The sequence below is a fragment of the Tachypleus tridentatus genome, chromosome 3, assembly GCF_004210375.1.
Source record: "Tachypleus tridentatus isolate NWPU-2018 chromosome 3, ASM421037v1, whole genome shotgun sequence".
NCBI lineage: Eukaryota > Metazoa > Arthropoda > Merostomata > Xiphosura > Limulidae > Tachypleus > Tachypleus tridentatus.
The window spans coordinates 77,445,579-77,506,526 of record NC_134827.1 but is presented as its reverse complement, the minus strand read 5'-3'; the positions used below and the strand labels follow the sequence as shown (position 1 = coordinate 77,506,526).

The window sequence follows — 60,948 nt, the reverse complement described above, 5'->3', positions numbered from 1 at the left end:
AATGTTTAATATATATATTGTTCTTTTTTATAAAGGATGATCAATTATTGCTTTAGACAGTTTCAAATTTTCTTAAACACGATGGAAAAAATATCGATTAACTGAATATTATAAACTTAGATTATTTTTACAAGAACTACATTTGACGACAACCGATTACAGTTTAAAAATAATTACCGATATTAGTTTGCTAAGCGACTATAACCTGTAAACATGTCCACGGCCATTATGGTTTTTTATGGTGGTGGCTGATATTAAGTGTATTTTGTACATGTAATTTTAACGAGAGAGTATGATGACGTCACAAAATACAAACATAAAATATATTGTAGTGGGCACGTGATTAGCATCTATGTTAAACGATTTTGAAGAATATAATAAAGCAGGCTTAATTACGGTAGTTAATGTGTGGTTAGTGTTATGACACCTAACACAATACTCATACAAAAATACGCCGCGTGGTATAATTTCACAAAATTTTCGTATCACGTAATTAAATTATATTTATATCTTAGTCTTAACCGCTATAAATCTTTTCACTAAAATAATTTGGTTGTTATTTTTATACACAACAGTACTGAAAGATACGACAGCCGACACATATTTTCTTAGTAGAAACGGTTTAGTTGTTTCTAAGCAAAAACCTACACAGTAGGTTATCTTTGTTCCGCTCATCACGTAGACATGACGTTGAACCACTTAAGTGGGGTTGCATGGATATAGTCCTCACTAATTTTCAACAGAGAAAAGGCAGTCAGTTCACAATATCCCCCCCTTAATCCCTGGGCTACCCCATTCGAATAGCAAGTAGTATTTGGCCAATACTCTTATAACCAATCCACCATAAGGATCGAGGTTTTTTGACAAGGGAACGTAACCCATTGTCCAGCGGGCTGACTACCTTAGCCCGTTTTTAAGGTATACTCCTTCCGTTGTAGTAAATTCCAGACTTTTCGTTTCACAACGATTGTATTTGAAGAAAGAATAACCCAGTAATCGACTGAACTGACAAAAGCCACATTTGTAGTAACAATAATAATTTTGTTTATAAAAATAACCTTGGTCTATTTGTTTGTAGTTAAACACAAAGCTACAAAATCGGCTATCTGTGGTGTATCGAAACCCTGTTTGAAGTATTATAAACCTTCAGACTTGCCGCTGTGCCACTAGAGACAAATAAGTTTCAATTTCTAGAAAGAAAGAAATAGTGTACATAGACATTTAAAAAAATATATGTAATAGAAGGCGTATTACTTTTACTTCTATAGATTTTTATACATCTATAAAAACTTATACTCTTCCCATCTATCTGATGTACGAAGGCAGGGCTGCAACAGTTGATATAAAAAACGCAGGGCCCTCGTCTAAAAATAAGCACATTCCACGCACTTTCTCGAATAGAACATGCCACGCTCGCGACTCCGCCCTACACGATTAAAGTCACTTTCACCTGGAGTGTTAGCACAGTATTCACCTAATGAGAGCTGTGCTCAAACCAAACAATCTTTTGTGCAGAGTCTTAAGTGCAGGTTCAACATGCGTTCTGTGACCTAGTTTTGTTCTAAACAAGACAAGCGTACAATCAGTTCATAAAAAGCACGACTCTTGGGAAGTCTCGAAGTGCTCCAACACACGAGAAACACACGTAACTCCCACCGGAAGTCTTGATGTGCTATAACACACAGGAAACATACATAACTCCCACCAGAAGTCTCGACGTGCTCCAACATACGGGAAACACACGTAACTCCCACCGGAAGTCTTGATGTGCTATAACACACAGGAAACATACATAACTCCCACCGGAAGTCTCGACGTGCTCCATCACACAAAAAAACACATTATTCCCACCAGAAGTCTCGACGTGCTCCAGCGCACAGAAAACGTACATAACTCCCACCGGAAGTCTCGACGTGCTCCAACAGACGGAAAACACACATAACTCCTATCGGAACACTCGATGTGATCCAACATACGGGAAACGTACATAACTCCCACCTGTCAACTGAACTTTAGAATGCTTTCATAATAAGGTAAGACGGGATCTAAGTCTGACAGAGAGATCCATCCTTCAACAGGTAATAGTTCTATTGGTATACAAAAGGAATCTATCTTTTGATTCACTTTCTAAAGTCGTGAAAATAAAATGACAGTTAAACTAAAGTTTAGTTCCTTGACTGTATATTGGTTGTATGTTTGTATCGATTTAAAATAACAATCAAAGTAAACTCTTATTTCTTATACCTCCGTAATAAAGTTTCAGTCATATTTAGTTAAGGATATATTCATAGTCATAATTAGTACTGGTCATAGTTAAGGGTATATTCATGGTCATAATTAGTACTGGTCCTAGTTAAGGGTATATTCATGGTCATAATTAGTACTGGTCATAGTTAAGGATATATTCATGGTCATAATTAGTACTGGTCATAGTTGAGGATATATTCATAGTCATAATTAGTACTGGTCATAGTTAAGGGTATATTCATGGTCATAATTAGTACTGGTCATAGTTAAGGATATATTCATAGTCATAATTAGTACTGGTCATAGTTAAGGGTATATTCATGGTCATAATTAGTACTGGTCCTAGTTAAGGATATATTCACAGTTATAATTAGTACTGATCCTAGTTAATGGCATCTTCAGTGTCATAATTAGTACTGATCCTAGTTATGGTATCTTCAGTGTCCTAATTAGTACTGATCCTAGTTAAGGGTATATTCATGGTCATAATTAGTACTGGTCATAGTTAAGGATATATTCATGGTCATAATTAGTACTGGTCATAGTTAAGGATATATTCATAGTCATAATTAGTACTGGTCATAGTTAAGGGTATATTCATGGTCATAATTAGTACTGGTCATAGTTAAGGGTATCTTCAGTGTCATAGTAGTACTGATCCTAGTTCTGATCCTAGTTATGGTATCTTCATGTAATTAGTACTGATCCTAGTTAATGGTATCTTCAGTGTCATAATTAGTACTGATCCTAGTTAATGGTATCTTCAGTGTCATAATTAGTACTGATCCTAGTTAATGGTATCTTCAGTGTCATAATTAGTACTGATCCTAGTTAATGGTATCTTCAGTGTCATAATTAGTGCTGAACTGTTTCTGAACTAATTACACAATCTCTCCTTGAACTTGTGTTGGTTACAGTATTACAGTATTACTAAAAACATATGAGTCACACACAAAAAAACTAACAAATTCGTGCTCCGAATTTTGAGCCCGTGAGTGCATTATAAGAATGACAGTCAATGATATAAGTAACCCCACTGTAAATTTCTAGATCACCTGTGTATTTCACTTGGAAAAGGAATGAATGCATTCAGTTTTGGTAATGTTAAAGGTTCAGTTGTTCCATTGATTCAAAAAAGATTCAGATTTTAAAATAAGTCTCACATTTGTACAGACCTAAAGTACATAACTAATTTGTAATCAAAGTAAACTACATGCATGGACCAGAATTAAACGATAACCTTCTAATTAACATAGCTAATTTAATATAACGTCCTGACCAGGAGAATGCAGAGTTATGAAGCACAAGCCGATAATGGTAGATCATGTTGGCAAGGGTTACTCTTAAACACTTTATCCTAACGGTCTGCATGAGGCTCGGGCGTGGCCAAGTTACTAGAATGGTTGTCTGTGAATCCGAAGATCCGTGGTTTGCGTTTAGTTCCCGTAAGATAGTGATCCACACTTTGTGGTCGTGAGTGTGTTATAAAATGACAGTCAGTCTTCATCTGTTAACGACAAGTATCACTTGTTAATTAATTAGCTGCTAATCAATTGAAAATAAGGGATAGTCACAGCAGGTAGCTCTTGTATATTAAAACGGGATATGAGAATCAAACAAACAAACGTTATCTATGTTGACGATCGGTTGTCTTTACCACGTTTTAACACTAGTTATATTGACTTGAAGATGATTAGCTGTCTTTATTATGTTTTAACATTACTTGTGTTGACTTGACAAACTATTGGCTGTCTTTATTATGTTTTATGGAACTGAAAATTCCGTTCTCGGAATAGCATCTCTTTTGCTAATGTTATATAAGTTCAATTTAAAATATCTCAAATATTCCACACAAAATGTTTATTATGCATTACGAAATGAGTTTATAGATGTTTAGCAACATGTAAGTTTTCGTCTGTAAACCTACCTTGAAATAATTTGCAACTGGACCAAAACAAAATTGATTTGAAAGGTCAACTAAATGTTATCAGCTAACGTAGCATAATGAGCTATCTGGGCTACGTTCATCACAGGTATCAAAACCCGATTTGTAATGTTATAAGCCCTTAGATTTACCTTTGAGCCACTTACGAGGGTCTAGGGCCGGAGGCAGAATTTTATTTAGAAAAACATATTGCTGGCAAATAATAATAAAAATTAATGACAAAAGAAATCTTAACCTTTAATAAGAATAGAACGCGTCTATTACACGTTATAAATAGTAACGTGCAAACAAGGTATAGGTGCAAAAGTTGTTTTTTTCACGAAATTGCACAGTGGGCTATTTACGTTGTTCCTGTTGCAAGGAGTGATCGCTGAACTTAAGAGTAATAAGCCCTCAGAGTTATCTCTGTGTCACAGGGACGAAGCTGCCACAAACAGACACATATTATGTTGTAGTGTACCATCAATAGTTTTAACCCATGCAACAAATTATTTATAATCCGTGAACCGCTCTGATATTTAGATTAATTTCAAAGACCAATTAAGATAAATATCTTTAAATTCAATCATGGGTTTTTGAGTACTTATAACATACACAAAACCCTAATGCGTCAGCTCACAAAGAATTAGAAAATATATTATAAACTTTGAGACTAAAAAAAAAAACGTTATCTACGTGCCCAGGAAAGGTTGTGATTTAATGTCTTACTTCCAAATATTTATCTGTCGTATGAGGTAGTGATTGGAGTATAGGGCGCGCGCAGTCACGAGGTAATATGTTCGATACTTTTACATGCAGGTTTGTAATCGATAGTTCCATACGTTACGACGTGACATGAAATCTGACAGCGAATATAATTCGAATAATTTGTTAAGAAATAAAAAGGTGCTATCAAATTAAGAATCTCTACTTACTAGAAAAAGAATCAGAGAAAGACAACCCTGAAAGTGAAGTGGGATATTCATTTGAAAACACCTACTTAACATATTAAAATTAAATATTCAGTGAATTCAGTCAAATCAGAGAGTCACTTTTTTATGTTGAAATACATCTAACTTTCGTTGATATGCAGTTGTATATACAGAGGGAGATAGTTACGTAAGTTGTGAAATTAGAAACCTAACTCTCTTCAACTTATTTTCTTTCATTGTTTGTTGTTTGCCACACCACTGACTGGTCAGTAACTACTTCTATCTCCGTTTCCAACTTGCAGCATCCATCAGTTACCAGTTCCTTCTGCTACATCTTTCCTGTCTTTGTAATTCCGCTAACCAGTTCCTTCTGCTATACGTCTTTCTCATTTCAATACTTCTACCCTCAAATTGTTTCTGCTACATCTTTCCTGTCTCGGTGTTTTCACCCACCATGATATTTCTTTAAAGAACTGGTTCCTGTTGTTTGTATACTTTAATAAAGCTCCGTTTCTGAACGGTTTCATGAATGACCACTTTAAGCTATGACTTTGTCTACGATGAACATATTTTATAGTGAATGGACTTATATAAAACAAGTTCTCATCACATCAACTATCTTATACACAAAACTCCATGTATGAAGTTATGTCTATGAAGGTGTGTTAAACTCGTCTGTTTAATTTATATTTTCAGGTTGTGATTTACTGAGGCTTATGGATATGAACATAATAACGCTCTCTCAACCTATCTTCCCACCGGAATGTCTCAAAGTAGCAGCGTAATGGATAATTTGTCAGTAGAAAATGTAACCGAGGCCACAAGTGACAATATAACTAACACAAATTCGTGTTCCCAACTTCTCTACTCCCACACTAAGGGGCGCGGAGACAGCTATGAAATGAAACAAGAGGGTGGCGATTGGACACGTCATTACCGTTCCTCATCTGGAGCTTCTAATGAAACATCAGCAGGTAATTCATCGAACGATCCGTTATTTCTGAAGGCCTGTCGTAGTGGAGATGAGGCAGAACTGAGACAACTCATTGTGAAAGGCCTTTCAGCCACAACAATTAATGAACAAGACTGCTGTGGTAGGGTAGGTGGTTCTAATAATCGTTTAATGAACGTCTAAAGACAGTTTGCACGAACAAAAATATCTAAAACTAACTTTCATAATAATTAACATATATCGATTGTAGCAGTTTGTGTAACAGATGTCTTACCAAAATTATTGTTAGTTTCATAGTAACTAACAGGGCGATTGTAGCAGTTTGTGTAACAGAGGTCTTACCAAAATAATTGTTAGTTTCATAATAACTAACAGAGCGACTGTAGCAGGTTGTGTAACAGAGGTCTTACTAAAATTATTGCTAATTTCATAATAACTAACAGGGTGACTGTAGCAGGTTGTGTAACAGATGTCTTACTAAAATTATTGTTAGTTTCATAATAACTGGTAGAGCAACTGTATCAGTTTGTGTAACAGAAGTTTTGCATAAAATGTCTTATTAGTTTCACACTTCTTAGTACAATGAGTGTAACAGATTGTGTAACATAAGTTTCGTCTAATATCACTGACAACTTAACATTGATTAGTACAGTGAAACAAAAGCGCCATCTATGACATTATAGTGAGACTCATAAGGTAAGAAAGTGTTTGTTTGTTTGTTTTGAATTTCGCACAAAGCTACTCGAGGGCTATCTGTGCTAGCTGTCCCTAATTTAGCAGTGTAAGACTAGAGGGAAGGCAGCTAGTCATCACCACCCACCGCCAACTCTTGGGCTACTATTTTACCAACAAATAGTGGTAAATTCACATTATAACCGTCACATTTTAACGCCCCCACGGCTGAAAGGGCGAGCATGTTTGGCACGACGAGAATGCGAACTTGCAACCCTCAGATTACGAATCACACGCCTTAACACGCTGGGCCGTGCCGGGCCTAGGTAAGAAAGTGACAATACGTCTTGTAATAACAATAGTTTTAACAATATTATTGTTGTTAAGTACTTTTACCGACATGAACATTGTGGTAAATTACGATTTTTATACGATATGTTTCGTTTCACTAAAACATAAACATGACTGTCACAGTATTTTTTATTACAATAATAAGATGTAACATATCGTTTAGTTGTTATAGGTGTGCAACGTTAAATCACAAGAAATCTTATTTAACTTAAGTCACAGTAATAGCATGATGTGTTAGAGATTATGATTCGTTTTCTTTGTTTATTGTAAACGTAAAACTGCTTCCCAATCCATAACGGGTAAATTAACCGCGGATTTTAAGATTGTAAGTCCCAAATCCAGTTCTCTCTCGCATCGTGTAATACCATATTAGTCCTACAGAAAGCTATATCAACGCATGTAAGAAAAGTTTTTAAGTTCTAGTTTTTATTTGTGTTTAAACATAATACTACATTATTATAAGCTATATCAACTGCACCTTGCGCAGGTTTCAGTCTTCTAGGTGTAGTTTTATAATCCCTCTAAATTACCGCTGAACCACTGGTATTGAATCTTGCGTTAAGAGAGTCCTCATTAATCCCAAGTGTTTATTACCACATCATATGTGTGTTAACAGATCTTCGTTTCATCACATAACAGAGTCCTCATTAACCAGTAGTGTTTATTATCACGTCAGGTGTGTGTTAACAGATCTTTGTTTCGTCAATGTTACGTCATGGAAAACATTTAAGCAACGCATTTCCTTATAATTCTCTCACACGTATTAATCGAATGAACATCACTACCGTAGCTTGGAACAGTTACATAGATATGGATATCAGAACTAGCTGTCTTTAAATATGTTAGTAACGTAAAAAGCAAAACACACTCGACTCATCCCACCTTCTTCACCTCACTATGACGTCATAAAGCTATAGAAATAACACCGAATTTACATCAAGAATGTTTGAGAATTAAACTGCTTTTTAGTGTGTTTTTACATGTGGTAACCCACAGGTACAGAAAACTTTTATAATACTGACTTTTATATACCTATCTTTATCTTCGTTTGTACCATTATATGCAAAACGATTCGTTTCTATAGAGCACGTTTCTGGAAATTAACTAATTCTTTAGATCACCGTATAACATTTAACTTCGCTCTACTTGATCTATAAGCACATTTCAATGATGTTTAAAATATCAAATCAAGTCTGCTTCAATGCATTATCCGGGTTTGTTTACCAAGTAGTCATCCACAAAGAAGGTAACAGCGCAAGCGATGAATAAACTGCTGTTTACTTGTCTTGATCGATTAACATTTTTTGTTCTGTACGAAAAGCTGGAATTCCAGAGGGAAAACGTTTTCCGGATATTGTGACATCACAATAAATACATCCAATATTAGACGTTGTTTATGAACCAGCTTTCTTTACCTCAGTATGGATACAGTTCATGAAAGAGACAAATAGAAAAAAGAGAAAGAAAGACAACTGGAGAGATAGAGAGAAAAGATATGTGGTGAAATACAGACAAAGAATTGAACAAACTTAAATAGAAATAAATAAATAGTTAGAAAACGAGAAAGATAGCCATCTTTAGATGGAGAAGGAAAGAGAAATGGGTAGATAGGTAGAGAACTACATAGATAGACATATAAAGAAAGAGAAATAGATAGATAGAAAAAATAAAAAGATAGAGAGAGAGAGAGGTCGAATTTTTAATGAACTTAAACGTAATATGGAGAATACATAACCTTGAATTATACACTGACTTTAGTCCGTAACTAAGTCTTATGACGGTATCCGAAGGACTTTCAATACTATTCTCGAAATAGTTTGAGCCAGAAAACTCGTTAACAAAAGCAATTAATAGTCAAATGAAACATAAGTTGTAACTCGTCGCTCGTCGAGAATGCGAAATGTGGACATAGTTCAATCTAATATTAGCTGCGTGTTGTGACACGTTTCTAAAATTAAAACAGCCCCCTCTACACACATGCCATAGTTGTAGACCGTTTTAACTCCGTCCGTTTTTAGTTTATTCTATTTTATGTCACTTTTTATCTTCCGCTCCCATCAGTTTGTTTTCTCTAACGTCGTTTATCGTATTATATGAACATTGTACCCAATATAAACACGACCGTGACAACGACACTTAAATAATCATTCAACTAGATAAACTGAGACGTCGACATTAACAATATCAGAGCACTAGGTAAGCTAACAACACAAGATTTGATTTTTGTGTTGTTTTTTTAATTTCGCGCAAAGCTACTCAAGGGCTATCTGCGTTACCCGTCCCTAATTTAGCAGTGTAAGACTAGAGGGAAGGCAGCTAGTCATCACCACCCACCGCCAACTCTTGGGCTACTCTTTTACCAACGAATAATGGGATTGACCGTCACATTATAACGTCCCCACGGCTGAAAAGACGAGCATGTTTGGTGCGACGGGGATTCGAACCCGCGAATTAAGAGTCGAACGCTTTAACCCACCTGGCTATGCCAGGCCACTGGAACACGACAACAATTGATATTTATCAGCTAAGCCTAGACAAAAATATTCAGCCATTCAGCGCCACGTAAAAAATAGAATCAGTTGACAGGAACACAATATATCAATCGTAATAGGTGTACAATAGGACGTCGCATAAAATAAGTAGGAATTGTTTTTATTTATTCTCTGTTTTCATTTATCCAACGCGTTAAACAGAAAAGCTTAATAATATAAGTTATAAAAGAAAATAAGCAGGACCTGTCATAAAATCAAAATAATTAGCCCGTTAACAAACAGCCCATTTAATCATAAAAATTAAACCTTTTCTCATTATATACTAATCTTCATAATTGGTTTTAAATAAAGTTGTACTGATATATTGAGAATTACAACTGCAAAACACGACGTTTATTGGCAAAATAGTAAACAAAATTATTTAATATAACTTACACCCATCTAGTGGACGATAGTAAATAAAATTATTCAATATACATTACAGCCAGTTAGCGGACAATAATAAATAAAATTATTCGGTATAACTTACAGCCAACTAATAGGCAATAATAAATAAAATTATTCAATATAACTTACAGCCAACTGATGAGCAATAATAAATAAAATTATTCAGTATAACTTACAGCCAACTAATGGGCAATAATAAATAAAATTATTCAGTATAACTTACAACCAACTAGTTTAGGTAAATGTGTTACCATCATCATGGTAAAATTCTAGTTTCCGTTAAGTAAGTATGACTGGAATAATATAAAAATCTTAAGACAGACACAAACCAACGTAGAAAAAAAACATCATAGAAAGTATTTGTATAATAAAAAAAACATATCCGTATGTACAAACAGATATGATGGGCCAATCAACAAGTATGTATCTTAAATATTTTAGCATATATCATTTACCTCCTACATTTACCCATAGATCTTGTGTTTCAAAAATGAACTCGCCCGTTATCTGTTGAAACTCACACGTTTACCGAAACTAACTGGTTGTATGTTATATTCAGTAACGAAACTTATTATTGTGCCAAAATATGTCTTCTTTTTTTTCAGTTGCTTCTTTTAATTTTAGCCCATAGCTATATAATGGGATATTTGTATGTTTTATCTACCACCGAAATTCAACCCTAAATATTAAAGTTATTAACCCTAAAGCTTACTGATAAGACAATTTTAGATACTAAAATAATCATAGCGGAATATATATATATATATTTTTTTAAATAATTGTACAGAATTAGAGATTCAATGTTGGTATAAGATTAAAAATTCAGAGTGAAAAATAATTTAGAAACGAAATTGTTATAATGAGCTAAACATAAGAACATACTTCTTACCTGTGTAGGTAACATGGCTCAACGGGCTTATTCGCGCTCAAATTGAGTTTCGATATCTACGGTGATTAGTACGTTTACAGCCCAGTGTTTAACTTTGTTCTTTAAAACAAACAAACGCAACAGGCGGATATTACTGCGATCTTATTGGTCGATAGTTTATGTGGTATTACTTTAAAGCATGAATCTTTCTTTTAACATTGTAAGATCTCCAAGTGAGGAAAGGTCGTACATTACAGTAAGATTCATTATAGGTTTTTACAAATCCCTATTACTGGCTCTTTGTTCTGGACTTCTTATAATAATAAATAAACCAAATGGTCAGTAAATCCCGCTTCACTGATTCAAGGCTTTTTACACCTTCGTAACTTCTTAACTTTTAGAAATATGGTATTTGGACGTACTTGAGTTTAAAGAAAAGAAACAGGAAGACATTTAGACAGAGGCACACCGCCATGTGGAAACTGAAGGAACCAAATAATTATATCGGAGACACTTCAGGAACAGAATCATATTTTGTCTTTAGGGTTTACAAATTTCCGTTAAACCACAGAGAAGGAGAGAAGCATACAGAGCATCGAATAATGAACAACGTTGTATGTTGTTCATAATATCATAAAAATATCCTGTCCATCCAGACGTTATCTTCCACCATTACATTAAGTCCAGAAGAAATATAATTAACTTTTTATTACATTCTATACTTATTCAAATCATATGTTGTGAATTGGATTTATAACAACATAATAAGTTGATCTGAATAAGCCATCTAGCGGCGTGTATAAATATTAACTACTATTTTTACATTTATATTCGTATTTATGGCAAAGCTATTAAAACTATCTGCCTCAAACCCTAATTTTCGACTACTACTATACAGAGGAGATATAGATAGTCAGAATAACAATACTGATAACCATCGACGTCGGGAAACTGACTGTCACACTTCCGACGCATCCACAACTTGAAGTACAGAGAATATTTCGCTTATTTATTTATTTATTAAATTTCATGGAAATATACTCAAGGGCTATCTGTTCTAGCCCCCTAATTTTTAAGTAATGAACTAGAGGCTACATTTTACCAACAAATAATGGATTTGAACGAAACATTATAACGCCCATACGGCTGAAAGTACGAGCATGTTCGACTATAGGTTTCGATTCCACAACTTGCAGGATGCGAGTCGAGTGCTGTACCTTTCAGGCCGTGCCAGGTTTATTTTGTGATATCGACTTTAGGACCATGCTGGGTTTATTTTGTGGTATCACTATCAGGCCATGGCGTACGTATTTTTTGATATCGAAATTCGGAGCTCTGCTACAGGACGAATCCACGCCCAGCTGCTTCTGTTCTTGACATATGGAATTCATGTGCTACAAAATTATTTTGTCCCCCTGCGGTAAATATACAGACTTACAGCGGTAAATTCCAAGTTTCGATTCCAATGGTGGACAGAGTGTAGACAGCTCATTGTTTGGCATTGCGCTGAAGAAAATGATACGTACATGTAAACATCTTTACGGTGTTTTTATCTATTTATAAAAGTCTATTTCAATTGTGTTTTTTTTCTTTTCACAGACAGGCTTGTTTCACATATGCTCAAACGGCTCTTTAGGCTTGTTACGACTGGTCGCCCAACTTCCTGGAATAGACATTAATCTGGCGGATAACGAAGGTTCTACTCCTTTAATGATAGCTGCTCAGGCAGGTAAGCACCAGACATCTAACTGTTATTAAAGGGTTTAGTATTCAACTTTAAGAGGAAAGTTTGTAAATGATTCGACTAAGATGGAAATGAAACACAAATCGTTTAACCATTTCACACTCTGTGGTCCACACAGTGAATATTTAACCTTTTCACAAAAGATAAGTTTAATACAATGAATACTGACCCCAACCAAAGAGTCAGTGTAAAGAAATTAGAAAAACATAACAGAATGAAATGAGTTTTCTGTGAGACAAACAGACTTTAACTGAAACCATAGGGTTCCTTCAATGTGTTTGTTTGCTTGTTTGTAATTGGGTTCTCTCTAAAAAGTTACAAACAACTTGGTGCATTAATAGCACAGAAAAACATGCTAAAAAATCTGGGGGATGTGAGCCCCTTCTGTTAATATGGGATTGAAATTAATGATCTCGGTTCAGATACTGACGTCAGTATGCAAGCTCTCTGTTTAATTAATTAAATTGTAAGAACGCAGGAAAATGTAAGATAATATGTAAGTAGAGTCATATTTTCTTAGATCATGAGTCATCACGAAATGTTAGAGCTTTAGTCTCGAGAAAAACGTTTTTTGTCGGTAGAAATATATCGTTTTTAACAACCCACTAAATTAACACTTATCGAATTTATAAGACGGTCAACAGATATAAAAACAGATGCGGAAAATCTGAATAGTTTGCATAAAAGCAGCAAACAAATAAACAAAACAGTCAACCTTTCGTAAAATAATAAAAAAACCCAACTTAGAATACATAATGCAAAGATTGTTTGTTTTTGAATTTCGCGCAAAGCTACACGAGGGCTATCTGTGCTAGCCGTCCCTAATTTAGCAGTGTAAGACTAGAGGGAAGGCAGCTAGTCATCACCATCCACCGCCATCTCTTGAGCTAATATTTTACCAACGAATAGTGGGATTGACCCAAACATTACAAACTGAAAGAGCGAGCAAGTATGGTGAGGCAGGTTTCGAGCCCTTAACCACCTGGCCATGCCGGGCCCACATCATGCAAAGAAGTAAACTAGAAATGACCACACAATACAAAGAATTGGACTAGAAATTTTCAACAGTTATTGCATTTTATCGATGTGTATTCTAAATAATTCTGACACATACCTCCATGACTCAGGCATGTGTGTAAGTGATCTAAATAGTTCTATCAGAAACCTCCAGAATTCATGCATAGTTTTTATTGGCAAAAATCAAGAGCTCCTCAGTAGAAGGAAGGCAGCCAACCAGCAACATCTGCTAACATAGTTTTTTGTCTGGGTCTTTCAAACAAAAAAATTAGATTGACTGCTACTTTTATAACATGCTAACAGCTGAAAGCACCTCCAGGTAACTGTGAAAATTGTTCTTAAAATATTTTCTTAGTGTTATAAAAAATGTTGATAGCTAAAGAAACATATTAATATGAACGACATTAAATATATGAATCTCTACCATTTACTACATTTCGAGAGTTGATAATGAATAAACGATCCTATAATTTAACGTATAAATTATTTATTTTCAATACAAGTTGGTTGTGTTTTTATTTTTCATATATCTTAAAGTGGTATTAACACAATTGGTTAGCAGGTTCAAGGTCTCGAAGACAGTTTTATAAAGAAGTAATATAAAAACTAAACCATCTTTCTAGGTCATGCGGATGTCCTGGAATTTTTGATTGACAGTTTTCGAGACAGTCTGATTATCGACCAACGTAACATGTCTGGAATGACAGCACTTATGAAAGCTGCTCTTCAAGGAAGGATACAGTGTGTTAAACTGCTTCTTGACTCAGGTAAGTTTCTTTCTGTCTTGTCTATTACCACTGAGTAGAAAGATACCAAACTTACTCAATCAATACCCCTCACTCACACTTCATCATAGCCGTAATGAACTTAAATCTGAAGAAAGGTTTACTGCCTGACCACAGTGAAAGTTTTCTAAGATCTAAGTTTCAAAATCTTCCAAAACTTTAACGTTTCGCACTGAGATTATTCCTCTCTCATTTCCGAATCATTACCAGCGAAGTGTTTTAGTTAGTGGACGACACCAACTTGTAGTGCGGCGTTGAGTTTAATAATACAGCAAAAACTTCAAACATTCCCGCTTTTGGGGCCTGGCATGGCCTAGCGCGTAAGGCGTGCGACTCGTAATCCGAGGGTCGCGGGTTCGCGCCAGCGTCGCGCCAAACATGCTCGCCCTCCCAGCCGTGGGGGCGTTATAATGTTACGGTCAATCCCACTATTCGTTGGTAAAAGAGTAGCCCAAGAGTTGGCGGTGGGTGGTGATGACTAGCTGCCTTCCCTCTAGTCTTACACTGCTAAATTAGGGACGGCTAGCACAGATAGCCCTCGAGTAGCTTTGTGCGAAATTCCAAAAACAAACAAACAAAACAATTCCGCTTTTAACAAGAGTTACGGCTAGAAGATTGGTATTGTTATAAACCCTAAATCTGGGATTTTGATAGTAAAGAACCGCAACAAGAGCTAGCAACGACACCGTAGCAAGAGATCGCATGTGGCTCTTGGAAATACACATAGTACATGTTGATGGCCATGTCTTAAAGTTCTTACACATCGATCGGTAGTGATGAATTTAGTTCTTCTGCTTACATAATACTGCTGTGCTCTGCAGTACAATATCTATTATATTCCTCTCTGTTTTTACAACCATCTGCATACATCAGATTCAGAAAACAAGAAGTTTTGAGAAGCACAAAATCTTCTCATGAAACAAGGCTTACATCAACAATATCCGGGTCCTTAAACGATTTTTAAGTATGTGTTAATATTTAGAATGAAAAGAAACAAATGCCGTAAGCAGGGAGAAAAAGTTAGTTTCACTGACTATATATCAATTAGTCTAACACTACTTCCTCAGTGTTACCACAGTTTTTCACATTATCATACAGCGGGTTCTTTAAGTCAGTCTAACACTACCTCCTCAGTGTTAACACAGTTTTGTTAACTTTATCATACATCAGGTTATTTAAGTAAGTCTCACACTACCTCCTCCAGTGTTACCACATTTTGTTAACATTATACTACAGCAGGTTCTTTAACTCAATCTCACACTACCTCCTCAGTGTTACCACAGTTTTCTTAACATTATCATACAGCGGGTTCTTTAAGTCAGTCTAACACTACCTTCTCCAGTGTTAACACATTTTGTTAACATTATACTACAGCAGGTTCTTTAACTCAATCTCACACTACCTCCTCAGTGTTACCACAGTTTTCTTAACATTATCATACAGCGGGTTCTTTAAGTCAGTCTAACACTATCTCCTCCAGTGTTAACACAGTTTTGTTAACTTTATCATACAGCGGGTTCTTTAAGTCAGTCTAACACTACCTCCTCCAGTGTTAACACAGTTTTGTTAACTTTATCATACATCAGGTTTTTTAAGTAAGTCTAACACTACCTCCTCCAGTGTTACCACAGTTTTCTTAACATTATCATACAGCGGGTTCTTTAAGTCAGTCTAACACTACCTCCTGCAGTGTTACCACAATTTTGTTAACTTTACCATACGGCGGGTTCTTTAACTCAATCTCACACTACCTCCTCAGTGTTACCACAGTTTTCTTAACATTATCATACAGCGGGTTCTTTAAGTCAGTCTAACACTACCTTCTCCAGTGTTAACACAGTTTTGTTAACTTTATCATACAGCGGGTTCTTTAATAAGTCAGTCTAACACTACCTCCTCCAGTGTTAACACAGTTTTGTTAATTTTATCATACACCGGATTCTTTAAATCAGTCTAACAATACCATTTCAAGTGTTACCACAGTTTTGTTAACTTTATCATACAGCGGGTTCTTTAAGTCAGTCTAACAACACTTCCTACAGTGTTACCATAAATTTGTTAACATTATCATACAGCGGGTTCTTTCATGAATCGTTATTACGACTTCGTAAGTAAGAAGTTTGGATAAGAAAAAGAACATAAATCGCAATTAATGAAGGACTTTCCACAAATCCAATAATTTCTTAAAGCACTGTAACTATACCATGTCTTTAATTATAATGTATGTCCAATGAAACGTTCCCTCATAACCGGTTAGAAATAGTACAGAGAATATCCATGTCTTTAATTATAATGTATGTCCAATGAAACGTTCCCTCATAACCGGTTAGAAATAGTACAGAGAATATCCATGTCTTTAATTATAATGTATGTCCAATGAAACGTTCCCTCATAACCGGTTAGAAATAGTACAGAGAATATCCATGTCTTTAATTATAATGTATGTCCAATGAAACGTTCCCTCATAACCGGTTAGAAATAGTACAGAGAATATCCATGTCTTTAATTATAATGTATGTCCAATGAAACGTTCCCTCATAACCGGTTAGAAATAGTACAGAGAATATCCATGTCTTTAATTATAATGTATGTCCAATGAAACGTTCCCTCATAACCGGTTAGAAATAGTACAGAGAATATCCATGTCTTTAATTATAATGTATGTCCAATGAAACGTTCCCTCATAACCGGTTAGAAATAGTACAGAGAATATGAGAGTTTGGAGGTCAAATCTCGAGCTACAATACAATTTTGTTATTATTACAAATAATTTTTGTTTTGTTTTTACAAACAATCTACATTGCCACAAAAACTCACAAACCAAACTTATATATTTGAATAGTGGTGAAAGATGGCCAGATGGTGCCCATGGGTTGGCGTGCGTCGACACAAGGTTCAAGGTTTTACCTGAAGGTGTGGAACGTGATGATCGGGAGAGTCAATCTGGCTATTCGGTTAATAATAGTCTCGTAGTCCAGAGCTGCCGACTGGCTTTTTTTTTTTTTATTAGGCCTAAACCCTGGGGACTATGACTTGACTATGGGGACTATGGTTTAGGCTACAAATGCTAAAACAGAATTAAGGCTGTGAAGCTAGATTTATTGTTTTCGCTTAATTACACTAACAAACAAACCATGAAGTAGTACCCCGACTTTATGTTTCATTAATCAATTCCATATTGGACATTAACTACTCCCTCTAGTAACCAAAACTGTTATAATATTCGCATGTCTTTAGTTCTGTGTCTTAGTTTATAGCTGAGGTAGTTTACAAATTCACTTAGCACTATGTTAGAAGACTGATTTAAAATCGGATATAGTATTAAGATCTGTTTATCATATTTTCTAAGAAACCAAAAAGGTTATAAAACTTGAACTCCAGTCATGTAGTAAGTTTGTGTTAATAACCCTATTGTTTCTTTGCTTAATGAGACGAGTTGATTTTTTATGTTATTTTCATATTTATATGCTTCTCAGGTGGTGCAGCAATATGTCGTAAGGCTAACGACAAGTGTGTGTGTTTTTCTTATAGCAAAGCCACATCAGGCTATCTGCTGAGCCCACCGAGGGGAATCGAACCCCGATTTTAGCGTTGTAAATTCGTAGACTTACTGCTGTACTAGCGGGGACTAACGGCAGATTTTGATGGCCCAGCATGACCAGATGGCTAAGACAATCAACTCGCAATCCGAGAGTCGTGGGTTTGAATCCCCCGTCACACCAAACATGCTCACTCTTTCAGCCGTGAAGCGTTATAATGTTATGGTCAATCCCATTATTCGTTGGTAAAAGAGTAGCCCAAGAGTTGATGGTGATGACTAGCTGTCTTCCCTCTAGTCTTACACTGCTACACCCCGCTAGTACAGCGGTAAGTCTACCGATTTACAACGCTAAAATTATGGGTTCGATTTCCCTCGATGGGCTCAGCAGATAGCCCAATGTGGCTTTGCTACAATACAAACACACACTTACACTGCTAAATGAGGGACGTGTAGCCTTTCGCGATATTCAAACCAAACCAAACCAGGTTTTGATCCCCTTGGTGAGCAGAGCATTGATGTAGAGTTGCGCTTAACAAACCTAAATCTAAACGAATATATGTATTTTTAATTGTTGTTGTTACAGGTGCAAATCCTCACTTAAGGGATCCTGCCAGAAATCAGTCTTCGTTGGAATGGGCAAAACTTTGTGGCCGAGAGGCATGCGCAGAAAGCATCGAAAAGTTCATGAAGAAAACTTGGAAAAAGAAGTTGTCTTCGCTTCAACTAAAACAGTCCAGTTTACGGAGGAAGTGGCCAAGTGATCCTTGTCTTCTGAGCAATGTGCTGAGTGTGGAAGTAGACAGTGGTAACTGGTTCAGACAAAAACTGAAAAACCCTTTCAGGTACAGTGAAAACAGAGCGCGCCGAAATTCAGACTTCAATGTTTTCAACAACATAACAATCTCAGCAATGTTGTGTGCTTCATCGGCTATTCTCCAAAATTCCGAATCCTTCAGTAGAAAGAACAAAACTAGACGAGCTAGCGGTAAGCGAAAAATTTTCATTCCAAAGGTCGAAGTTGGTCAGGAAATTGGCTGTCCGCCAGCCATGGACTTTTTTCCAACTGGTACAGCACCTTCTTTTAGAAACACGTTACCGCCACTTCACGTGCCATCTTCTCCTCCTAATTTTCATAAAAAGTAAATATTTTAAGTTGAAGAACTTCATCAGCCCTCTATTGAAAATATTTATATAAACAATTTCCATTTAAAGATGTTTGGTTGGTTATTTTAGGGTAAAGCCACATTAAGTAATCTGAGTTGTCCACCGAAGGAGAATCGAACCCCGGAACTTCCCACTGTCCCACTGGGGGTGTTCATCTAAAGTGGTACCTGAAAAGTAATTTGTTAACTTTGAGCTTTTACAAAACATTTATTGCAAATATAATCAGAAAAAGTATTTGGGATATTTATAAAATAATCGATAAAATTCGACTTCTAAACAATGGACGTTACATAAATATATGCGTAGTGCAGTGCCCTGATTCTAAGTTAAATGTTGACTTTAAATTTCATTAACACTTGCATTCGATGAAATAATTTTTAAGAAATCAAAACTTTAGCCTTAATTGTCGATTTTTAGCCTCCTGTTGGAATTTTTATCTGATTGTGAAAGTAAGTAAACTTCCAGAAAAAACTAACTTGTCAGTAAACGATACAAGCAGTTGCTACAATATTAAACCTAAATTATTGAAAGTTTCATTTAGAAATTTTCCCTTTTGATGTTAAAAGTGGGGGCATAATTCCCTTTTAGCAAGTGAACAGGCGATGATCACTTGTTCCGCCACCCATCTACCCACTTCTCCGGTACTTGTGCTTGTTATATTTTAATGTTTGTAATATATTACACATAACTCTATTCAATATGAACCTTTTTGAACACGGAAACTTCCAAACTTCTGTTACTACTCAGTTTCGTGTTTGTGTTGTACTGAGATTTGTGTCGACAATGTCAACACTAAAACTCTTTATTTCATTATACCACTCTATACTACATCAAAGAAGTACAACATTTACGAATTTCATGATAAAATTTCCTCTTTAACAATTTACTTATGTCTTGCATGACCAGGTGGCTAAGGCACTCGACTTGTAATCTGAGGGTCGCGGGTTCGAATTCTTGTCCAACTAAACATAATCGTCGTGGAGTCGTTATAAAGTGACGGTCAATTCCACTAGGCTTTGGTAAAAGAGTAGCTCAACAGTTGACGGTGGGTGGTGATGATTAGCTGCCTCCCCTCTAGTCTGACACTACTAAATTAGGGACGGCTAGCACAGATAGCCCTCGTGCAGTTTAGCGCGAAATTCAAAACACACATACGCAAAATCTTTATTTTGTACAAAGCGTTTTTTATTGAAGCTATGTTATATTGCATATTAACTTCGATAACGATGTTTTCGATGTATTGTTTCATAGTAAAAAAATAAATGAATATTAGTAAAATGAAATATTAAAAATCTGTAATTAATTATCATCTGATCCTCCGCTGGGACAGGAGTAAGTCTATGGATTTACAACGTTAAGATCAGGGTTTCTCTTCCCCTCGGTAGACACAGCAGATAGCCCGATATGGCTTTGCTATGAGATAAAAAGACACACAATTGTCATCTCTTTACTGTGTTACTAAATATTTTAAGATTGTATTTCTCGCACGTAGATATTTAGCGCCCCTTCCTCAAATTACGTGATTTGGTAATAAAATCTTTAATGTCGAGTATTTTTTCTATTTCCTTTAACGAATCATTACCACCCAGAGGTATTTTATCCTTGAACTGTTTTTTGTCATGTAACAATTTCGTTTGAATAAAACTTACTGGAAATATAATTGGTGTGGTTAATTTTAAATTACTTTCAAATGTTTTCAACAATGCGAAATCGGAAGCATTCCGACTTTCCATGGAGCGTTACCTTGTAGCTAAGCAACCAGTGCTGTTGTTTAAGTGGAAGGACACTAGAAGGCGGTAGTATCCACATAAATAAGTTTTTCGTTTTAGGAACTGTATGTCTAAATTGTTAAATCTGTATTCTCAAACAGAAGTTATTGGATTCTCATTTATTTAATTTAAGTCGTAAATATTTCTTTTATTAAACTTTTCAACGATATTTTTATATTATTCTCAGCTGTTTTTTATCTGTCATACCTTTTTTCCCAAGTTATTTAATTAAAAATAAATGAAAAGCGCAAACTATATGAAATAAACTTGTAAAAAAAATAATATATTTGTTTACTTGTTTCACTACAGGTCGAATGTGTCCTAACTGTTCATGTACTTGGACTGTAAATTAAAGTGCTCGTTACACGTGGTCTCGGTAAGGCTACGGATTTGCAACGCTAAAATCAGAGGTTCGATACTCCTCGGTGGATTCAGCAAATAACACAATGTGGCTTTACTATAAGAAAAACACACATACATGTATGTATGTGGTCTTTCGTAGAAAATTCGCAATACGTACTTTCAAACTGTTAGTGTTATAAGAGAAACAGTCATATCCCACCATTATGTGAGACAGAAGTAAGTACCGTTGTCCAGAGGCTACTTTCCGCTAATCAATCAGCTCGAAATTAGGGTTGGCTATACACAGACAACGCAGAGTACTTTACACGAATGTCTCGAAAACAAAATGTACTCGTTTTGGGTTTTTGTCTAATGCAACATAAGACATTATCTATCCACCCGTTGGATCGGAAACTATAAAAAAAAAAAAAATCATAAACGCTTTCGAAACCAGAATTGAACTTATAACTAGATAATAACATTGGTTTTTTTAGTTTGATATTAAAATGTTTGAAATTAAGAAGTTTACAGCCTGATAAAACAAAAATACTAATTTATTATTATTATGCACAAAACTACACGATCAGTTGCCTGTGATCAGCGCACCACTGGTATCGAAACTTAAAATTTAACGTTATAAATTTTCACCTTTACTACTGTCAAGTATTAACGACAGTTGAGACCGGGCCCGGCATGGCCAAGCGTGTTAAGGCGTGCGACTCGTAATCTGAGGGTCGCGGGTTCGCATCCCTGTCGCGCTAAACATGCTTGCCCTTTCAGCCGTGGAGACGTTATAATGTGACGGTCAATCCCACTATTCGTTGGTAAAAAAGTAACCCAAGAGTTGGCGGTGGATGGTGATGACTAGCTGCCTTCCCTCTAGTATTACACTGCTAAATTAGGGACGGCTAGCACAGATAGCCCTCGGTAGAAAAGTGCTACATCTAACTGTCATCGTATAAATTCTAAACAACACTTTCTGTGATAATTAATATCCACCTCTTAACTGTTGTACTTACAATGCGAGGTTATTTAGACTACCTTAACAATTATTTAAACTGGTTTACCCACAACACTTCTCACACTTGAAAATTTTGATAGAATATATTTTCTAAACAATAACTTTGGAAGAATTTCAATTTCAAGACATTGGCTCATTCTCTTAGTAAAAAATTAATTTGTTGTGAAGTAAAAAATGATGTTGAGCTTAGTAAAGAATGAATTTGTTGTGAAGTAAACAATGGGGTTGATCTTAGTAAAGAATGAATTTGTTGTGAAGTAAACAATGATGTTGATGTGAGTAAAGAATAAATTTATTGTGACGTAAACAATGATGTTGATCTTAATAAAAATTGAATTTGTTGTGAAGTAAACAAGGATGTTGATGTGCGTAAACAATGGTGTTGTTCTTAGTAAAGAATGAATTTGTTGTGAAATAAATAATGGTGTTTATGTGAGTAAAAATGAACTTGTTGTGAGGTAAACAATAGTGGTGATTGAGTAAAGGATGAATTTGTTGTGAAGTAAACTATTGTGTTGATTGGGTAAAGAATGGTGTTGCAGACAATTAAATAACGGTGTTGATATGAAGAGGAGACTTACTGCTACAATAAAGATATTTAGTATTTAATTTGGCGCAATTAATCGTTGATAAAAATGTGCGATGATATTAATTAGAATGGTATTCAGATACACACATAATACAAACTGATATTCGTTTTTAAGTATTTCATAAAATACGTTTTGTTTCGATTGTTCTCAAGAAATCGATGAAATGTTGTTCTTTTCTAGGAAAATATAGTTTGTTTGTAGTTAAACGCAAAGCTATACAATGGACTAAATGTGCTGTGAACACCATTCGTTTTAACACCCAGTTTTTAACGGCAGACTTTTCACTGAACCAGTACGGATAAAATAAAAGGTGCAACATGAAAATAATTGAGATAAAAATCGTATAATAGCTTTCGTTTAATATTTTACCATAAACTCCATTTCTGTACCTCCACCTGTACTCCCCGGCACAAAAATTCGAGGTTCGATTCCGTGGTTCGCCCTGAGAAAATAACATACTTTCCATGTACCCCTAGTGAAAGAAAAATATAATTTCGACTATAAGCAAATAATTTAGATAAAACAACAGTGAAACCCGTGTCATATAACAACCTAATTCTCATGTGCCACCTTGTGGAAAATATAATAAATTATAAACTATATTTTCGTGTCAATATATTTCTTCACCGGGTTTCGGCATGGCGTTAAGGCGTTCGACTCGTAATCCGAGGGTGGCGGCTTTGAATCCCCTTCGCACCAAACATGGTCGTATTTTCAACCATGGGGCGTGTAGCTTTGCGCGAAATTAAAAACAAAACAATTCTCCAACAAATGTTTAAAAAGTGATTATTTTATTTATCATAAGTGTCAGTCTCGTGACGTTGTGATTAAGTTATTACTTTAACTCTCTCTCAATTTTTAGGCTGTATATTATGATTACTTTATGTCTTGATGAGAACATGCCGTATTTATAAAATATTCTGAAATTAAACTACTTCCCAGAAACTGAGTTTACGACAGTAATTACGCTTTTCGCTCAAGAAGGAATTATATTACTTTTCAGAGCGAAATTGCACACATTGATGACGCAAGTGAGAATTGCTGTTCAGGTGGAGAAAGAAGATGAATTAGATTTAATCTCCTGGCAACGGTCATCTCTGCACCTGCGCCGAGCTCTCTTGGGTAGCGAAGTTACTGAGAGAATAATTTTAGTATTCTATTTCAAACTGGAATGGTATGTGTCAGTGTCCATCTGTTTCCCAACATTTCTAAAAAAATCTTACTCCTGATTATTTTATCATATTTTAGCAACGAGAAAATCAGTTCGGTCGAATCTATAACACCTGAGAATAGACACGTGACGTCAGCTAGACAGACCCAATCAAAAAAAAAAAAATCCAGGATACGAAGGATACCGTTGTTATCGAGTTAAAATAAATCTGTTCAGGTTTCGAGAAACAAAGAAACAGTTTAAAAACTGATAAGTTTTCAAAAAATAAAGTAAAAAGATTAAGAAACGAACCTGACATCTTTGTGTAAACAAACTGAACAGTTATCGTAGCTCCATCTAGAATATACATGAAGAAAAGAGCAACTATATTCCCAAAACTAAAAATAACCCATGTCCGGGTTCCAGATGGCAATACTCAGGTTAACAAGATACTATCGGTAACTTATGTCCAAGTTTGGTAACTGGCCATCATCCCATCTATTCACAAAGTTATTAAAACCCTATAACCCAAGCGCTTTCGAAATGCGAACCTCTCTTCTTCAGGGGCAAACTGATTCCCATTTCGCATTGAGGTAGAAAAGTCCTCTTTTCGAAAGTGCTTGGGTTATAGGGTTTTTACCACTCTATATCAAAATCTTCTGCGTTTTTCTGACATCATGAATTATTTCTAGTCAGTAGTTCAAAATTAGGGACTGAAGGTGATAGCCTTAGCAGTTATAACAAATACAAAGAAAAAAATACTGTTAATTTTTCCCTTCTCTATGCTTATCTAGACAATGTTCATTTTAGCCCAGTAAGAATAAAATCAACTCGAACAGTATAAATAGATGGAAGATTGTGTGTGAATTGTAGTCTTCTGAATATTAAACACTAGAACTAGTTCAGAGTCACCAAGACTAAATGTGATGATATATGATAGCCTTTTAAAATTTATTTAAAGAGCAACATTATTGTAAACCTTCCTTTTCTATAGATTACACTATGTAACACTAATTTTGTTCCTGGATAGTATGTGTTATTTCTTAATTGCTTACGTTGTAAAAGTACAGAAAATGACCATTATTCCTTAAAACTTTGCTTTTGTGACCTGGATAATGAAATTTGGAAATTAACTTATTTTTCTATGTAAAAACGTGCAAATTTGCACATTTTCATTTACATAAGGTCTGAATAAAACAACATATGAATCAAGATTTATATGTATTTATACTAAAGTTATACAAAAATGTTTAGAAGTGAGTAGTTTTTCGAGATTTGCAACTGTAATGTAAATCACTTTCACGTATCAGCCCCCAAATATAGTCTCCCATCATGTTTTCGTTATATGTTACTTTGTAGCGGCGTTCAAAGCTCAGTATATCTTGGTGTAAACGCTCGCCTTTCTCCTCTGAGTATGTTCCCATGTTCTCCTTGAGTATATAAAGATGAATGTCAAGGATATGGACTTCCAGGGACTTCCTGCAGCCCATTTTGCCGTAGTTCTTTACCAAAGCCTCAACCATTTCCATATAATTTTCGGCCTTATGATTGCCCAAGAAGCCCCGAACCACTGCAACTAAGCTGCCCCAAACGTTTTTTCCTTCCTACTGAGCTTCTTAGGGAATTCTGTGCACTCCAGGATCTTCTTTATTTGTAATGCGACAAAGACACCAGCTTTGACTTTTGCCTCAGACAGCTTAGGGAAGAAGTTTCGTAGGTACTTAAAGGTTGCAGACTCCTTGTCAAGAGCTGTGACAAATTATTTCATAAGATCCAATTTTATGTGCAATGGTTGAAACAACACCTTCTGGAGGTCTACTAATGGCTCACACTTGACATTGTGTCTCTCCATAGAGAATTCGGTCCATTGTGGCCAGTGCCTCCTGTTGTAGTGCGCTGCGGTGTTCCTGCTGTCCCAAAGCCAAAGATAACAGGGAAACAGGTAAAGCCTCCTTGGAGACCCATCAGAAATGGCACCATTTTGAAGTCTCTGATAACCTCCCAGTCATACTCATCATACTTCAAGACTTCTAGCAAGGTCTTGACGCTGTTGCATTCCTCTTTGAGGTGCATCGAATGAGCCAGGGAAAGAGACGGATACTTATTCCCGTTATAGAGCAGCACAGCTTTGAGGCTTCTGGATGAGCTATCAGTGAAGAGGCGCCACTCGTTCGGGTTACAGACAATTCCAATTGTCTCGCACAGACTGGATACATTGTGGCAGAAGCAGAGCCCATCTTGATGAGTGAAGAAGCGTGAAAAATGTCAATGACGCTTCCTCTGACTTGCGACTTGCACACTTTCATCTAACAAATCCCACTCTTTGAGCATAGATGTCAAAAGCTCGGCATTCGACTTTGTGGTAAGTTTATGAAGTTAAGTTTAAAAGCCTTAACTGGACATGTTGAATTTAAAATATAATTTAGCCTACAAAACTGGTTATAGTGATTATATTGCAGCATATGAGTGTTTAATATAAATGTATTTGCCCTTTATAAGATTACTAGAGCAAATAAAGTTACCACCGCTTTCGATTTCACTCTGGTCTTACTTTGTGTTAAGACACTAATAAATGTGTTTAGATATTAAAGAAAATAGTAAACTGTGAAGTCCAATGCCTTCACCTCTCAAACAACAAAGCGACTTTAGGACGTTTTTTTCTTCGTGATGTATCTCCTCAGTTTTGAAACCAAAATTTCTCGGACGCCACCAACTGGATTTAATGCCTAGCGCTCTATTTATTGCTGGTTACACGTTTCAACTACTCGAAAATTAGTAAACTGGTAGTTTATTTCTTATACAAAAAATATATTCTTATGACTTATATGTAAGAAGTGTGTACAAATACTATAACTAATACTGGAAATCATCGTTACTTGGTGAAACTCCAAAACCACACAATCGAGGAAAACAAAGACAATATACGTTTTACGGTATATCCGTGGTATTTCATGTATATAAACAGCATTTTAGGCTTTTAACAAGTACGGTTTCAGGTCTTTAAAGTTGTTGTACTGCATACACATAAATAGAGTTTTAAATAATTAGTTGTTACTTATTGACCATAAGACTGAATGAAGAGTGGTGGTATTCAACGAAAGAATTAGTTGCTAGTTTTGATGAATTCCAGTTTTTCATCAATTTTTAGAGTTAAAAACATTACTTTGAGATATATAAATATATATATCATTTAATTACGTTGTTGACAGTAACATTAAACTATATTATACACTTAAGAGAGGACGTTGTTGACAGTAATATCAAACTATATTATGTGCTTAAAAAAGGACGTTGTTAACAATAACGTTAAACTATATTATATACTTAATAAATGACAGTAACATTAAACTATATTATATACTTAATAAAGGACGTTGTTAACAGTAACATCAAACTATATTATATACTTAATAAATGACAGTAACATTAAACTATATTATATACTTAGTAAATGACAGTAACATTAAACTGTATTATATACTTAATAAAGGACGTTGTTAACAGTAACATCAAACTATATTATATACTTAATACATGACAGTAACATTAAACTATATTATATACTTAATAAATGACAGTAACATTAAACTATATTATATACTTAATAAAGGACGTTGTTAACAGTAACATCAAACTATATTATATACTTAATAAATGACAGTAACATTAAACTATATTATATACTTAAGGACGTTGTTAACAGTAACATCAAACTATATTATATATTTAATAAATGACAGTAACATTAAACTATACCATATACTTAATAAAGGATGTTGTTGACAGTAACATTAAACTATATTATATACTTAATAAAGGACGTTGTTGTTATTATTGTTCACAACCAGTGGCGGATTTAAGTTTGTGTGGGCCCTGCATCATGTAATTTTACATAGAAGAACATTATCAATGGGCTCTCTTTAAGAGCATGGGTCTTATGGCTGAGCCCCCTCTAGCCTCTACCTCTGTTCACAACGAGCTCTCTGTGCTGTATCCACTGCAAGGAATAGAATCCCTGATTTGAGTATTGAATGTTTGTAAATTTCCTGCGGACTCACTCGACTTAATAATTAATTAAGTTGTGTTTTATGTATTGCTTCAGAGAGATAAAATAAACGCAGATTTGCAGCGGTAACCAGAGTCAACGTTGTCAGGTGTTCAGGAACAGTCTGAAAAAAAGAAAGATTTAATGTTTTATTTGGGTTTATTAAAAATCTCAATACTTGAAACTGATTAAAAACTATCTCTTCAAGTGTTAGACAATTATGTGAGAGAAAATCAACTTTGATTAGAGAGAAAAAGAAAACACATAGTTTAATCTAAACTGTCCTTTCAATTTAACTTGGAATATCAACATATGAGTACTTTCGTTGTTCACTTCATAGGCGGATGTCATTGCTGACATTAAAGTTTTTAATTAATTGGAATTGTTTTTGATTAAAGGTTTGATAAACGAGAATAACTGGTATAAATAAATAACTGAACTTATGACTGGTTAATTACATTGAAAAGGTGTACTCCAAGAAGTTTGTTCGTTACGAACTAAACCAGCATGGAGATATTGATTTTAATGGTTTGCGTAGCGGCCAACGTGCTTCGATTCTATAAATTTTTCATGACAGAAAATTACATCTGTCGCAAACTTCAATTTCCCCGTCTTTCGCTACTATTAATTTTATCACGTGACATTTTCGTGACTCGTTTTACTTATAACCATGCCAAAGGCTACATCCGTATTTCAGAGACGTACAATTCAAATGAAAGCGTGTATCTCAGTTTTAGCAAGCTCCTTTGGTAGATGGAAATATATAGTTGTTGTTTTGTTTTTTGTAATCTGTAATTGAAAACGTTTTCATTAGTGGATTGTTTTAATTTTGCTGCATCGTCTAAAACTGTTCCAATTAGTTTCATGTGGATTATTTCATAATTTACTGTATCATTCAAATAGTTCTCAGCTTTGCTTTTCTATCGATACGTGAGTTTACTCGCAAGTGAAGAAAAGACGTTTATTTACCCCTAATGGCACAGCGGTATGTCTCCCGACTTACAACGCTAAAAATTGGGTTTTTCGTGGTGGGCAGAGCATAGATAGCCTATTGCGTAGCTTTGTGCTTAACTTTGAATAAAGAAATTGTTTGTTTGTTGAATTTGGGATAAAGCTGCTCAAGGACTATATCCACTGACAGTCCGTAATATAAAAGACAAGACAACTAGTAAACATCACTCACCGCCAACTCTTGGGCTACTTTTTATTAACAGATAATAAGATTGGTCGCTATATTGTAACAAACCCACCGTTGAAAAAGGCCACTTGTAAACACCACTTGTGAGCTACGTTGTATCGACGAATAGTGAGGTTGGTCGATACATTGTAACATACCCAACGTTGAAAGGCGACCATGTCCGTACTTAAGGAATAAAGAAAATAATAATAACTAGACATGTTTCGGGTGCACTACACTTACATGTACAAATTTCCCTCGTTTCAGTGACACTCTATTCAATAAAAGTAAATTCCAATACACCAAATGCCCGGATGTGGCTTTATAGTTTGTGGTTTGCGTCCCGTTTTCGCAAGACCCGCATTTTAAAACGTTGGTGCGCTTTAACAGTGACAGTCGAATTTTATAACCTTGTAAGACAAAAGTTGCTCGGTAGTTGGCGATGGGTGCTACTGACTAGTTGCCATTCTTCCAATTTGTCAGTTGAAAATTCACTACGGCTACGCGCGGGTAGGCTTTTGTGTAGCTTTTTGTAAAAATTCTAAATATATGAACTAACTCTTCGTACTATTTTTCCTTACGTTCTATTGTCGCAGAAATATGGATGAAATTGTTTTCGTTTGTTTGTTTGGAAATTTCGCACAAAGCTACTCGAGGGCTATCTGTGCTAGCCGTCCCTAATTTAGCAGTGTAAGACTAGAGGGAAGGCAGCTAGTCATCACCACCCACCGCCAACTCTTGGGCTACTCTTTACCAACGAATAGTGGGATTGACCGTCACATTATACACCCCCACGGCTGGGAGGGCGAGCATGTTTAGCGCGACGCGGGCGCGAACCCGCAACCCTCGGATTACGAGTCGCACGCCTTACGCGCTAGGCCATGCCAGGCCAGGGATGAAATTGTACAAAGCGCATCTTTACTTTCACAATAGGACTACTGTGGTTGTTCCAAGGACAAAAAGCTAAAGGACTACTACATCACGTTAAAACCTATAGCAGCGCGTGCCATTCCAGCACATCAATTTCGCTCTGCCAAATGGCTCACACGAAACATATATATCAGGAATTTACGTGGACAAGGCTGTAACTTCCCCGCCCTTTTCCTCCCTTCTTCAATCGAGTAAATTACGTTGAGGTTAGAGAAGGCGTTGCGCGTATAGAATGGAAGCTGAAATCGATTTTTGTTCTGTGTCACCTATGGAATCACATGGACAAGAGCAACCAGAGAGCTTCTGGCGTCAGCACCAAGACTTATAGAAGTGTTCCAATTCTATCTGGTATTACTTACACATAACTAAGTAGAATAAGTCGTAAGAGATTCCGTTGTCTTCTACAGATAGAAACGAAAGAACATTGCAAAGCAGTTTCTGACATTAAACAACCAAGAACCACAGGCTTTAAGTTAATCTAGTATTTCTGCGCTTGACAACAAAGAAGGCGATCAATAACTGGTAAGGAAAACCAGTACGTTTGTATTAACTGGTTATCTTATGTTTCTATGCCTTATTTATATTTTAAACGTCTAAAACATACGTTTTATTTACTAAATATACAATTTCGAAACGTTCCCTAATCTATTTCCTATCTTCCGCTTCATTTCGACTTGAGAAAGAAACAGGTTGTGGTTTTTATTTCTATTATATTGTAATTAATTAAATTATCACGTGAAACTCCTTTTAACTAACGTTAAAATATAAAGAAGAGAGTAACATATGAGGATGAGACATATTCGTCCTTTTAAAGGTAAAGACAGACAAAGAAATATCCTTTGTATTATAACATACAGAAAAACCTAACTTTATTTGCTTTCTCTAGTCATCACTTTTTGTTCAGAGAGCGAATGAACGAATTAAAAGATGCTTTTTTCTTGTTTTCTTAATTTCGCGCAAAGCTACACGAGGGCTATCTGCGCTAGCCGTCCCTAATTTAGCAGTGTAAGACTAGAGGGAAGGCAGCTAGTCATCACCACTAACAGCCAACTCTTGAGTTACTCTTTTACCAACGAATAGTGGGACTGACCGTCACGTTATAACGCACAAGCGGCTGAAATGGTGAGCATGTTTTGGTTTTACGGGGATTCGAATCCGCGATCCTCAGATTACGACACGAACGCCTTAATCCATCTGGCCATGCCGGACCGGCCTGGCATGGCCTAGCGCGTTAAGGCGTGCACTTCGTAATCTGAGGGTCGCGGGTTCGCGCCCGAGTCGCGCTAAAACATGCTCGCCCTCCCAGCCGTGGGGGCGTTATCATGTGACGGTCAATCCCACTTTTCGTTGGTAAAAGAGTAGCCCAAGAGTTGGCGGTGATGACTAGCTGCCTCCTTCCCTCTAGTCTTACACTGCTAAATTAGGGACGGCTAGCACAGATAGCCCTCGAGTAGCTTTGTGCGAAATTCCCAAACAAACCATGCCGGACCCTAATTAAAAGAAGACACTTTCGTTTTTCTATATTTTTGTATCGAGTGGCTAGTTTATGGAAAAAACAAATTCGGGTCTTTTTTTGTATTTATCATAACGACTACTAATTGAGTTGGAAGTTATTAATTTGATTGCTTGAGACTTTAATTAATTATTCAACGTGAATATCAATGTATTACAGGTTTATACAATACTATATTCCAAATATAAGACAATCAACAATAAGTAAGTTATACGAACTCCATAAAACGGTACTACCTTTTTCAGACTATCACATTATTATAACCACTCAACTGGCGGGCGAATGTTGGTAGACATACATCGTAATAAATATCTTTATTACGTAATCACGCCACCCATAAAATTATATCTCTAACAAGTTAGCCACCGTCCTCACGTGCACTAATTTTTATTGACATTTTACGAATGTTCTAGTGGTAAATTTATGGCCCTTTTAGTGTTTCATACTCTGCTCGTTAAGTATTTTCACGTTTCTAATTTGTAGCCTATTTATTTATAATTTTATTGTATCTCCCGTCTCTCTTAATAAAACTTTCTATCTTTATTTACAGTTATCAACTAAATTCCGACGAGTCTCACGACGGCCGTATTCATCAAACTGGTACACAACAAAGGTTTGTAGGTCGGTATCGTTTTAAACCAATCGGTTCTTAGAACAAGGAGTGAAAAGGAAAAATCTTCCTTTCCAATTATTGGATACAATCTGTAGTATATTGCAGGAAATGCTTCTCTCTTTACAACTTCTAGTTTGGTGAGAGATGAAGTCGCATGAGAATATTCATTTCCTTCTGTGTAGTAATTCCTCAGAGCTGATATGGGTCTGGGTCTTGCTAGCTTCTGTCAGTACATCTGGGGTGAAGGTTGAAGAAAGTATCTCAAACTTTCAGAAATGTGAAGAGATAACCATCCCGATGTGTAAAAACGTAGGATACAATTATACCTCCATGCCTAACCAGTTCTATCATGAAACCCAAGAGGAAGCTGGTTTGGAAGCTCACCAGTTCTGGCCTTTGGTTGAGATTCAATGCTCTGAAGATCTTTTGTTCTTCCTCTGTTCGGTTTACACTCCCATATGTATGCCAGATTATTCTGGTTCCATCCCATCCTGCCGATCAGTCTGTGATCGTGCCAGAACTGGATGTGCACCGATTATGCAACAGTACGGCTTCACTTGGCCCGATAGACTTCACTGTCATAATTTTCCTGAGTACGGCGATCCCAGTAATCTCTGTATGGATGAACAAGAAGGAAAAAAATCAAATTATCCAACCTTTTCAGATAAAAACAAAAATCCATTTTCCGAGACCTCCAAGTATAACACGAGTCTGCAGCTAAATGAACATCCTACCTTTGACAAAGATTTTGAAATTCCAGTTACCACACATGACCCTCACTTCGATCACAAGTGTGGTTGTAAATGTCGCTTCCCAATGATAAGCGTAACGGAAAATGATAATAAAAAATTCTATAACAAGGTAGAAACAGGTGGCGTAATGAACTGTGCAATAGCTTGTCATGGCAATTTTTATTCTATAGATGAGCATAAGTTTGCCAACCTGTGGTTAGGACTATGGGCAGTGTTATGTTGTGTGTCTACTAGTATCACGGTTATAACATTCCTAATTGATGTAGAACGTTTCCAATATCCTGAGCGTCCAATAATCTTTTTGTCAGCATGTTACCTTATGGTTTCCATTGGCTACATGATTCGTCTTGGAGCAGGCCATGAAGTAGTTGCCTGTGATGGACCTATCATTGCTTACTCAAGTTCCGAACGATCTGCGACGTGCATCTTTGTATTCATTCTGACCTACTTTTTTGGCATGGCCAGCTCCCTCTGGTGGGTTATGCTGGCACTAACCTGGCTTTTAGCTGCAGGACTCAAGTGGGGGAATGAAGCGATTACTCGATATTCTTCATATTTCCACGTTGCTGCCTGGACAGTGCCAGCTGTTAAAACAATTTCTGTTCTAGCCCTGGATGGAATCGACGGAGACCCGGTAGCTGGTATTTGTTATGTAGGGAATCAAGAACTGACTTTTCTGCGAGGTTTTGTCTTAGCACCACTCTGCGTATATCTTGTTTTGGGTACTTGTTTCTTGTTGGCTGGGTTCGTAGAGCTCTTTCGAATCAGAAGTGTCATACGACAACAAGCCGAAGACAAGGTGGATAAACTGGAAAAGCTAATGATTCGGATTGGTGTGTTTTCGGTTCTGTACACAGTTCCAGCAACAGTGGTCATTGGATGCTATCTCTATGAACAACACTTTCGGGAAGCCTGGGAACAAAGACACAACTGTCCTTGTAGCGCACCTGATGTTCAGCCAGATTACTCAATATTCATGCTCAAGTACTTCATGTGTCTGGTGGTCGGGATTACATCTGGGTTCTGGATATGGTCTGGAAAAACACTGGATTCCTGGAGGAACTTTCTAAGAAAGCTGTGTCGAATGAAGATTCAGGATAGGCAGGCTTTGAGACAAGAAAATCTTCCTTATGGACCTGAGCAGGACATATCTACCACCGTTAAACAGGGTCCAATTACGAAAGTATGATGAGATTAACATGGAACACTATATCTCTTGTTAGGCTCCTGTGCTAGCATGTTTTACGTATACATGGATGCAGCATAAGAGAAAAGTGATTTCTTTTTATAAAAATCCTGCATTTAAATTGTAACCATTTGTCTCTCTTGCCTAAGACAAAATATCAGTTACACTAACCACTTCATTGTCTAGAATGTAACGTTTCATCTGGATTAAATCCAACTGTGGTATTTGTGTTACTCAAGAACTGCAAATCATTGCTTGAAACATTCCATATTGTTTAAAATATTACTTAGTAAGAAATGTACTTTCATCTTCCGTCGTTATATCTAAAGTGTTTAAGTGTTAGTTTTCTTATTATTTGTTTTTCTAGAGGTCCGAGTTTTGCTTGTGAACAAAGTAATTGTAATTATTCCTTGTGGGTTCTAATGTTCATACCTTAACCAAAAAAAAACCTAGGATACGTGTAGTAGTTGCACTGTTGCTTGTTATAAAATCGTATTATACGTACTTTTAAACAAATCAAATGTTGTTGCATGTTGATAATTTTCGTAAAAGTATCCATAATTTCTTGACTCTGTTTCTAAAAGAATAATTAATATTTTAAGATAAAGCTTACGAATCCTTAATATATTTGTTGTAAACTGTTTTACTAAAAACCAAACCATATGCACCAGTAGATATAATTGTTGTACGAAGATATATTTCCACTGCAAACTATAATTTGAATAGTTGGTGAGTTAATGAGAGAGCTTAATTTAAGTTCAACATTCTAATAACGTTGTATGATAAAGCTTGTAATGTAAGTTGTGGATGCATGTGACAGTTGTTCCAAATATTAAATATATGGGAAAATGTCCTACTTTGTGGTCCCTAAAGTTTTAATTCACCAAAGAAGTTCGTTCAATTTTTTAAAGTGTGCACGGAAGTATACAGATAACGCTCCATTAATCTAAAATTATTTTCCTAAAACAACCAAACGTTCAACAAACCGTCATAAAATCGTTATCTCGTACGTGATACTTACAGTTTGCAATTTAAATTTACCTTTCGTGAGGTTTAAATCTTTTATATGACGTATTCAGCTGGAATGGGACAAGTCATAAAATTCTAAATGGAAACAATATAACCAACAAAATGTATTTCATATCTTATGGTATTCTACTTAATACTCATAATTTATTTTCAAAATTCTCTATCGTGAAATCAAAAGAATGGAACAGATCCGACTTTTTTATCTTCTTAGATCACCATATAAATGTCATATAATCCACACAAACAAATAAAACCATTTATAGGCATATATATATATATTTAATCGCAGAATTCCACTACAAAAATAAATCGTTACAATAACTTTAAACATATAGTTTAATTGTGATTGGACGAACGCTAGAAACAAAATTAAAAATGGTATCAGTTTATAAATTTTTTGTTTTTATTTTAAGATCTAGCCTCAATTTTTACCGTTATAAGCTCCAGTGCTTGTTGCTGTAAAATAGCTTTTCCACGTCTATTTTATTGTTAAGTGTGAAAACTTCAAAAAAATATGCAGTGTAAACCTTTAGGAATCTAATCCTGAATTATAAAGGTTATCGCTAGTCTCCTGCCGAGTCTCCCACGTAGCATGATTTCGGTTTTTGTTTGCTTTGTTACTAAGTTGCACAATTGAAAAATGCAGTGTGCCAGTGAAGGGATTTAATCGTGAATTTTAACGTTATACGCTCCACAGCTAGTAAATTTGGTTGTTGGTATGAATGGCTCCATATAATCCATGGAGTTATTTAACAGTTAGGAAACACAGAAGGGGAAGATTCGTGTAAATAGAAGGCACACACAACACATTTGTTTCTAGTCTTACGTTTCGCGGGCCTTGTGGTTAGGACACTCGACTCCTAATTATAATCTGTAAGAGTACGTTCGAATCCCGTCCTCGAACATGCTCACTTATTACTTCAAAGTTATGTACAGCTAGCACAGATAGTCTCGACTAGCTTCGTGCGAAATTCAACAACCAAACTTAACGTTTCATAAATACATTAGTTTAAACAATATGAACATACAGGGTGGCCCGTAAGTCCCTACCCATCCATATGTTATAATGTTATATTCAATTATGCATGTATTAGAAATTTGTTTCTTTTTGGACAGAACATTCCGCGGGATTTGGAACAATAACCCCTGCTATGTTGAGGAAAATGTCTCATAGAACATGGCGTCGCATAATATTATGCAGCGAGAATGAGGGACAGCACACAGATACACTGGATACATAAGATATATGGATGGGTAGGGACTTACGTGCCACCCTGTAGTATTGCATCTTCTGCTACATTGTTTCAAGGGAATAGTTCACAAGAAAAGAAATAAAAACAGCTTCGTAGGTTTTTATGAAAAGAATCTGAATTATGATTTCTACTAATGTCTTGAAGCGGACGTCGTTTCTCTATATCCTGCTGCTTACAAATCTTTACTTTTTCTATACTTATATATATTGTTTGTTTACTGTTCATTCCAAATGATATCAAGAAACGTTTTCTCATTCCTTTAAAATTAGGTTACGTTGGAAGTGGGAATTTGGAAAAGCCAGCCATCGTTTACTTTCGGCCCGGCGTTGCCAAGTGGATTAAAGCATTCGAATCGTAATCTGAGGGTCGCGGGTTCGAATCCCTGTCGTAACAAATATACTCGCCCTTTTAGCCGTGGGGTGTTATAATTTGACTATCAATCGAACTGTTCGTTAGTAAAAGAATAGCTCAAAAATTGGCGGTGGGTGGTGATGACTAGCTGCCCTCCCTCTAGTCTTTCACTGCTAAATTAGGGACGGCTAACGCAGATAGTCCTCGTGTAGCTTTGCGCGAAATTCGAAAACAAACAAACAAAAGTTTACTTTCTATACATTGCAAACCTGACGTCTATCTGAGCGTTCGTTTGTTTTCTGTTTGGAAAGCTGAGCACACAGACAAACCTGAAATGCTGATAGAACAGACATGAATAATGTTGATGTTAAATTATATTTCATAAACAGGATATTCTACATTAAATTGTTATAAAGTAATCACACCGTTATTCAAGTTTAAAATATGACGAAACCTAAGGAATAAAAATCTAGATTTACTGTATGTTATTGTTAGTGGCTCTTAGCATGACTGACACACTCAACAATTACTTTTGAACATGGGTGGTATAAATAGCTCAGAGTTTTGGCTTAGAATAAAACCAAGAATGTAACACAATAAACCTTTTTAACCACCATGAAATAACTTAACACTCCTACGAAAAAACGTTTCTAGTCCAGATTTCTCCAAGCCCGTTCCCCTGGCTGTGATTTCGCAAGATAGTAGATAGGGGCAGTGGGAATCTCGTTAATCCATTCATTAATGGATTTAAATACAAAATTATTAGCCTAATATTAATAACCTTTCAAGTTGCTCTGGGGCCTATTAGGCCCCACTTTTCGTAGGAGTGTTAAGTTTATTAATAGTTTAACGTAAACTTTCCCCGTCACTGGGAACGGGGACTTTTGCTTCTGATTTATATTTGTTTATAAATAGTTTGTTTGGAAATATGTTAAACAAAGAGCTGTAAAATTGGCTGTATGTCGTGTTTCATCATCACGTGTATCAAAATCCACTTTTTTTAGCATTATAAGTCTACGTGCCCACTGAAAGGGAGGAGCGAAATCAGAGATAAAAAAAAAGATATGAGAAGAAATTATTTATTCTGTTTATAAATGTCACTACTGTAACGAAAATCATAAAATGTTATTATTAGTAAGGTATTTTCAAAGTATGGGACTTCAGCCATCTCGGTTTTAAATCTAAATTAATACTAGTTACATATTTTGAAAATGTAAATAACACACGAATATAATTTTGAACATTAAAGTTTTATCTGGCGTTACAAATTTCTAAACAATACATGATTCTAGGTACACGTAGCTAAGTTGTTTTGAAAATAATACACGAAAAAACGCTTCCCTTCCCCATTGACTTTAAAAGTGATACAGCACTATTTTGGAATAAACAAGATACTTAACATGAATGAGGTGAAAACTTTTAGTGATGCTCATTTATAGACATTAAACAACAGTTTTATCGTCAATCACGTTTAATGTTATGTTATTGGTTGATTGGAATTCATAGAAACAAAAGACTTGATACTTTGTTTTCAAACATAAAATCTCGCTGCTTCATTGATGTTGTTTTACGTCATACAGCGGGTGCAGTAGAGAAATTGTATTAATTTGTTGTAAGCAAGCATTCGTAAGGCTTAACTGGGAATTAGTGTTGATGTAGGTCTAGAAGTCTGGTTACATCTTAAAGTAACAAAATGATCGACCTCTCCAGTCATTACATTACACCATCTTGTCATTCTTGTATCCAGAGAAGAAGGGCCCACCTTTCGAAAGTACTCAAGTTATTCATTTCTGTTAAAATTTCTTGACCCTACGTGTTTTCTAACATCATGAACAGTTGCGAATATTTACTAGAGATACTAGTCAAACAATGGTTTACTATAAACAGTTATAAATGTTCACTATAGCATACTAGTCAAACAATGGTTTACTATCAACAGTTATGAATGTTTACTATAGAATACTCGTCAAACAATGGTTTACTATCAACCGTTGTGAATGTTCTCCACACAATACTAGTCAAAAAATGGTTTACTATCAATAGTTGTGAATGTTCTCCACACAATACTAGTCAAATAATGGTTTACTATCAATAGTTGTGAATGTTCTCTACAGAATACTAGTCAAATAATGGTTTACTATCAACAGTTGAGAATGTTCTCCATCGAATACTAGTAAAAAAATAGTTTACTGTCAACAGTTGGGAATGTTCACTGTAGATACTAGTCAAACAATGGTTTACTGTCAACAGTTGTGAATGTTTACTATAGAATACTTGTCAAAACACGATTTCGTGCAACACAGTATAACATGAAATATGTGTTATAAATAAACTTTCTGCCATCTTATAAAACCACTTATTTGTTTTCTCTCCAAACGCGTACACTTTTATTATTCTGTAACACAACATAGGTTATTGTAGCGGAATAAATTAGTTTTCTGTGTTCTTTAACAACACGAATGGCGAGCTATTTTTTCTTGAACGTTATTTACTAAAGTACATTTTTGTATTATAAAATCATATTTATATTAAGTGTTTCTAGGTTATTAAAACATCAATAAAAAATTAAGTGTCAGGAAACACATTTGAGATTTTTTTACCATAACGTGTTTGTTTGTTTTTGAATTTCGCGCAGGACGATCTGCGCTAGCCATCCCTAATTCAGCAGTGTAAGACTAGATGGAAGACAGATAGTCATCACCACCCACTACCAACTCTTGGGCTACATTTTTACCAAGAAAGAGTGGAATTGACAGTCATATTATAAAACCTCCCTCGATGACGGGACTGGAACCCACAATCCCCAGATTGTGAGTCGAGTCCTCCGACCATGTCATGTTCCTTTTCACAAGCTTAAAACTTTTATACAAGTTTGGACTTTTGACGTCTAATAATCCCAAGGTATAAACAGGTTTATTTGATTTCTTAACAGCACTAGGGCTTAGCTCGTTATTACATAAGCATACTTCAGTCATAGAAGAAAATAAAATGAAATACGAAGAATAATCAGAAATAGCTGCTTAACTTACCATTCTCAAGGGTTTTTTTCGTTTAATTGATTATCTTAAACAGATCAAGAAATTAGATGAAGTCTGAGTTTTATATACATTTCAATAATAGGTTGTAAACACAGAGTCTGTCAGGAACTACTCAACTTATCAGACACAAAAATAGATTCCAAAGCTGCATTTCGAACAACCTAACTGTCGATACTTATTTACACAAGAACATTTCATTATAAGCTCTGTGGTGATGTCTGAGGGCTTATAACGCTGAAAACTAGGGTTTCAATACTTATGGATGGCAGAACACAGATAAATCATTGTGCAGTTATGTACTTAACAAAACTAAGACTCATCATAAACATCGTTGTTAAATTCATGATGCAGGATATATTATTTTTAACAATATGTTATCAAGATCACGAGTCTTAGGGGCTCTGTTATACGTAGAAATTGTTTAGTAGGTTGGTCCACTGACTGGTAGTGTTCTATATACTAAATGATATAGGTTAGGTTTGTCTTTGTTGGTAAGTACAAACGGAAGTTTTCGTTTATTGTTAAACACATCTTAAGTTTCTGCCAGCAGGTGGAACTTTTATCTAACTTGTGCGTATCTTTTTGTAACAATATCGAATGTAAAAATCGATGGTCGGTTACTTTGGGATTCGAACTCCGTGAGTTTTTAGTTTCTAAACTATTTATACATCGAGTTGCAAGTGGGTCCATGAGGTACTCTTACAATACATGAATAACACAAAAAAATGTAAAATGTAAGTACGGACAACTAATGATACAATTACATCTATTAATTGCTACAGCAGTCACGTGTGTATGTTTGATTGTAATCGTAAAACTAAACATTGTAGTATCTGCATACTGTTCACCACGAGGAATCGAACACCGATATTTGTTTTGTAAGTTTGAGAACTTATTCTTAACCCACTTTGGGGTGGCTCGGATGGCCAGGTGGTTAAGGCACTCGACTTGTAATCTGAAGATCACGGGTTCGAATTACCGTCATACCAAACATGCTCGTCCCTTCAGCCGTGGGGAAGTTATGATGCAACAGTAAATCCCACTATTCGTTGGTAAAAGAGTAGCCCAAGAGTTGGCGGGAGGTGGTGATGACTAGCTGTCTTCCCTTTAGTCTTACACTGCAAAATTAGGGACGGTTATCGCAGATAGCCTTCGTGTAGCTTGGCGCGAAATTCAAAATTGGTGTACATTTCATAGAAAATGGGTGATTTTCCCAACTGTTTTTGGTGATTTCTTTAAACTGAATGTTTCTCCAGTTTTATTAATAAATTATTTAAACTAAATGTTTTTGGTTTTTTTACAATTGTTTATGGTAAATTCTTTACACTGAATGTCAGACCACATTGTGATTTACTGTTTACACACCATATAATAACTTCACAGTGTTTTCCCTACAACCAAGAGGAACGTGTGTTTAAGATATCATTTTCACAACTTGATAACCGGAACTTCAATTGTTACAAACTTCGCTTTTCACGTTGGAAAAGAAACTCGATAAGCCGAGCGTACTTTCATTCATCAGAACTAAGCGGCTTTTGAAGCAAACTTTTTGTGGAATCAGAAACACTATCATTAAGAAATAATTCAATTAACACCATACAAACACAATATGATATTAACTCTCGTGTTACCAATAGGTTCCGAGACCACATCTCCTTTTAAAGTGCATTTCTAAACGATTTAAGCAATAAATTGTCTTTTGTTCCATGACTTTGGTGGTGAGTCCATAATTGTAATTACGGGAATACATGACTTTGGTTGTTGGTTTATTACTTTGATGATAAGTCCATGACTTCAATTGTGAGCACATGGTGTCACTGATGGGTCATTGACTTTAATGTTGGGTGCATGACTTTGGTAGTGGGTCCATGACTTTTTTAATTAGTGAACGACGTTGGTGATGGGTTTGTGACTTTTATGGTAGGTCCGTGACTTTAGTTTGGGGTTTATCACTTTGGTGGTAGGTTCATGACTTTAGTGTCTGGTGCATGACTTTGGTCATTACAGAACCATAGTAAAAGAACAAAAATGGTTATAAGTTTTCCCTCTAATCTCTTATTTATGCAACGTGGTGTAACAGCCATAAAACATAAAATGAATAAATATGATGTAACATATGTTGACCCTACAGATAGTGAACAGTTGATAACTTGAGGGTTAACCTTATTACACTTCAGGTTAACTTAGTTGTATAAAAATCTTTTTTCTCATGCCGCCCGTAGCTCAAAGATAATCTTGAGGCTTATAACACTAAAGTCCAGAGTTCGATTCACCTACTGTGGACATAGAGCAGTATGTAGTTTTAACAACAACCATCATTTTATATTTTATTTTCTAGTTCAAACATTATGTAAGTTTTGTTCTATATTAACTTATTCAGTTATGATTTAAAAAATAACGCATGCTGTGACCCATACAACAATAAAGCTGATTTTAACACTTGGTACCCCACATTCTCGTTACGCCAGAAGCGCCACCAAGTGATATGTTTTACAAAGAGAGTAATCCCAGTTTTTCCGAACTCAACGTTTTTTTTTTTTTTTCTCTCAGTGACTGACTTGTGAATGTATAAAGAATGATCGTCTCGTATGTTTGCGAAAAATTTTCTAACACAAGGTAAGGTTTCAATTTTGTTTTAATCACAGACAATATAATTTGTTAAACTAAGCTTCATAGTAAAATTTGTTTACTGAACAGTAGTAAAGTTATATTTTATAACTGTATAGTCTTTGTTGATTGTCAATTAATCCGAAACTTTTAATTACATAATATATTTTTTATCAGTTTGAAGGATAAAAAACCGTCATGAGAAAGGACACTGAACAGTAGTAAAGTTATATTTTATACTGTATAGTGTTGAATGTAATATTATTATCAAGATAAAGTAATGAGAGGAACCGAACAGTAGTAAAGTTATATTTTATACTGTATAGTGTTGAGTGTAATATGATTATCAAGATAAAGTCATGAGAAGAACTGAACAGTAGTAAAGTTATATTTTATACTGTATAGTGTTGAGTGTAATATTATTATCAAGATAAAGTCATGAGAAGAACTGAACAGTAGTAAAGTTATATTTTATACTGTATAGTGTTGAAAGTAATATTATTATCAAGATAAAGTCATGAGAAGAACTGAACAGTAGTAAAGTTATATTTTATACTGTATAGTGTTGAGTGTAATATTATTATCAAGATAAAGTCATGAGAAGGACTGAACAGTAGTAAAGTTATATTTTATACTGTATAGTGTTGAGTGTAATATTATTATCAAGATAAAGTCATGAGAAGAACTGAACAGTAGTAAAGTTATATTTTATACTGTATAGTGTTGAAAGTAATATTATTATCAAGATAAAGTCATGAGAAGAACTGAACAGTAGTAAAGTTATATTTTATACTGTATAGTGTTGAATGTAATATTATTATCAAGATAAAGTCATGAGAAGAACTGAACAGTAGTAAAGTTATATTTTATACTGTATAGTGTTGAATGTAATATTATTATCAAGATAAAGTCATGAGAAGAACTGAACAGTAGTAAAGTTATATTTTATACTGTATAGTGTTGAGTGTAATATTATTATCAAGATAAAGTCATGAGAAGAACTGAACAGTAGTAAAGTTATATTTTATACTGTATAGTGTTGAGTGTAATATTATTATCAAGATAAAGTCATGAGAAGAACTGAACAGTAGTAAAGTTATATTTTATACTGTATAGTGTTGAATGTAATATTATTATCAAGATAAAGTCATGAGAAGAACTGAACAGTAGTAAAGTTATATTTTATACTGTATAGTGTTGAGTGTAATATTATTATCAAGATAAAGTCATGAGAAGAACTGAACAGTAGTAAAGTTATATTTTATACTGTATAGTGTTGAGTGTAATATTATTATCAAGATAAAGTCATGAGAAGAACTGAACAGTAGTAAAGTTATATTTTATACTGTATAGTGTTGAGTGTAATATTATTATCAAGATAAAGTCATGAGAAGAACTGAACAGTAGTAAAGTTATATTTTATACTGTATAGTGTTGAGTGTAATATTATTATCAAGATAAAGTCATGAGAAGAACTGAACAGTAGTAAAGTTATATTTTATACTGTATAGTGTTGAATGTAATATTATTATCAAGATAAAGTCATGAGAAGAACTGAACAGTAGTAAAGTTATATTTTATACTGTATAGTGTTGAATGTAATATTATTATCAAGATAAAGTCATGAGAAGGAACTGAACAGTAGTAAAGTTATATTTTATACTGTATAGTGTTGAGTGTAATATTATTATCAAGATAAAGTCATGAGAAGAACTGAACAGTAGTAAAGTTATATTTTATACTGTATAGTGTTGAATGTAATATTATTATCAAGATAAAGTCATGAGAAGAACTGAACAGTAGTAAAGTTATATTTTATACTGTATAGTGTTGAGTGTAATATTATTATCAAGATAAAGTCATGAGAAGAACTGAACAGTAGTAAAGTTATATTTTATACTGTATAGTGTTGAGTGTAATATTATTATCAAGATAAAGTCATGAGAAGAACTGAACAGTAGTAAAGTTATATTTTATACTGTATAGTGTTGAATGTAATATTATTATCAAGATAAAGTCATGAGAAGAACTGAACAGTAGTAAAGTTATATTTTATACTGTATAGTGTTGAGTGTAATATTATTATCAAGATAAAGTCATGAGAAGGACTGAACAGTAGTAAAGTTATATTTTATACTGTATAGTGTTGAATGTAATATTATTATCAAGATAAAGTCATGAGAAGAACTGAACAGTAGTAAAGTTATATTTTATACTGTATAGTGTTGAGTGTAATATTATTATCAAGATAAAGTCATGAGAAGAACTGAACAGTAGTAAAGTTATATTTTATACTGTATAGTGTTGAATGTAATATTATTATCAAGATAAAGTCATGAGAAGAACTGAACAGTAGTAAAGTTATATTTTATACTGTATAGTGTTGAGTGTAATATTATTATCAAGATAAAGTCATGAGAAGAACTGAACAGTAGTAAAGTTATATTTTATACTGTATTGTGTTGAGTGTAATATTATTATTATCAAGATAAAATCATGAGAAGAACTGAACAGTAGTAAAGTTATATTTTATACTGTATAGTGTTGAGTGTAATATTATTATCAAGATAAAGTCATGAGAAGACCTGAACTGAACAGTAGTAAAGTTATATTTTATACTGTATAGTGTTGAATGTAATATTATTATCAAGATAAAGTCATGAGAAGAACTGAACAGTAGTAAAGTTATATTTTATACTGTATAGTGTTGAGTGTAATATTATTATCAAGATAAAGTCATGAGAAGAACTGAACAGTAGTAAAGTTATATTTTATACTGTATAGTGTTGAATGTAATATTATTATCAAGATAAAGTCATGAGAAGAACTGAACAGTAGTAAAGTTATATTTTATACTGTATAGTGTTGAGTGTAATATTATTATCAAGATAAAGTCATGAGAAGAACTGAACAGTAGTAAAGTTATATTTTATACTGTATAGTGTTGAATGTAATATTATTATCAAGATAAAGTCATGAGAAGAACTGAACAGTAGTAAAGTTATATTTTATACTGTATAGTGTTGAGTGTAATATTATTATCAAGATAAAGTCATGAGAAGAACTGAACAGTAGTAAAGTTATATTTTATACTGTATAGTGTTGAATGTAATATTATTATCAAGATAAAGTCATGAGAAGAACTGAACAGTAGTAAAGTTATATTTTATACTGTATAGTGTTGAGTGTAATATTATTATCAAGATAAAGTCATGAGAAGAACTGAACAGTAGTAAAGTTATATTTTATACTGTATAGTGTTGAATGTAATATTATTATCAAGATAAAGTCATGAGAAGAACTGAACAGTAGTAAAGTTATATTTTATACTGTATAGTGTTGAGTGTAATATTATTATCAAGATAAAGTCATGAGAAGAACTGAACAGTAGTAAAGTTATATTTTATACTGTATAGTGTTGAGTGTAATATTATTATCAAGATAAAGTCATGAGAAGAACTGAACAGTAGTAAAGTTATATTTTATACTGTATAGTGTTGATAAAGTCATGAGAAGTGTAATATTATTATCAAGATAAAGTCATGAGAAGAAACTGAACAGTAGTAAAGTTATATTTTATACTGTATAGTGTTGAGTGTAATATTATTATTATCAAGATAAAATCATGAGAAGAACTGAACAGTAGTAAAGTTATATTTTATACTGTATAGTGTTGAGTGTAATATTATTATCAAGATAAAGTCATGAGAAGAACTGAACAGTAGTAAAGTTATATTTTATACTGTATAGTGTTGAATGTAATATTATTATCAAGATAAAGTCATGAGAAGAACTGAACAGTAGTAAAGTTATATTTTATACTGTATAGTGTTGAGTGTAATATTATTATCAAGATAAAGTCATGAGAAGAACTGAACAGTAGTAAAGTTATATTTTATACTGTATAGTGTTGAGTGTAATATTATTATCAAGATAAAGTCATGAGAAGAACTGAACAGTAGTAAAGTTATATTTTATACTGTATAGTGTTGAGTGTAATATTATTATCAAGATAAAGTCATGAGAAGAACTGAACAGTAGTAAAGTTATATTTTATACTGTATAGTGTTGAATGTAATATTATTATCAAGATAAAGTCATGAGAAGAACTGAACAGTAGTAAAGTTATATTTTATACTGTATAGTGTTGAGTGTAATATTATTATCAAGATAAAGTCATGAGAAGAACTGAACAGTAGTAAAGTTATATTTTATACTGTATAGTGTTGAGTGTAATATTATTATCAAGATAAAGTCATGAGAAGAACTGAACAGTAGTAAAGTTATATTTTATACTGTATAGTGTTGAATGTAATATTATTATCAAGATAAAGTCATGAGAAGAACTGAACAGTAGTAAAGTTATATTTTATACTGTATAGTGTTGAGTGTAATATTATTATCAAGATAAAGTCATGAGAAGAACTGAACAGTAGTAAAGTTATATTTTATACTGTATAGTGTTGAGTGTAATATTATTATCAAGATAAAGTCATGAGAAGAACTGAACAGTAGTAAAGTTATATTTTATACTGTATAGTGTTGAATGTAATATTATTATCAAGATAAAGTCATGAGAAGAACTGAACAGTAGTAAAGTTATATTTTATACTGTATAGTGTTGAATGTAATATTATTATCAAGATAAAGTCATGAGAAGAACTGAACAGTAGTAAAGTTATATTTTATACTGTATAGTGTTGAGTGTAATATTATTATCAAGATAAAGTCATGAGAAGAACTGAACAGTAGTAAAGTTATATTTTATACTGTATAGTGTTGAGTGTAATATTATTATCAAGATAAAGTCATGAGAAGGAACTGAACAGTAGTAAAGTTATATTTTATACTGTATAGTGTTGAATGTAATATTATTATCAAGATAAAGTCATGAGAAGAACTGAACAGTAGTAAAGTTATATTTTATACTGTATAGTGTTGAGTGTAATATTATTATCAAGATAAAGTCATGAGAAGAACTGAACAGTAGTAAAGTTATATTTTATACTGTATAGTGTTGAGTGTAATATTATTATCAAGATAAAGTCATGAGAAGAACTGAACAGTAGTAAAGTTATATTTTATACTGTATAGTGTTGAGTGTAATATTATCAAGATAAAGTCATGAGAAGAACTGAACAGTAGTAAAGTTATATTTTATACTGTATAGTGTTGAATGTAATATTATTATCAAGATAAAGTCATGAGAGGAACTGAACAGTAGTAAAGTTATATTTTATACTGTATAGTGTTGAATGTAATATTATTATCAAGATAAAGTCATGAGAAGAACTGAACAGTAGTAAAGTTATATTTTATACTGTATAGTGTTGAGTGTAATATTATTATCAAGATAAAGTCATGAGAAGAACTGAACAGTAGTAAAGTTATATTTTATACTGTATAGTGTTGAGTGTAATATTATTATCAAGATAAAGTCATGAGAAGAACTGAACAGTAGTAAAGTTATATTTTATACTGTATAGTGTTGATATTTTATACTGTGTAATATTATTATCAAGATAAAGTCATGAGAAGAACTGAACAGTAGTAAAGTTATATTTTATACTGTATAGTGTTGAAAGTAATATTATTATCAAGATAAAGTCATGAGAAGGACTGAACAGTAGTAAAGTTATATTTTATACTGTATAGTGTTGAGTGTAATATTATCAAGATAAAGTCATGAGAAGAACTGAACAGTAGTAAAGTTATATTTTATACTGTATAGTGTTGAATGTAATATCATTATCAAGATAAAGTCATGAGAAGAACTGAACAGTAGTAAAGTTATATTTTATACTGTATAGTGTTGAATGTAATATTATTATCAAGATAAAGTCATGAGAAGAACTGAACAGTAGTAAAGTTATATTTTATACTGTATAGTGTTGAGTGTAATATTATTATCAAGATAAAGTCATGAGAAGAACTGAACAGTAGTAAAGTTATATTTTATACTGTATAGTGTTGAGTGTAATATTATTATCAAGATAAAGTCATGAGAAGAACTGAACAGTAGTAAAGTTATATTTTATACTGTATAGTGTTGAGTGTAATATTATTATCAAGATAAAGTCATGAGAAGAACTGAACAGTAGTAAAGTTATATTTTATACTGTATAGTGTTGAATGTAATATTATTATCAAGATAAAGTCATGAGAAGAACTGAACAGTAGTAAAGTTATATTTTATACTGTATAGTGTTGAGTGTAATATTATTATCAAGATAAAGTCATGAGAAGAACTGAACAGTAGTAAAGTTATATTTTATACTGTATAGTGTTGAATGTAATATTATTATCAAGATAAAGTCATGAGAAGAACTGAACAGTAGTAAAGTTATATTTTATACTGTATAGTGTTGAGTGTAATATTATTATCAAGATAAAGTCATGAGAAGAACTGAACAGTAGTAAAGTTATATTTTATACTGTATAGTGTTGAGTGTAATATTATTATCAAGATAAAGTCATGAGAAGAACTGAACAGTAGTAAAGTTATATTTTATACTGTATAGTGTTGAGTGTAATATTATTATCAAGATAAAGTCATGAGAAGAACTGAACAGTAGTAAAGTTATATTTTATACTGTATAGTGTTGAGTGTAATATTATTATCAAGATAAAGTCATGAGAAGAACTGAACAGTAGTAAAGTTATATTTTATACTGTATAGTGTTGAGTGTAATATTATTATCAAGATAAAGTCATGAGAAGAACTGAACAGTAGTAAAGTTATATTTTATACTGTATAGTGTTGAATGTAATATTATTATCAAGATAAAGTCATGAGAAGAACTGAACAGTAGTAAAGTTATATTTTATACTGTATAGTGTTGAATGTAATATTATTATCAAGATAAAGTCATGAGAAGAACTGAACAGTAGTAAAGTTATATTTTATACTGTATAGTGTTGAGTGTAATATTATTATCAAGATAAAGTCATGAGAAGAACTGAACAGTAGTAAAGTTATATTTTATACTGTATAGTGTTGAAAGTAATATTATTATCAAGATAAAGTCATGAGAAGAACTGAACAGTAGTAAAGTTATATTTTATACTGTATAGTGTTGAATGTAATATTATTATCAAGATAAAGTCATGAGAAGAACTGAACAGTAGTAAAGTTATATTTTATACTGTATTGTGTTGAGTGTAATATTATTATTATCAAGATAAAATCATGAGAAGGACTGAACAGTAGTAAAGTTATATTTTATACTGTATAGTGTTGAAAGTAATATTATTATCAAGATAAAGTCATGAGAAGAACTGAACAGTAGTAAAGTTATATTTTATACTGTATAGTGTTGAGTGTAATATTATTATCAAGATAAAGTCATGAGAAGAACTGAACAGTAGTAAAGTTATATTTTATACTGTATAGTGTTGAGTGTAATATTATTATCAAGATAAAGTCATGAGAAGAACTGAACAGTAGTAAAGTTATATTTTATACTGTATAGTGTTGAATGTAATATTATTATCAAGATAAAGTCATGAGAAGAACTGAACAGTAGTAAAGTTATATTTTATACTGTATAGTGTTGAATGTAATATTATTATCAAGATAAAGTCATGAGAAGAACTGAACAGTAGTAAAGTTATATTTTATACTGTATAGTGTTGAGTGTAATATTATTATCAAGATAAAGTCATGAGAAGAACTGAACAGTAGTAAAGTTATATTTTATACTGTATAGTGTTGAGTGTAATATTATTATCAAGATAAAGTCATGAGAAGAACTGAACAGTAGTAAAGTTATATTTTATACTGTATAGTGTTGAAAGTAATATTATTATCAAGATAAAGTCATGAGAAGAACTGAACAGTAGTAAAGTTATATTTTATACTGTATAGTGTTGAGTGTAATATTATTATCAAGATAAAGTCATGAGAAGGACTGAACAGTAGTAAAGTTATATTTTATACTGTATAGTGTTGAATGTAATATTATTATCAAGATAAAGTCATGAGAAGAACTGAACAGTAGTAAAGTTATATTTTATACTGTATAGTGTTGAGTGTAATATTATTATCAAGATAAAGTCATGAGAAGAACTGAACAGTAGTAAAGTTATATTTTATACTGTATAGTGTTGAGTGTAATATTATTATCAAGATAAAGTCATGAGAAGAACTGAACAGTAGTAAAGTTATATTTTATACTGTATAGTGTTGAGTGTAATATTATTATTAAGATAAAGTCATGAGAAGGACTGAACAGTAGTAAAGTCATATTTTATACTGTATAGTGTTGAAAGTAATATTATTATCAAGATAAAGTCATGAGAAGAACTGAACAGTAGTAAAGTTATATTTTATACTGTATAGTGTTGAATGTAATATTATTATCAAGATAAAGTTATGAGAAGAACTGAACAGTAGTAAAGTTATATTTTATACTGTATAGTGTTGAGTGTAATATTATTATCAAGATAAAGTCATGAGAAGAACTGAACAGTAGTAAAGTTATATTTTATACTGTATAGTGTTGAGTGTAATATTATTATCAAGATAAAGTCATGAGAAGAACTGAACAGTAGTAAAGTTATATTTTATACTGTATAGTGTTGAATGTAATATTATTATCAAGATAAAGTCATGAGAAGAACTGAACAGTAGTAAAGTTATATTTTATACTGTATAGTGTTGAAATATTATTATCAAGATAAAGTCATGAGAAGGAACTGAACAGTAGTAAAGTTATATTTTATACTGTATAGTGTTGAATGTAATATTATTATCAAGATAAAGTAATGAGAAGAACTGAACAGTAGTAAAGTTATATTTTATACTGTATAGTGTTGAGTGTAATATTATTATCAAGATAAAGTCATGAGAAGAACTGAACAGTAGTAAAGTTATATTTTATACTGTATAGTGTTGAGTGTAATATTATTATCAAGATAAAGTCATGAGAAGAACTGAACAGTAGTAAAGTTATATTTTATACTGTATAGTGTTGAATGTAATATTATTATCAAGATAAAGTCATGAGAAGAACTGAACAGTAGTAAAGTTATATTTTATACTGTATAGTGTTGAGTGTAATATTATTATCAAGATAAAGTCATGAGAAGAACTGAACAGTAGTAAAGTTATATTTTATACTGTATAGTGTTGAGTGTAATATTATTATCAAGATAAAGTCATGAGAAGAACTGAACAGTAGTAAAGTTATATTTTATACTGTATAGTGTTGAATGTAATATTATTATCAAGATAAAGTCATGAGAAGAACTGAACAGTAGTAAAGTTATATTTTATACTGTATAGTGTTGAATGTAATATTATTATCAAGATAAAGTCATGAGAAGAACTGAACAGTAGTAAAGTTATATTTTATACTGTATAGTGTTGAGTGTAATATTATTATCAAGATAAAGTCATGAGAAGAACTGAACAGTAGTAAAGTTATATTTTATACTGTATAGTGTTGAGTGTAATATTATTATCAAGATAAAGTCATGAGAAGAACTGAACAGTAGTAAAGTTATATTTTATACTGTATAGTGTTGAGTGTAATATTATTATCAAGATAAAGTCATGAGAAGAACTGAACAGTAGTAAAGTTATATTTTATACTGTATTGTGTTGAGTGTAATATTATTATTATCAAGATAAAATCATGAGAAGAACTGAACAGTAGTAAAGTTATATTTTATACTGTATAGTGTTGAGAGTAATATTATTATCAAGATAAAGTCATGAGAAGAACTGAACAGTAGTAAAGTTATATTTTATACTGTATAGTGTTGAATGTAATATTATTATCAAGATAAAGTCATGAGAAGAACTGAACAGTAGTAAAGTTATATTTTATACTGTATAGTGTTGAATGTAATATTATTATCAAGATAAAGTCATGAGAAGAACTGAACAGTAGTAAAGTTATATTTTATACTGTATAGTGTTGAGTGTAATATTATTATCAAGATAAAGTCATGAGAAGAACTGAACAGTAGTAAAGTTATATTTTATACTGTATAGTGTTGAGTGTAATATTATTATCAAGATAAAGTCATGAGAAGAACTGAACAGTAGTAAAGTTATATTTTATACTGTATAGTGTTGAGTGTAATATTATTATCAAGATAAAGTCATGAGAAGAACTGAACAGTAGTAAAGTTATATTTTATACTGTATAGTGTTGAGTGTAATATTATTATCAAGATAAAGTCATGAGAAGAACTGAACAGTAGTAAAGTTATATTTTATACTGTATAGTGTTGAGTGTAATATTATTATCAAGATAAAGTCATGAGAAGAACTGAACAGTAGTAAAGTTATATTTTATACTGTATAGTGTTGAATGTAATATTATTATCAAGATAAAGTCATGAGAAGAACTGAACAGTAGTAAAGTTATATTTTATACTGTATAGTGTTGAGTGTAATATTATTATCAAGATAAAGTCATGAGAAGAACTGAACAGTAGTAAAGTTATATTTTATACTGTATAGTGTTGAGTGTAATATTATTATCAAGATAAAGTCATGAGAAGAACTGAACAGTAGTAAAGTTATATTTTATACTGTATAGTGTTGAATGTAATATTATTATCAAGATAAAGTCATGAGAAGAACTGAACAGTAGTAAAGTTATATTTTATACTGTATAGTGTTGAGTGTAATATTATTATCAAGATAAAGTCATGAGAAGAACTGAACAGTAGTAAAGTTATATTTTATACTGTATAGTGTTGAATGTAATATTATTATCAAGATAAAGTCATGAGAAGAACTGAACAGTAGTAAAGTTATATTTTATACTGTATAGTGTTGAATGTAATATTATTATCAAGATAAAGTCATGAGAAGAACTGAACAGTAGTAAAGTTATATTTTATACTGTATAGTGTTGAGTGTAATATTATTATCAAGATAAAGTCATGAGAAGAACTGAACAGTAGTAAAGTTATATTTTATACTGTATAGTGTTGAGTGTAATATTATTATCAAGATAAAGTCATGAGAAGAACTGAACAGTAGTAAAGTTATATTTTATACTGTATAGTGTTGAGTGTAATATTATTATCAAGATAAAGTCATGAGAAGAAGAACTGAACAGTAGTAAAGTTATTATTTTATACTGTATAGTGTTGAATGTAATATTATTATCAAGATAAAGTCATGAGAAGAACTGAACAGTAGTAAAGTTATATTTTATACTGTATAGTGTTGAGTGTAATATTATTATTAAGATAAAGTCATGAGAAGGACTGAACAGTAGTAAAGTTATATTTTATACTGTATAGTGTTGAAATATTATTATCAAGATGTAATATTATTATCAAGATAAAGTCATGAGAAGAACTGAACAGTAGTAAAGTTATATTTTATACTGTATAGTGTTGAATGTAATATTATTATCAAGATAAAGTCATGAGAAGAACTGAACAGTAGTAAAGTTATATTTTATACTGTATAGTGTTGAGTGTAATATTATTATCAAGATAAAGTCATGAGAAGAACTGAACAGTAGTAAAGTTATATTTTATACTGTATAGTGTTGAATGTAATATTATTATCAAGATAAAGTCATGAGAAGAACTGAACAGTAGTAAAGTTATATTTTATACTGTATAGTGTTGAGTGTAATATTATTATCAAGATAAAGTCATGAGAAGAACTGAACAGTAGTAAAGTTATATTTTATACTGTATAGTGTTGAAATATAATATTATTATCAAGATAAAGTCATGAGAAGAACTGAACAGTAGTAAAGTTATATTTTATACTGTATAGTGTTGAGTGTAATATTATTATCAAGATAAAGTCATGAGAAGAACTGAACAGTAGTAAAGTTATATTTTATACTGTATAGTGTTGAGTGTAATATTATTATCAAGATAAAGTCATGAGAAGAACTGAACAGTAGTAAAGTTATATTTTATACTGTATAGTGTTGAATGTAATATTATTATCAAGATAAAGTCATGAGAAGAACTGAACAGTAGTAAAGTTATATTTTATACTGTATAGTGTTGAGTGTAATATTATTATCAAGATAAAGTCATGAGAAGAACTGAACAGTAGTAAAGTTATATTTTATACTGTATAGTGTTGAGTGTAATATTATTATCAAGATAAAGTCATGAGAAGAACTGAACAGTAGTAAAGTTATATTTTATACTGTATAGTGTTGAATGTAATATTATTATCAAGATAAAGTCATGAGAAGAACTGAACAGTAGTAAAGTTATATTTTATACTGTATAGTGTTGAGTGTAATATTATTATCAAGATAAAGTCATGAGAAGAACTGAACAGTAGTAAAGTTATATTTTATACTGTATAGTGTTGAGTGTAATATTATTATCAAGATAAAGTCATGAGAAGAACTGAACAGTAGTAAAGTTATATTTTATACTGTATAGTGTTGAGTGTAATATTATTATCAAGATAAAGTCATGAGAAGAACTGAACAGTAGTAAAGTTATATTTTATACTGTATAGTGTTGAGTGTAATATTATTATCAAGATAAAGTCATGAGAAGAACTGAACAGTAGTAAAGTTATATTTTATACTGTATAGTGTTGAGTGTAATATTATTATCAAGATAAAGTCATGAGAAGGACTGAACAGTAGTAAAGTTATATTTTATACTGTATAGTGTTGAGTGTAATATTATTATCAAGATAAAGTCATGAGAAGAACTGAACAGTAGTAAAGTTATATTTTATACTGTATAGTGTTGAGTGTAATATTATTATCAAGATAAAGTCATGAGAAGAACTGAACAGTAGTAAAGTTATATTTTATACTGTATAGTGTTGAATGTAATATTATTATCAAGATAAAGTCATGAGAAGAACTGAACAGTAGTAAAGTTATATTTTATACTGTATAGTGTTGAGTGTAATATTATTATCAAGATAAAGTCATGAGAAGGACTGAACAGTAGTAAAGTTATATTTTATACTGTATAGTGTTGAGTGTAATATTATTATCAAGATAAAGTCATGAGAAGAACTGAACAGTAGTAAAGTTATATTTTATACTGTATAGTGTTGAATGTAATATTATTATCAAGATAAAGTCATGAGAAGAACTGAACAGTAGTAAAGTTATATTTTATACTGTATAGTGTTGAGTGTAATATTATTATCAAGATAAAGTCATGAGAAGAACTGAACAGTAGTAAAGTTATATTTTATACTGTATAGTGTTGAATGTAATATTATTATCAAGATAAAGTCATGAGAAGAACTGAACAGTAGTAAAGTTATATTTTATACTGTATAGTGTTGAATGTAATATTATTATCAAGATAAAGTCATGAGAAGAACTGAACAGTAGTAAAGTTATATTTTATACTGTATAGTGTTGAGTGTAATATTATTATCAAGATAAAGTCATGAGAAGAACTGAACAGTAGTAAAGTTATATTTTATACTGTATAGTGTTGAATGTAATATTATTATCAAGATAAAGTCATGAGAAGAACTGAACAGTAGTAAAGTTATATTTTATACTGTATAGTGTTGAGTGTAATATTATTATCAAGATAAAGTCATGAGAAGAACTGAACAGTAGTAAAGTTATATTTTATACTGTATAGTGTTGAATGTAATATTATTATCAAGATAAAGTCATGAGAAGAACTGAACAGTAGTAAAGTTATATTTTATACTGTATAGTGTTGAATGTAATATTATTATCAAGATAAAGTCATGAGAAGAACTGAACAGTAGTAAAGTTATATTTTATACTGTATAGTGTTGAGTGTAATATTATTATCAAGATAAAGTCATGAGAAGAACTGAACAGTAGTAAAGTTATATTTTATACTGTATAGTGTTGATAGTGTCATGAGAAGAACTGAACAGTAGTAAAGTTATATTTTATACTGTATATGTTGATAATATTATCAAGATAAAGTCATGAGAAGAACTGAACAGTAGTAAAGTTATATTTTATACTGTATAGTGTTGAGTGTAATATTATTATCAAGATAAAGTCATGAGAAGGACTGAACAGTAGTAAAGTTATATTTTATACTGTATAGTGTTGAGTGTAATATTATTATCAAGATAAAGTCATGAGAAGAACTGAACAGTAGTAAAGTTATATTTTATACTGTATAGTGTTGAGTGTAATATTATTATCAAGATAAAGTCATGAGAAGAACTGAACAGTAGTAAAGTTATATTTTATACTGTATAGTGTTGAGTGTAATATTATTATCAAGATAAAGTCATGAGAAGAACTGAACAGTAGTAAAGTTATATTTTATACTGTATAGTGTTGAGTGTAATATTATTATCAAGATAAAGTCATGAGAAGAACTGAACAGTAGTAAAGTTATATTTTATACTGTATAGTGTTGAGTGTAATATTATTATCAAGATAAAGTCATGAGAAGAACTGAACAGTAGTAAAGTTATATTTTATACTGTATAGTGTTGAATGTAATATTATTATCAAGATAAAGTCATGAAAGGAACTGAACAGTAGTAAAGTTATATTTTATACTGTATAGTGTTGAATGTAATATTATTATCAAGATAAAGTCATGAGAAGAACTGAACAGTAGTAAAGTTATATTTTATACTGTATAGTGTTGAGTGTAATATTATTATCAAGATAAAGTCATGAGAAGAACTGAACAGTAGTAAAGTTATATTTTATACTGTATAGTGTTGAGTGTAATATTATTATCAAGATAAAGTCATGAGAAGAACTGAACAGTAGTAAAGTTATATTTTATACTGTATAGTGTTGAGTGTAATATTATTATCAAGATAAAGTCATGAGAAGAACTGAACAGTAGTAAAGTTATATTTTATACTGTATAGTGTTGAGTGTAATATTATTATCAAGATAAAGTCATGAGAAGAACTGAACAGTAGTAAAGTTATATTTTATACTGTATAGTGTTGAATGTAATATTATTATCAAGATAAAGTCATGAGAAGAACTGAACAGTAGTAAAGTTATATTTTATACTGTATAGTGTTGAGTGTAATATTATTATCAAGATAAAGTCATGAGAAGAACTGAACAGTAGTAAAGTTATATTTTATACTGTATAGTGTTGAGTGTAATATTATTATCAAGATAAAGTCATGAGAAGAACTGAACAGTAGTAAAGTTATATTTTATACTGTATAGTGTTGAATGTAATATTATTATCAAGATAAAGTCATGAGAAGAACTGAACAGTAGTAAAGTTATATTTTATACTGTATAGTGTTGAATGTAATATTATTATCAAGATAAAGTCATGAGAAGAACTGAACTGAACAGTAGTAAAGTTATATTTTATACTGTATAGTGTTGAGTGTAATATTATTATCAAGATAAAGTCATGAGAAGGACTGAACAGTAGTAAAGTTATATTTTATACTGTATAGTGTTGAGTGTAATATTATTATCAAGATAAAGTCATGAGAAGAACTGAACAGTAGTAAAGTTATATTTTATACTGTATAGTGTTGAAAGTAATATTATTATCAAGATAAAGTCATGAGAAGAACTGAACAGTAGTAAAGTTATATTTTATACTGTATAGTGTTGAGTGTAATATTATTATCAAGATAAAGTCATGAGAAGAACTGAACAGTAGTAAAGTTATATTTTATACTGTATAGTGTTGAATGTAATATTATTATCAAGATAAAGTCATGAGAAGAACTGAACAGTAGTAAAGTTATATTTTATACTGTATAGTGTTGAGTGTAATATTATTATCAAGATAAAGTCATGAGAAGAACTGAACAGTAGTAAAGTTATATTTTATACTGTATAGTGTTGAATAAAATATTATTATCAAGATAAAGTCATGAGAAGAACTGAACAGTAGTAAAGTTATATTTTATACTGTATAGTGTTGAATGTAATATTATTATCAAGATAAAGTCATGAGAAGAACTGAACAGTAGTAAAGTTATATTTTATACTATAGTGTTGAGTGTTGAAACAGTAGTAAAGTTATATTTTATACTGTATAGTGTTGAGTGTAATATTATTATCAAGATAAAGTCATGAGAAGAACTGAACAGTAGTAAAGTTATATTTTATACTGTATAGTGTTGAATGTAATATTATTATCAAGATAAAGTCATGAGAAGAACTGAACAGTAGTAAAGTTATATTTTATACTGTATAGTGTTGAGTGTAATATTATTATCAAGATAAAGTCATGAGAAGAACTGAACAGTAGTAAAGTTATATTTTATACTGTATAGTGTTGAGTGTAATATTATTATCAAGATAAAGTCATGAGAAGAACTGAACAGTAGTAAAGTTATATTTTATACTGTATAGTGTTGAATGTAATATTATTATCAAGATAAAGTCATGAGAAGAACTGAACAGTAGTAAAGTTATATTTTATACTGTATAGTGTTGAGTGTAATATTATTATCAAGATAAAGTCATGAGAAGGAACTGAACAGTAGTAAAGTTATATTTTATACTGTATAGTGTTGAGTGTAATATTATTATCAAGATAAAGTCATGAGAAGAACTGAACAGTAGTAAAGTTATATTTTATACTGTATAGTGTTGAGTGTAATATTATTATCAAGATAAAGTCATGAGAAGAACTGAACAGTAGTAAAGTTATATTTTATACTGTATAGTGTTGAATGTAATATTATTATCAAGATAAAGTCATGAGAAGAACTGAACAGTAGTAAAGTTATATTTTATACTGTATAGTGTTGAGTGTAATATTATTATCAAGATAAAGTCATGAGAAGAACTGAACAGTAGTAAAGTTATATTTTATACTGTATAGTGTTGAATGTAATATTATTATCAAGATAAAGTCATGAGAAGAACTGAACAGTAGTAAAGTTATATTTTATACTGTATAGTGTTGAATGTAATATTATTATCAAGATAAAGTCATGAGAAGAACTGAACAGTAGTAAAGTTATATTTTATACTGTATAGTGTTGAGTGTAATATTATTATCAAGATAAAGTCATGAGAAGAACTGAACAGTAGTAAAGTTATATTTTATACTGTATAGTGTTGAGTGTAATATTATTATCAAGATAAAGTCATGAGAAGAACTGAACAGTAGTAAAGTTATATTTTATACTGTATAGTGTTGAGTGTAATATTATTATCAAGATAAAGTCATGAGAAGAACTGAACAGTAGTAAAGTTATATTTTATACTGTATAGTGTTGAATGTAATATTATTATCAAGATAAAGTCATGAGAAGAACTGAACAGTAGTAAAGTTATATTTTATACTGTATAGTGTTGAGTGTAATATTATTATCAAGATAAAGTCATGAGAAGAACTGAACAGTAGTAAAGTTATATTTTATACTGTATAGTGTTGAGTGTAATATTATTATCAAGATAAAGTCATGAGAAGAACTGAACAGTAGTAAAGTTATATTTTATACTGTATAGTGTTGAATGTAATATTATTATCAAGATAAAGTCATGAGAAGAACTGAACAGTAGTAAAGTTATATTTTATACTGTATAGTGTTGAGTGTAATATTATTATCAAGATAAAGTCATGAGAAGAACTGAACAGTAGTAAAGTTATATTTTATACTGTATAGTGTTGAGTGTAATATTATTATCAAGATAAAGTCATGAGAAGAACTGAACAGTAGTAAAGTTATATTTTATACTGTATAGTGTTGAATGTAATATTATTATCAAGATAAAGTCATGAGAAGAACTGAACAGTAGTAAAGTTATATTTTATACTGTATAGTGTTGAGTGTAATATTATTATCAAGATAAAGTCATGAGAAGAACTGAACAGTAGTAAAGTTATATTTTATACTGTATAGTGTTGAGTGTAATATTATTATCAAGATAAAGTCATGAGAAGAACTGAACAGTAGTAAAGTTATATTTTATACTGTATAGTGTTGAATGTAATATTATTATCAAGATAAAGTCATGAGAAGAACTGAACAGTAGTAAAGTTATATTTTATACTGTATAGTGTTGAATGTAATATTATTATCAAGATAAAGTCATGAGAAGAACTGAACAGTAGTAAAGTTATATTTTATACTGTATAGTGTTGAATGTAATATTATTATCAAGATAAAGTCATGAGAAGAACTGAACAGTAGTAAAGTTATATTTTATACTGTATAGTGTTGAATGTAATATTATTATCAAGATAAAGTCATGAGAAGAACTGAACAGTAGTAAAGTTATATTTTATACTGTATAGTGTTGAATGTAATATTATTATCAAGATAAAGTATTATAGTAAAGTTATATTTTATACAAGATAAAGTCATGAGAAGAACTGAACAGTAGTAAAGTTATATTTTATACTGTATAGTGTTGAGTGTAATATTATTATCAAGATAAAGTCATGAGAAGAACTGAACAGTAGTAAAGTTATATTTTATACTGTATAGTGTTGAGTGTAATATTATTATCAAGATAAAGTCATGAGAAGAACTGAACAGTAGTAAAGTTATATTTTATACT

The 60,948-nt window shown here is 32.4% G+C and overlaps 2 protein-coding genes across 4 annotated transcripts; both read left to right on the top strand.

Moving 5' to 3' along the window:
• The first annotated feature begins 1,355 nt into the window (after positions 1-1,355).
• LOC143247256 (ankyrin repeat domain-containing protein 33B-like) lies at positions 1,356-20,796 on the top strand. Of its 3 annotated transcripts, none has more exons than XM_076494996.1 (5): positions 1,356-2,033; positions 5,800-6,197; positions 12,485-12,614; positions 14,270-14,413; positions 18,556-20,796. In XM_076494996.1, exons 2-5 carry the CDS (start codon positions 6,180-6,182, stop codon positions 19,113-19,115), a joined length of 852 nt encoding a protein of 283 aa, XP_076351111.1. In that variant the 5' UTR covers positions 1,356-2,033; positions 5,800-6,179; the 3' UTR covers positions 19,116-20,796. The 3 variants fall into 3 exon arrangements, with proteins under 3 accessions (XP_076351111.1, XP_076351110.1, XP_076351109.1); XM_076494995.1 differs by having other exon boundaries at positions 1,359-2,033; positions 5,800-6,202; XM_076494994.1 differs by having other exon boundaries at positions 1,361-2,078; positions 5,800-6,202.
• A 9,351-nt stretch (positions 20,797-30,147) lies between these two features.
• On the top strand, positions 30,148-35,078 carry LOC143247255 (frizzled-5-like). The gene is made up of 2 exons (XM_076494993.1): positions 30,148-30,682; positions 32,224-35,078. Exon 2 carries the CDS (start codon positions 32,431-32,433, stop codon positions 34,225-34,227), a length of 1,797 nt encoding a protein of 598 aa, XP_076351108.1. The 5' UTR covers positions 30,148-30,682; positions 32,224-32,430; the 3' UTR covers positions 34,228-35,078.
• The last annotated feature ends 25,870 nt before the right edge of the window (positions 35,079-60,948 follow it).

Coding starts and splice junctions, on each gene's coding strand:
- LOC143247256 (XM_076494995.1), top strand. CDS start 5,867: ATGTCTCAAAGTAGCAGCGTAATGGATAATTTGTCAGTAGAAAATGTA. Junction 6,203..12,484: donor AACAAGACTGCTGTGGTAGG/GTAGGTGGTTCT, acceptor TTCTTTTCACAG/ACAGGCTTGTTTCACATATG. Junction 12,615..14,269: donor AATGATAGCTGCTCAGGCAG/GTAAGCACCAGA, acceptor CCATCTTTCTAG/GTCATGCGGATGTCCTGGAA.
- LOC143247255 (XM_076494993.1), top strand. CDS start 32,431: ATGAAGTCGCATGAGAATATTCATTTCCTTCTGTGTAGTAATTCCTCA.